Source organism: Patagioenas fasciata, chromosome 22 (genome assembly GCF_037038585.1).
Source record: "Patagioenas fasciata isolate bPatFas1 chromosome 22, bPatFas1.hap1, whole genome shotgun sequence".
Lineage (NCBI taxonomy): Eukaryota > Metazoa > Chordata > Aves > Columbiformes > Columbidae > Patagioenas > Patagioenas fasciata.
Genome location: NC_092541.1, coordinates 7,902,554 through 7,963,501, shown reverse-complemented (window position 1 = coordinate 7,963,501; position 60,948 = coordinate 7,902,554). Strand labels below are relative to the sequence as shown.

The following is a 60,948-nucleotide window of genomic DNA, read 5'->3' as shown; positions in this document are numbered from 1 at the left end:
TGTGATGGGGTTGAAATTAATTCTACATTTTCATGTGGGAAAAGCAGCAATAGCAATTGCACCCTGAGTTATTCTGAGGGTCTACAACACATGTACTACATTGCTTCTGGGATCACTGTTTCTGACACTGAACCTGGAACAATTCAGTGTTTGCATTACTTCAGGAACCTCACCAGTTTTGATTCTATGTTTTTGGCCCAGCCTTGCATCCCTATCCCAGCAGTATTTCTATCCCAAAATGCATGTGCACTGTACTCCTAGACCTTCTCCTTCAAATTTTAATTATAAAGCATAAACTTCATGAGCTTATGTGATAACTCATTAATCTGGGTGCATCAGGAAGTAATAGTAATGACTTCAAAGACAAAGACAGCTCTCGTTATTCCAGGAGGACATCTAGGTTTATACAAAAGTGTAGTCCAAGTTACCTAAAACTGGAGAGACCAGAAAGGGTGCTTGTGAGTACAGCTAATATGCATACACCACGCATAGCAACAAACCCATGTGTAACAACTATCCCTTATTGCTCCAATCAGCACAAGCAAGTCCCAGTGGACAGCATATAATGCTGGGGAAAATAATCTCTCCTGCTTCACTGAAAAGAGTCCTCGGAGCAGATGCTTTTCTGGAGACCTCATCATTTAGTTTCTCTTTCTTCTTCTTCTTCAACCACCCTCTCCACAAGGTAACTTCAGAAAACATGACTGCCGTCAGCTGTGTATCCCACAAGTAAAGCCTTGCAAAGCTTGTCTTTAGTGGCCTTTTAACCCTTCTCATGCTGTGTATCCTACGCATTAATGTAGTCATAAGACACTTTGTACCAATTGACATTGGGAGCAGCAATCGTCCCCTGGAGCAGACCACTTATGTAACAGAGAAATTATCTGTGTGATATTCAAATGCTGCTGCTGATGTACTGATGCTCTTGGAACTTCAAGTGATTACTCCATAAAAGTGTATCTGCTATAAACAAATCTTTTTCTTATTCTACAGGGTAAAAAATTTAGCTGAGAGTTTGAAGACAGTAGTAAATGTGCACATTTCAAAGGTAATGTTATGAAAGAAGAAAAAAAAAAAAAAGAGACAAAATTATGTGGGTAAGATTGCCTGATTTTCTTTAGAAACTTTTATAATCCATTCAGAAGACATTTTCAAAATCTGCATGATTTCTAAATGCTACTCATCTATTTGCCTATTCAGTCAATTGTATTTTGATTACCTATTTGCCTAACTGTTTACAACCTCATCAACCACTGAGCTGTAAAATGAAGAGGGAATAGTTGTACTAGGTACCAGAGGAGGATGATCCCCGTGAACCTCAGTGAAGTGAGTGAATTCAGACTCCTGGGTTTTTCTGAAGTCTCGCACTTGCATCCTTTGCTCTGTGTAGTTTTATTTTCTCTTTACATCTTCACCTTGATGGCTAACACAGCGATTGCTTTGATAATAAATGGGGATAACACCCTTCATACCCCCATGTATTTCTTCCTCCTCCAGCTGTCCTGTTTGGATATCTGCTATTTGACAGTCATTGTCCCAAAGACTCTTGAGAATCTCATGGTGGGAACAATAGGTATTTCCAAGACAGGATGTGCAATGCAAATGTTTTTCTGCCTTTACTTTGGAGTTGCAGAATGTTTTCTCTTGGCTGCCATGTCATTTGACCGTTATGTGGCAATATGCTACCCCTTGCACTACACCATCATTATGAACAGTAGAGTCTGTAAAGGCCTGGTTGCTGGAACTTACCTGTGCGGCACTGCTGTAGGCTTAGTACACACCATCGGAACATTCAGTTTACCATTCTGTGGTCTCACCATCAACCATTTCTTCTGTGAGATCCAACCCCTCTTGGAGCTGCTTTGTGGTAACACTTCCCCAAGTGAAATTCAAGTCATTGCTGTGGCTGGCTTTGCCATTGTGTGTCCCTTTTTAATGATCATTTATTCCTATATTTGTATCATTTCCACAATTCTCAAGATGTCATCAGCTGAAGGTCAGCAGAAAGCATTTTCTACTTGCTCCTCACACATTTTAGTTGTGACTCTTTTCTACGGTACAGCAAGCTCCATGTATTTGCGGCCAAAATCTACTTACTCCGCATCTGTTGATAAGTTGCTCTCACTTTCTTATACTGTGGTGACTCCTTTATTGAATCCTATTATCTATAGTTTGAGGAATGAGGAGGTGAAAGGAGCCCTGAGAAGAAGATGGAGAAAAATTCATTTTGTGTGGAAATGAAATAGAATATTTCCCTTCTTTCAGGTGGATTTAGTGGTATCTTTCACTGTAAATTCTTGTTCAGTAACATGATTTCCAAATAATTTCCAAGAATATTTCAGAGTTGGGGAAGGAAAAGGGAGAAGAGTGGAGATTTTTTGACTGTAAGAGACAGTACTAGCCAAGCTATGTTAGGATTTTGAAAGGAAACATTGTCCAAATACTTCAGGAATTCCTAAATAAATAAATAAAACTTCCACACACACACACACTTCCTATTTGTCAGAAGGGTTAAAATAATGTTTTACATATTTGTGGCTTTTTGAACAAAATAGTAATGTTCGGGAGCCTGATTTCACTGGAAGAACTGAGAAGTGTAAGTTTTCATCAGTTTCCATTAACTTCCTGTAAATGCCTTGTAAATTTCTCTGGGGAAACGAGAGGACATAATTCAAGTTACAAGAAAAAGTCCAGCAAATTACTGATTACCAGTTATGAGTTCTGAGGTTGTTATTGACCAAACAACAACAACAAAACAGGTATGCAAAATTGCATTCCTGCCACAGACATCTTTGTTTAATTTCAAGTCATTGTTTCAAACATTTTAGAGAAAATCTAGACTTATTTTTTATAGGCGAGGAACAGTCTCTGATGTGCAGAATTTGGATCAAAATCTCTTGTTACTTTCATGCATGGATTTGCCTGTAATATTTCTACTCCAGTTTGTTATAATAGTGTTATTAGGACATATTTGACTTTATTAACCTAGATGACCTCCATGACTGAAAAGGTTAGAATCCACATGCCCTAATTTAAGTATATAAAAGTCACTCATCTAAGTCTAGAATAATAAATCTACTGTTTCCTTGGAAAAGGAGGCAAACAGCTTCCTCTACAAAGACATTTTTCCTATATGTCATAGGCATCCATCTTCTGAAACTAGCGATTTGGAGACTACAGAGATGAGATTCACTAGCCTAAGAATGAGGTTTTAGTTTCATTTCATATGCCTTAGGTAATCAAAGGCATTTCTCAGATATGACTCAGAATCGATGGGAGATCCAAGCCTTTCTGCAGTGACAATCAGAGGACAGCAAGGGAATTCCAAAACACTACAATGCACCTAGGTGATGGGTTTTTAAGTAGTGGATTTCTACCATAAATTGAACCTGTATTCCTGTTCAAATACACCCAGTGAAGGCAGATAAATTCCACTCCAAATACAGAAATCCACAAATGAATTACATAAGCCAAATTAACACCATTAGTAAAATCAAGAAAAAAAGAGCTGTCTTCCGTAGATTTAAAGAGAATGCAAGTTAGTTGCCTTAACACCAAACATCTCTCAGCTGCTCCCATAGCCACTCCAGCTAATTTGCAGGCATCAGATACTTTTTCCCACAAATCCCATCATTTCTTTATCAAAAGTCCCGAGATGAGTGGAAAAGCAAAACTTAGAATAGGGCAAATAAACCCATCAGCTTGTGTCACCAGCAGCTTCTTTCTTTTAAAGAACACACTTTTACTACTAATGAATTTGGGGCCTCTTTTCAACACAGGTACCTAGTGTTCTGCAGGTTTTCTTCTGTAAATATCTTATGAAGGGAAAAATTGATATTGTTGTACTAAAGCTTTAAAAAAACAAAGATATCTCAAAAGCGATGAAGTATTTGTGACAGTTAAAGTTCCCCTTGAGAACCAGAACTTGCAGTTCTACATCCATAGCCACGGGTCACTTTAAAAAGACTCTTCTGTAGCCCTCCAGCCCACCCAAGGGCTCTCTATCAGTCCCTTCCAGCCTCGGCTATTCTGTTCTTGATGAACTGGAACTAATGTAATTAATCGTATTCTCTGGAGCAATTTGTAACCTAGCAGCAGTTACCTTTGAGATCTTACAGTGAAATTATCTGAAGTGAAGAGAGAAATGATACCAAAAAGCAAGGCTAAGAGGGTTTTCTTTCATCTAATCCTGTAAATATGTTTATTGAGACCTAAGCTAATTTTCTTTGCTGCTTCTGTATTCAGCAGTTTGAAAAAACACAATAAGAAACAGAAATCAACCAAGAAAAAAACCCAAATAAAATAACCAAAATCAAACAAACAAAAACCACAAAATCTAGTATTCTAGTCACATTATATGTCAGAAATTGTATAAAATTCATCTTGTGAAATGTAGATAACTGCAATACTGATTACTGCATCTTTGCTAATCTGTATGGACCTCCTTTATTGACAAAAAAAATTCTAGGTTGTAATTAACCTTACGCTAAAGAAGTGTACTTGGTCTTTTCTTAAATGTCGACATACATGCTATAGATACCCAATTCTGATCAGACAGGTTATTCCCTGGTTGACTTAAATGTACCCACTGTGGTTTTTGTTTGTTTATTTTTTTTAATTTTTTTTTGTCATTCGATTCAAAATAGCAATGTTCTGTAACTGTTCATCAAATTCTTCATATTAAATCCTCAAAACTTACATGTAATTGGAAAGGGAGGACATGAACGACTCCTTAAATTAATCCTTCATCCTAGAAATAATTGTAAATATTAACAGCATAATTGTACAGTGCTCTTAATTCCCTGTCATCTGTTTTATTTTTATCTTGAGAGCCTGAAGTTCCACGGAAGAATTACAAGGCACACCTCTTTGCAGAAGATTAACATGTTTGTTTTTATTGACATCTTAATTTGTACAAAAGCCATTAATTAAAATATAAAAAATGAAAAAATTTTCAGAGTTAATTAAAAGAGAAAATGAACTGGCAGTAAGAGATTTGATTAATTATCTTCTAAAATCTTATCTCTGATTTAAAATGTAAAAGCATATTTGAGACATATATCACTGCTCGTGTAGCCAGAAAATAAGGTACCATATGAGCTGAAGGTCTTATACTGAGAGGATGTATAATATTTTTATAATGGAGGGCATGGACTGTTGATTTAATCACATCATTAGTTTCACTATGCCAAAAATAAGTAGGAGTAATTTCCTGGTAGGTATGAAAGGTTGGAGAGACAGAGACTCTGGAATAGATATTCTGTTCTTCAGGAAAAATTGGTTTCATCTCAGAGTTATCACATATAAGGTCTCAATATCTACCAAGTGATTATTAGCATGGATTCCTCACACAGACTAGATAAGAGATTTCTGACATAAAACCAGGAGCTACAACAGCTATAAGAACCTCATATAATTTTGGAATGGCATTTGTGGGACAGATGGAATACTCCTGGACATCTAAAATGACACTAAACATCTTTCTTTAGGGATCAGAATATCCAAATGTTGACATTTGAAGTGGGTGTCTGAGCTGTCACTGTTGGCTATAGATGCCAGCCACACTTTTTCAGTAGATTCAGTCTCCATACTACATTAACTTTATGGATTTGTTCTTTTTTGATGATGACGGGAATTCAGACATCCAGTGGGCTTGTACACACCTGCAAATAAGTATCTGGATCTGGAGTCAGATTACATCCCAAATGATTAATATTTGTGGGCCCAAAATGGCATGAGCTGAAGACAAACCACATGCACAAAGCTTGTGACCTCCTTTCAAGCAGCTGTAGCGAGCGATAAGGTCTCTCAGCTTCCTTTTCTCCAGGCTAAACAGCCCCAGTTCTTTCAGCTACTCCTCATGAGATTTGTGTTCCAGACCCTTCACCAGTTCCATTGCCCTTCTCTGAACTCACTCCAGCACCTCGAGGTCTTTTCTGTAGTGAGGAGGCCAAAACTGACCCCAGGATTCGAGGTGCAGCCTCACCAGTGCCCAGTACAGGGCAGTCACAGCCCTGGTCCTACTGACCACACGATTTCTGATACACGTCTGGATGCAGTTGGCCTCCTTGGCCACCTGGGCACGCTGCAGGCTCATATTCGTGAAGGGGTTAATACAGTGAAGCGTCTGCCATGCTGAACCCATATTTTGCTTCCCATTAAAGGACTACTCCAGATTCAATATATTCTTGTGGTGGATGATCAGAAGTTGTCATCAAGAATAAAACTCAGAAATTAAGTTATTTGACAAGAAAGCTGTTCCTACATGACAGAAGACTCAGCCTTGGTACTAGGTGTTCTTCAACATGCATAAAGGAGGAGGACTGATGTTTAGCAAGATATCCATATATATTGATAGGTCAGAGCTGAGGGAAAGCACAGGTAAGAAGTCCTTACCACGAAAGCTGACACAAGCTCTGACTCACGTTGCTCATACTGCTCCAGCAGGGGGATTGGACTAGATGATCTTTTGAGGTCCCTTCCAATCCCAAACATACTGTGATACTGTGATACTAAAACCAAAACAAATCAGAACACAGAAAAGGACTTCAGGTTAAGGAAGAGAATATCAGGGCCATAAGGCAGGTCCTACTTTCTTATATGGTGGTGTACAACCCAGCTTTCACTTCTCAAGGCAGTGGCTTGCAGTAAAGGTCACTGAAGGCACACATCTGACCAAACAAAAGTAGTTTTTTTTCTGTATCGGCTATAACACAAACTGATTTTAATTGTATAAAACCTTTAAGTTATTCCTAATACATGCACACGTGCACACACACACCTTAAATAATTAAAAACGCAGCTGTATTGATTTCAAAGGATTTATTTCTGGATTATAGAAAAAGATTCTAGTGGTCTTGTCTTTGTGTTTATATTATAACAGCAACCACAGATCTAGAAATATAATTAGTTGTTTCAAATGTTGTTTGGGTAAGAACAATACAGAGACTATCTCTAGATCCCTAAGTACGGGATTAATAGACTTCGGTAGGACCCACTTCTATCTAATGATTACAGAGAAAGCCTAGATAATTTCCTTAGAAATACATAACCAACTTTTAGATGTGAGCTAGGTAAATTTATTTGTATTTCCCTCTTCAGAATTCCCATGTTTAATCTCTGGAACCCGAGTCTGTTCATCCAGCTCAAGGCGTTCAGGGTAGAGATGTCTGGATCTTAGTTTGTCACTACATGATAAATTATCCTAAAATGGAAATCAGCACTTCTGCTTAAGAATTAGTCTTATCAGATGAGTCTTGTCCTAGTGGTCTAGAATGACACACATGCTGGATCTTGCAAGGTATTGTGAGAGCAGATAGCTCTCAGCATACAGTCTGAGTGTGTGTGAAAGGTGGTGGTCCTTAACACACGGCATAAGTGTGGAAGGCTGAGATATTGTGAATTATTTGTCTCAAAGCTTGCTTGCTAAAATAATATGCTTGAGGCTGCTTGTTACAGAAAAATGCTTGCTCATACTGCTTGCTTAATTGGGTCCACTGTAAAGGCCTAAATACAGTGAATTAAAGTGAAAAATGCATGATCACTGTGAATTGTTAAAACACAAAGAATGCTTGAAGCTTAGGTAAGCTCAAGTGAAGCTCCAGTGATATCAGCCACCAACATCTGCGACCAGGCCTGCAGTGTGCTCAGGCAACACCTGCCACCAACTGCCGTAAAATGACCAGGTTATGACTGGCAAGTGTGGCCATCCACCACCAGGACCAAAACCTGCCACCTGGGACCGGCGGACCTGAGACCCGAGCGCTGCCAACACCTACTGGGACCTGGACTCTGATGCCAGAACCTGGACCCTGCTACTGGCACGACCTGAGACCTGCAAACTGCCAGCGCTACAGAGGCCTGAAACCTGAGAGCTGCCCCACAGGAGACCTTTGGATCCCTGGCGGTGACTACCTCTTGTTTATCTCTTGCTTATCTTCTCGCATGCTTGCTTAACTTTCCTCCTAATTCCTCCCCCCTTTCTCTTTGTCACTCTAGCTTTAGGTGTGAAAATGAGATAGATTTACTCTGTCATTAGGCATACAAATAAAATAACATTGTTCAGCAGCATCTGACCTCGTTTGTGTCTTAATCTCACCCTTGGAATCAATTTTGGACCTTCCTGAGTCCGAAATTGGACTGGGACCCCACAGGTATGCAGGATGCAATTCAGCCCCTTACATTCAGAGGAGACTATGGGTTATTGGTCACTGGTTGGAGACAAAGGGCGGTGGTACCTCGGACAGAATAAGAAAGCAATGAGTAAACAACAAATCAACTCTTCCTCCACCCCCTTTATGACGGAAACTGCAGAACAAAGCTAACAGACTGCGTATTTGTGGGACCAAACTGGTGATGAGGATGTACAAAGCTCCGTTGTTTCAAGGAACCTTTCTAGCCTGGTGTTACCTATAGATCCATTAATGATGAAGATCTGTGGATGAATTTAATTTGCATTTCATGAGGCCCATGACCACTCGTGCCAAAGGAAATGTGTTTGCTTTATAGCAGAGTTTGTTCTCAGCTGCTGCTACAAACTGTGCAGTCCCCTTTGGGAGTGAGGTGTCCGCACCACCACTTTGGCTCTGCTCTGGACAGTATGTGGGATCTCCTCTGATGTGAGCCAAATTGTACCATCAACAAAAATACAAGCACTTCTAACGGATGCTCTGCTACATAGTATATGGATGAGAACTTGTCCTGGTTCCTCCGCTTGGAACAGTCCTCCCACATTATTCCAGGCAACTCTTCATTCCCAAATATCACCAACTGATATCACACCAGGCTCCAGGGCACCGAGCACATACTGTGATAACATCACTGCAGCAGGCTACTATAGGGTCACACAAACCGAGGGAGACCCAGACTAATCACTATGCAGGATAAATATGGCTAATTCTACTCCACAGAGTACTAGCTCTATGCCAGGATACTTCTGTTGGTCTGGAGTCCAGAGGCGTTATTGTGGTATGTAAACGTGAAGACAGATACTTGGACTCACAGGAATATACAGAGCAAATTAATCAGATTTTTAGAATTTCACAGAAGAGTTGAAAAATGTCCATGCTTGCTTATTTAAATTTTTTTTAATATAAAATATGAGTAGGAATTTAGCTTTGTGTAAATTCTTACATTGTAGCTGCCTAAGTATAGCTAAAAGAAACATCACTCAAGCTGCCCAACAGAAATATATGCTAGTTAAGAATCATTATCAAAGGTTAAACACCCACCAGATTGTTCCAGTTCCTGCTGCCACTAGAATAGCCAGTTCCTGTAATTTTCTGATTCTCATGTTGTTGGTGTTGAAAAAAAGACACTGAACCCTGAATTGACAGTAAAGTGAAAACCAAGCCCAACCTAAACAAAACCCACACCACAGAAAATCCCGTAGTTTTTAGGTATTGAATAAGTCTCCTGCTTCGCACAGCACATCTGCACATAATGCAGAGAAAAATATTCTTTCTAGATGGAAAATTCTACATCCAGGTAGGTAAAGATATATACTGGGTATTTACAATACATATTCCTTAGACAGAGCTCTTATTTTCAAATGGTAGTACAGTGTACCATTATATTAATGTACAAACAAATGATTCTCTGTTCGGATTTCCTCTGGGTCAGGTTCTTTTCTTTTCCTGGCCTGTGCCCACTCTGCTCTTCACTGTCTGTCTTCCAATCTCTCATTCATCCTTTCTTTCTGTCTATCTGTCTCTCCTGTTTTCTACTGTCTCTTACCTGTGCAGTTCTCTGTCTTTCTACGTTGACAGTCTCAATCCCTTTCTCTGTGTCAGCTTCCCTTCCCAATCCATTCTGTGTCTGTTCACAACCGTGGTTCAGTCAAAGGCTCCTTCTCCTTTTGAGAAGACTCTTTGTAGCGTTGTTTCTTTGTCTGTATTTCCCCTCCTCTCGGCTGTTCTTGACCATCCCTTCCACCTGTAACCACCTTTGTTAACCACTGTGCTCTAGCCCCAACCTGTTATCCCTCAGCCACAGAACTCACCTGTGGTGCTTTCAGGCCCTCTAATTCAGCAACTCCTGTTCTCTTCTTCTTCTGCTATGTCTCCTTCCACACCTGCTGAACCAGTGTCAGCATGGCAAATCCTTTCTGTATGTCCACCATGTGTCTGAAGCTGTGCTCAGGGACAAATGGTGGGCCTCCATTCCACCTTATGGGGGAATGCTGCCCTCTGAGTGTCATGGGGGAGCGATTCAGGGCTCTGCTTACTGCAGAACAATGTTTAGATTTCTTAAAGAAAAGCACAACTTAGAGTTCGGTGGCAGGTTCGCTCCATTATTCACTGCATGGAGCAAACACACCAAGCCAAACGCTGCTGACCTTCTCTCCAGGAGCCTGACAGCCATTCACAGAGCAAAATTTCAGGCATCTTCCCTCCCTAATAACCATTCACTCCGGAGTCGGTGTTTTAGAGCTCCGGAGGCAAACTTTCAGGCAAGGCCTGGTAACCTCTCGTGGATCAAACTTTCAGGAAAAAATATTCTCAGAAATGAAAAAAAAATTAATGGATCAGAATAGCAGGAGGGCTGGGTCAAGCTGGCACCTGCACAGAGGTCCCACCCGAGCACAGAAAACCATACACTTTTGTATCTTTTACAGACCATTCTCACCATGATTCAGTCCCGTAGCAATATTTCAGTTCAGGGTCTTGCTTCTCATTGGATCTTTTTCACTGATCTCATATATGCACTTGGCTTTTTTTAGCTGTAGATAATGTTTATATAATCACTTTTTATATATGGCAAAACTAAGGCACTGGTAAGTGAAAAGATTTATTGGTCAAAGCTACCCGTCATGTGATTATGAGCCAACAGCAGAGCAGAAATGCCCCAAGTTCCAGTCCAATGTCTTAACACACAGAGAGCACTGACTTCGGAGAAAGAAAAACAACGAGCAGTAGTTTTTGAAGAGCTGGTTAGCACATTAAATGAGGGTGACAACAGAAGCAGCATTCGTATATGCCATTGCATTTTGACATTAATATTACTTGGTTATATAATAATAATTAATACATATAATATTAATTGGTTTTCTCCTTAACTTTAAGCAGTATTCTATTTTGAGTTATATATAACCTTACCCTCACCCCCTCTCTGTATTATATGCAATAGCAGCTATTCTGAAGATAGTGAAGATATTTATGCAGTGAAAATTGGTACTTGTGTTCCACCTTCAGTGGACTAGAGTGTAAAATGCATTCAGCATAATTTTTCCCTGAGAAACTTCATGTGACATTAACAATTCTCAAACCTATGCATGGACATTATATATCACCTGTGAGTGATCTTGAAATACTCTAATTAATCATCTTTTTTTAAATTAGATTATTTTAAGTCATTATTCTAAGGTATTATAAGGTAGTTTGGGAATTTTTAAAGCCTATATTGGAATGTGTAAACATCACTTTCATTTCCTCTTTTTGACATCCTTTTCATTCATCCTCTTTTCAATTATAGTTTGTATTCTATAGAATGCTAAAATCACACAAGCTAGGTTTTTCTCTTGTACTGCTTAGATCTCCATTTGCTATACTAGAAAACAATTTATCTGTTGTCAGCATTTACCACGGCTTAAATTAAATGCCACAAATCTCATGGAAGTTGCTTACAACAATTTGCTAAAATACAGTTGAGGAGTCTCACACAGAGTGCAAGCTCAGAAATGTGGAAGTCATATATTGAATATGAAAGATCATCACAGAATCATAGAATGGTTAGGGGTCAAGTGACCTCTGGAGATCATCCCGTCCAACCCACCTGCTAAAGCAGGTACACCTAGAGTAGGTTGCACAGGAATGTGACCAGAAAGGTTTTGAATGTCTCCAGAGATGTGTACCTACATCTTCCCTAACCTTCCTTTTGCTGCTGATGTACTTGAAGAAGCCCTTCTTCATGTCCCATAAATAATGAAATTGGTAAAGCACATGTTTATTTTTGTGTGGAAATGTTTGTAACATTCCATAACATTAATGATTTTTTTCTTAATGTTTTATATGAAAAATATTTTCTCCTCCTCCTGGAAGAGAAAGGGAGAGACACTTACAGTTGGAAAATTAAAACAGTTTTAGTGATAATACTACTAATAAAAGAAATAATGCAAAATACGCAAAGCCAATATTGAGTGTCCCGGATGGTCACAGAATCCCATGCAGTTGCTGGCATCATGCCTGTGGTTGCAGGACAGACATCAGGAAGTCCTGGACTGGACTCCACAGTAGACAGGAACTGGATTCAGGAATGCATGGACTGGAATCAGGACTGCTGGCAGAACAGGCAGGGTCCTCTTCAGATGTTGGCCATGAACAAAGAGAGGAAGACCCCCTCATGACGACTCAGCTTTAAACTGAGTGTGATGCGTGGAATGCCTTGTTGGCCAACTTGGGTCACCTGTTCTGTCCACCCCTCCCTACTGGTACAGGCCTTTTATGACCCCTCGCTCTCTCATAAGAGATCTATCAGTGACCTGGGCTGCTATAGTAATAAGTATAAACATGGGTCTTTTCTGCATGCAATTCCTACCATTAGCTCAGTAAAACCATAAACACAAGGTATTATCAGTTCTTTGAAGCAGACTGTCACAGAGGCAACACCCAAAAAAATTTACGTAGGCAACAAACTCTGAAGAGACATTATTCTAACCAGAGCTGCTTAACAGAAACCAACTACAAATGGGGTTTATCCAAAATTATTCAGCACTCTGGTAGCGCTACACAACAAAAGTTCAGATACCAGTTAGGAGTTCAATGACTACACAACTGACTCAAACTCAAAGGGATCAGATCACAAAACTCTAGAGGGATGGTTCAAAATGTGCGTCTTCCCACTCTGTGTCAAAGAGAGGACTCTCAGCAGTACCCAGATGATCACTTAATAGATTAGGAAGGTGTCTGAGACCCTGGGGAATGATTCCTAGATGACCAGTCTAAGGATGAGAGCCTTCAACCGCAACCCCGTGCTCTGAGGAAGACCAGCTTCCAGCAGACTCCATTTATACCTGAGTTGAATCTGAGTTGCGATCATTTACGGTAGTTGTTCAGAAGCTTCTCTCAACCAAGTTGTCTCATTGGTCAAACATCCTGTCTGTTGACCAAGGGGTGTATACATGACCATAGTTGTCCATCAACCTAGGTGTTTCTGTGCTCTTGGGGGACATGGCAGGGAGAGCGCATCTGCCACACAGACACTGTCTGAAAAACACGTAGCCACCTTCGGAAAAGTGCAGATACGTAGAAGAAACTTAACTGAAAGGAAAATTCACTGAAAGAGAATTGGCCCTGTTTCAACCAAAACCAGGCCATCAGTTCTGTCCCAATTCTGAAAGAAAAAAAATACACATATACTCCAGAACCCTGGCAAACTTGACTAAAGCACTATGTCTGAGAGAACAAGCACTTTCTTCTGCCTATAATCAAAAGAAAGGGAGAGACAAAAACAGCTCAAGCTACATTTCCCTTACATGAGTTCAGCCGTTTATCAAGACTGTGCTTTTATCTAGATATCTAGATATCTGCTGTGTGGCCATCTGAGGTGTAGCTCAGAACTTAGATGAAAAGCACATTTAGTAATCTTCGGCTTTCCCTTTGACTGTCTTCTAAGTAAAGAAAGGAGTAAGAAGGCCTGTGAGGAAATCAGTACAGCTTAAATATTTTCTTGGAACCAAGATCTGAATCACCAGCCCTATAATGCTGTAGGACTCAAAAATTTTCAGGAGTGGTTAAATAATAAAGAATGTCACATAAATAACTGCTGTGGAATGTCTACTTAACTTGTGTATTTGCAGTATGGAAAAGACGCTTGGAGGAGATGAAACAATATGTTCCTTATTTTCTTATTTATTCCTCCTTACATGTTCCAGGTCTTCAAGCTCATTGTGATACAGAAAAATGATCCCCGTACCCAAGCATTCATCAGCGTTGGATTCCCTGCCATCCAGACGCAGGCTCTGTTGTTTATGATTTTCCTCATTTTGTATTTGTTAACTGTCCTTGAAAACTTAATCATCATCACTTTAATCAGAAGAAATCATCAACTGCACAAGCCTATGCACTTCTCAACCATCAGTCTTTCCTAGAGGCCTGATACATCTCAGTCACTGTTCCCAAATTGCTGGTCAGCTTTCTGGTGAAGAATACGAGCATCTCCTTCACAGTTTGTATGGCCCAGTTATACTTCTTCATTGCCTTGGTCTGTACCGAATGTGTCCTCCTGGCTGTCATGGCCTACAACTGCCATGTGGCCATCTGCAACCCCCTGTGCTACCCAGTCATCATAAACTAAAGACTCTATATGCAGCTGGCCATGGGCTTTTGGCTGGTTGGCTTTCTGACGTCTGTGCTAAAGGTCTTCTTCATTTCCCAGCTCTCTTTCTGTGTCCCCAAAGTCATCAATCACTTTTACTGTGACATCAGCCCTTTGCTCAACCTCTCTTGCACTGAGTGGTCACTTGCAGAGACAGTGGACTTCATCCTTGCCTTGTTTATTCTGTTAATCCCTCTCTCCATCATCACAATTTCTTACATGTGCATAATCAACACCATTTTGTGCATTCATAAAACCACTTTGGTTGGAATAGACCCTCAAGATCATCAAGTCCAACTGTTAACGTAACACTGAGACTAAACCATGTCCTTAAGAACTTCATCTACATATCTTTTAAACACCTCCAGGGATGGTGGCTCAACCACTTCCTTGGGCAGCCTGTTCCAAGGCCTGACAACCCCTTCCAGGAAGACTTTTTTCCTAATATCTAATAACCTCCCCTGGTACAACTTGAGGCCATTTCCTCTCATCCTATAGCCTGTAACTTGGGAGAAGAGGGCAACCTCCTCTGTGCTACAACCTCCTTTCAGATCAAGAAGGTCTTCCCTCAACCAGGTTAAAGCTAAACAGCCCCAGTTCCCTCAGCCACTACTCATAAGGCTTGTCCTCTACACCCTTCAGCAGCTTTGTTGCCTTTTTCTGAGTTCTCTCCAGTACCTCAATGTCTTTCTTGCAGTGAGCAGCCCAAAACTGAACACAGCTACCAGTGAAGTGTATGACCATCCAAGCCATGAGCAGCCAGTTTCTCCAGGAGAATGCTGTGGGAAACAGTGTCATTCCCATGGCTTAGAACAAGAAGAAAGCTTTCTCCACCTGTGTTTCTCACCTGACTGCGATCACCGTCTTTTCAACCACCCTCTCCATGTATGGACTCCTTGGATCTCAACAAACTGGTTTCCATAATTCATACTGTAGTCGCTCCAGTGCTAAATCCATTCATTTCCTGCTTGACGAACCAGAAAGTAAAAGACACTTTATGGAAGGTCTTGTGTGGCATGGCTGTTGTCTCCAGGGTTTCTGGGACTGATCACTAATATAATACTTGCAGACAATCTTGATTTTGTCCGAATCCTACGAATGTCTAATAAGAATTTTACTTTCACAGAAATGAAGATTATGGTTTTGTTTAGACATCAGTGGTTAAGGATTTCTTTTCCTGAGTCAATCTGCATGTTAACCTAAAATCAATTAATGCTGGCACTGTGTGAATGTAAAAGAATGTGTTTCTACTGAACACAACACATATCATTCCTGACCAGTAGAAAAGGCAATAAACATCATTGCCTTCTCTTAATGGATTTTTTGGTCTGTATCAAAGAAAATAATTTCATTCTGACCTTGGTCCAACTTAATATGAAACTGTGATTCGAAGAACTTGAGACACCAAATAAACAGTTATGTCCACTTTCTTCACAAGGATGGGCATTTAAGTAATTCACAGAATCACAGAATCCCAGAATGTCAGGGATTGGAAGGGACCTCAAAAGATCATCATGTCCAATCCCCCCATGGAGCAGGAACACCCAGCTGAGGTTCCACAGGAAGGTGTCCAGGCGGGTTTGAATGTCTGCAGAGAAGGAGACTCCACAACCTCCCTGGGCAGCCTGGGCCAGGCTCTGCCACCCTCACTGAGGAGAAGTTTCTTCTCAAATTTAAGTGGAATGTCTTGAGTTCCAGTTTGAACCCATTACCCCTTGTCCTGTCATTGGTTGTCAGCGAGAAGAGCCTGGCTCCATCCTCCTGACACTCACCCTTTATATATCTGTAAACATTAATGAGGTCACCCCTCAGTCTCTTCTTCTCCAGCTCCAGAGCCCCAGCTCCCTCAGCCTTTCCTCACACGGGAGATGCTCCACTCCCTTCAGCATCTTCGTTGCCCTGCGCTGGACTCTCTCCAGCAGTTCCCTGTCCTTCTGGAACTGAGGGGCCACAAATGCACACAATATTCCAGGTGTGGTCTCATCAAAGCAGAGTAGAGGGGCAGGAGAACCTCTCTGACCTACTGACCACCCTCCTTCTAATCCACCCCAGGTACCATTGGCCTTCCTGGCCACAAGGGCCCAGTGCTGGCTCATGGTCACCCTGCTGTCCACCAGGACCCCGAGGTCCCTTTCCCCTACACTGCTCTCTAATAGGTCTAATTCCCAAACTTATACTGGAACTTGGGGTTGTTCCTACACTTGCCCTTGTTATATTTCATTAAATTTTTCCCCGCCCAACTCTCCAGCCTGTCCAGGTCTCTGGATGGCAGCACAGCTTCCAGTGTCAGCCACTCCTCCCAGCTTGGTGTCATCAGCAAACTTGCTGACAGTCACTCTATTCCTTCGTTCAAATCATTGATAAATATATTGAATAGCACAGGCCCCAGTACTGACCCCTCAGGCACTGCACTAGATACAGGCCTCCAACTGGACTCCGCACCATTGACCACCACTCGCTGGCTTCCTGCCTTCAGCCAGTTCGCAACCCACCTCACTACCCGGTCATCCAGACCGCACTCCCTCAGTTCAGCTGTGAGGATGCTGTGAGGATGCTGCATCAAATGCCTTACTCAAGTCAAGGTAGATCACGTCCACTGCTCTGCCATCATCCATCCATCTTGTTATGTCCTCATAAAAGTCAATGAGGTTCGTCAAGCACAACTTCCCCTTGGTGAGGAACTGAGTAATTAACTGAGTAATTAATACAAGGTAATGGTCTAGATTAATTCCAGTGATATCTGCAGTCATACACACAAACACAAAACACATCAAAACCCACACTTTTCCATAAACAATATCTCTCAGTAAGCAAAATAGATCTTCACTTCCAATTCAAATAATATACCTAATAAAGTCTATGTGATTTTAAGTGAATCTCAGGAATTTAAATTCTAGTTTTGAGAAACATTCCTGGACTGTCTACTAACTCTAGTATATAGAGAGAGACTTCAGCTCTCTCCATTGGTTATATTGGTTATATTTTATCCAGACTGCTCTAAGTCTATTGTCTCCTGTGATCCTTCTTTGAATTCCATCCTGCATGGCTCTAGCCTGGTTACACTCACATTACACGATGCCCCAGTCTACATGGACTCCTTGTGGTTCTGAGGAATTTATTTTCTGCAGTGTTCAAATTGAATAACCCCAATAATGACAGACGTGTACTTGCCTGTACTATCTATAGCAAACAGTAATTAGGAGAAACTAACTATGGAGTTATCTTTTGATCTGGTCTAAAGGGGAGCTAGTTGGCTACAGTTAAAAGGCAAAGAAGTTATGAACTGAAAAAAAGAGTAGGCTCTTATGCAAAGACGTTCCCTTACATGAACAGAGATGCCTATTTATGTTTCAGACGTGGTATAGTAGCTTTCTCTCCAGAAAGGTTGCGGTCTTGCGGAAGGTCTTGAGTGAGATCTGTCAAACAAATACATGTTTCTGAAATGGCCACCAAAAAAAGTGTAAACAAATTAGTTCCATTTGCAGGGTGATATACTTTGTGAAAACACAGTTGATCATGTAGGCACAGTAACAGATAATTACTCAAGTACATGTTCATTGGGTGGCTTCCTGAGGAACCTCTGTCAGTAGCTTGTTCACAGGAACAATCACTAGCAGGTAACCAAGGAATAGTCACCTCCAGAAAATGTTTCACAGCAGCTAAGTTGGGTTATTGTTTTGTTTCATTAACTGTAAATGCTGAAGAAAGAGTCTCAGAAATATACAATTAATCTTCATGAGCTTTCTTCTTGGGTACCTCAGTTACCCAAAGCCAGAGTAAACACTGAAATCCCATGAGTAATTACTTACAGCTTATGTAGTCGTATACGGAACAGCTTTTTTGTGAACACATAAGAAGCAATTATGTCAGTATGTTTTGCAGAGCTTCCACGACTGCTGAAGTGGTGTGAAGGTAAGAAGAGAAGGAAGTTTTTCACTGTTATTCTTCAGTAATTTTTGTAGGGTAATCACCTTCCTCCAAGGAGGAATTAATCCTTCGACATTTCAACATCTACAGCATACATGCGAACGACACTGAGCAACACACCTAGGCTTCTGAGCTGCTTGTTGACATGCACTTGTTGAGTCAAGGAAGAGAGGAGGAGACATTGCTATGGAATTATCCGTCTGACCTGCTTTAGAGTTTTTCCTCTCAATGAAAGCACTATTACCTGGATATGCCTGTATATCTACATTCCCAAGAAATAAGACAAGCTGAGTATATTGTATATTACAAAACTAAACTGATGGCTGTCTAAATTTCATCAGAATTCCAGCTTCTCAGTATGGTCTTCTGATATTATGGTAGCTCAGGTATTAACTCCAGTTCAAGGGACAGAGAAATATAAGCATTGTATTTGACTTAGGAGAAGCACTATCACTCTCTTGCAATTGCTTATTTAGAGATTCAACTGATGTGAAAGATAATTTGAAATTGGAAACACTCAGATATCCCTGGTTTTATAGGCAGAACTAATACTGGTCAGGTCAGGAACTACTGAATACATATAGTATGTAGACAAATTGGTTAATAATGTATTTTGCACTTAGAAAAAAAAGACAAAATTTTGCAGTTCAAGTTGGTTTTACCAACACTTGTGTTTTTTAGGGAGAAATCCCATAATTACTTTTCTGCTTCTTTTTAGACCTGTGGAATTTCTCATGGTAGTAAAAACTAACACTAACAAAGTTATGAAGCTATATGAGTTTGCATGTTACAAGTCTTCAGTCGTGGTTTATATTACTGCTTCTGAAGCTACAAAAGGTTTTAAATGATGAGTATCTGGACTGCTGCTTCAGTGTCAATGAATTGCTTTATGAAGATGAATGTTTTTCCATTGCTGAAAACCTAGTTTATTATATGCTTTAATAATTCTGGGGAGGTGGGAAGAGGTGGTTTGTTTATTTGCTTTTAACATGAAATAAAGTATTACACTAACAGAACTTAAAAACAAGATGAAAAAGCATTTCCTATCTTAGCTTAGAGTACAGTAAGGTTAAAGAAGAGAGGTGTGCATTTTCCAGTGTGAAAGGTTTTGGTTTTTTTTCAGTATTGACCTGTGGAAATGGAGAAATCTATGGGAAAATTAGGCTCATCAAATTTTTTAGGAAGGTGGATAGATGGAGAAATGGAAAAATGGGGAACGGGAGGGGAAGAGATACAGAGAAATACGTTCCTCCAAAACTTGATCCATCTTCACTGAGAGCTTTATTTAGAATAACACATATTGCCCTCTGGAATACATGTTTCATTTGTTGAATATCGTGAGGATTTCTACGCCGGGAAAATACAGTGGGTACCAAGCTGAACCCCACAGACTGAACGGGAATGATGTCTTTGCAGAACTAGGTACAGTTGCCGAAGTTATGCAGAGGCAGCCTGAATATCCAGTATCCTCTGCAAGTTAAAAAGAACTTGGCATCCAGCTGTTATATGGTCCTTTGACATCAATGGATTTCAGTAATAATCTAGGCCACCAAATATGAACCAGATATCAAAATATCTTATTGAATTTGTTCTTATATTTTCAAAATAGTACACAATCTGCATGTAATAATGCTCTTCCTTTTTTCCCCCTCCTCATGTTTTCCGTTTTTTATCATTATAATTTTTCCTTTTTTCTTTTCAACTTGCCATCTTTTCTTTTCTTTTTTTCTTTTCTTTTCTTTTCTTTTCTTTTCTTTTCTTTTCTTTTCTTTTCTTTTCTTTTCTTTTCTTTTCTTTTCTTTTCTTTTCTTTTCTTTTTTCTTTTCTTTTCTTTTCTTTTCTTCTCTTCTCTTCTCTTCTCTTCTCTTCTCTTTTTTCTTCTCTTTTCTTCTCTTTTCTTCTCTTTTCTTCTCTTTTCTTTCTGTGTGGTTCTTCTCGCTACTTCTTAGATTTTAAAACTATTTCATATTTTTTTTCTCTTTTATTGTCTTTTTCTTTGAAGCTTAATGTTACACCCTTTGCCATGAAGCAAGAAAACAGCACAAAGTTCCAGGAATTTATCCTCCTGGGATTTCCAGCTATCATGGAACTTCAGATGTTGCTTTTTGTGATGTTCCTGGTGGCCTACATGCTGACCATCTTAGAAAATATACTCATAATTATCTTGATAAAGATGAACCTTCAGCTTCACAAGCCCATGTATTTCTTTCTCAGCAATCTCTCCTTTCTGGAGGCTTGCTATATCTCAGTCACTGTCCCCAAACTGCTAGCAAATTTTCTTGTTGAAAGCAAGAGTATATCTTTTGGAGGTTGCATGACCCAGCTTTACTTCTTCAGCTCCCTTATTTGCACTGAGTGTGTTCTCCTTGCAGTCATGGCTTATGATCGTTATGTGGCCATCTGCATTCCCCTGCGATATCCACTCATCATGAACCACTGGCTCTGCGTGCAACTAGCCACATGCTCCTGGCTCATTGGCTTCTTGGCCTCTATGCTGAAAGTACTTTTCATCTCTCAACTGTCTTTTTGTGGATCCAATGTCATCAATCATTTCTTCTGTGACATCAGCCCCTTGCTGAACATATCGTGTGCTGACATGACAATGGCTGAAATAGTGGATTTCATACTGGCCTTGTTTATCTTGCTCGTTCCTCTCTCTGTCACAATTATGTCCTATATATGCATAATTAGCACGATCCTGCATATGCCCACAGCACAGGGCAGGAAGAAAGCTTTCTCCACCTGTGTTTCTCACCTCACTGTAGTCATTATCTTCTTTTCAGCCACTCTGTTCATGTATGCCCGGCCCAAGAGAATCCACCCTTTTGACTTAAACAAGCTGGTGTCAATTGTGTACACTATTGTAACTCCCATGGTCAATCCCTTCATTTACTGCCTGAGGAACCAAGAGGTCATAGGGGCTTTTCAAAAAACCTTCAGTGTGAGACAGACTGCCCCCAAAGTCTCTCAATCTATTGCTGTCCACCATTAAGATAGCGTCTTACAGACAGTGTGAGAGTTAGAAGGAAAGATTTTAAGATTTATATTGTACTTAGACAGAACTGCAACCATCATAATGCTGGTAACAAAAGAAACTGAGGCATACATATGGCCACATGTCCTCAACAAGAAATCATCTATTACATCTATTACCTTCAAATGATCTTTCTTCTCTGATAAAGGCTTATGCACAATGAAGTTACTGATTTGATATACAGGCACATCAGGGAACAACAACAAAACACCGAACATGTCTAGGATATCATACATCAGTGGCTTTGAGAACACAATTTAAATGTCCTGTTAAAAACGTGTGATCCAATTCTGGGCAATATCTGACAGATAAGGTGAGGTGGATGTGCCTAACTATAGGCGCATGCCTAGTGTTTTTAAGACCTCAGGTATTCTGCTCCATTTACAAATGTGATGCTAAAAGGAAGAGTTTCTTCTGCAGTTCCTGTATCATATCTGCCTATCCAAAAGGGGAGGTCTCAGGCACTCCACAGTATTTCATATTCTACAAGAAGCCTGTACTTAGGGACCTGAATCAATCCTCTTCGAAGAGAGTAACAGCCAAAGGAAAGTGTTCACATTGGAACGGGAGAAGCCCAACTCCTTAAGGAAGGTTGGAATAAATACTTCAAATAAATTTAAGACTTTAAATCCTGGTCACTGTAAATAAAATAACTTTTTTTTTTCCCCCATTTAGTAGGACATTTTCATTAATTTGTGTTTTTATAAACTCTCCTGAAGTCACTGTGTATTAGTTTGAATATGAATGACCATACAGTTGTTTGGGAATTTTGTGTATTTTAGGAGTGGCTGCATCTCTGCTTCCTTTGTCAACATCTGCACCACTAAATTAATTTACTCTAGGGAGTGATCTGCGGCCATTTTGCTGAACATGTCACAGCGCCAGATGCAGATACCGTCATGGCCAGGCCCCTCTTGCCCAGGCTGGCCATGCCCATGAGCAGTCCCTTGATTGTGACCTACGCCAAAGGCTTTTGCATCTGTTCACTCAGATCTTCTGCCAGTGTGTTGTACGTGCTGTTCATTGCCACTTCTCTGTTCCACAACAGCAATGTGACCTCCCCAGTTAACCTCATGGATCTTAATATATGCTGATTTAAGGGCTCCTTTTTAATTTACTTGTGTATTTATTTATTTAGAATGGTACTGTGGTTAAAACGCTTCAGATGCAACTACATTGATGTCTCAATCAGTTAGAAGCAAGATTCCTGCATTTCCAAAGCCAAGATCCTGGGATGCTATTGCCTTCCTTTGGCCCTTTACTGGGCTGGAAAAAATGTAATTGCATTAAAAATTAAACATTCAAGATTTTTAGAATAAAGCTAAGCATTACCTTACAGCCTATGATGTTTATTCTTGTATATGGTACCGAGTTTCTATGCTGCACGTACGGGATGAAAAGCAGACAAAATGAGCCAAGTAAAGGTGTCAAGACTGCTGCAATAGTTTTGGAGTATTGGACCATGTGGACAGAGTAACAGGGAGGAGATGTTTCATCCTTGTATTCAAGTCAAATGGTCTCTAAACTGATCAGAACTACAGTACTACTGCTATGTTTTGTTTGAGGAAAGAACCAGTTTTCCATTGCAGAATAGTCCTCACATACATTCACTGTGTAGTCAGTATAGACTTTACACAGAGACAAACAGACAAATAATACTTTATTGTGAAAGAGTGAGATTCATAATAACAACATAGACTCAAGCCAGTATGAGCTCAGTTCAGCAGAACCATTATCTCATTCCTCATATAACAGATAAAACACAAGCCCTATAGGGAGAGGCTGAGGGAGCTGGGCTTGTTCAGTCTGAGAAGAGGAGGCTTAGAGGTGAGCTCAGCACTCTCTAGAACGACCTGAAGGGCAGTTCTAGCCAGGGGGGATTGGGCTCTTCTCCCAGGCACTCAGCAATAGGACAAGGGGGCATGGGGTTCAACTCTGCCAGGGGAAACTGAGGCTGGAGATGAGAAAGCAATTCTGTGCAGAGAGAGTGGTCAGCATTGGAATGGCTGCCCAGGGAGGTGCTGGACTCACCGGCACTGGAGGTTTTTAAACTGAGACTGGACATGGCACTTGGTGCCATGATCTAGTAAATGGACTGGAGTTGGACCAAGGGTTACTGGATGATCTCTGAGGTCTTTTCCAACCCAGTCCATTCTGTGATTCTGTGAAAACTATTTTAATTTTGGCTCCTTCATCTATGGAACAACTGCAGAGTTTTTCAAGAGTTTCTGGGTACGACGTGCTCTCAATCTCATATCACAAAACACCATTCTGGAACATTGCAGCAAAGTCCTCACATTTTTTCAAATACTTTGAACTAATAACATTCAGGTAAAAATGTAAATATATCACTGTCTTCAGAGTTCGGAGGAGAACTGGGGCAGGATTCTCCTGACTGTAGACACACAATCTATGTTTGGCTATTGACTATCAAACAAGCTCCTGAGAGAATTCTCTGCCTGACTTCCCCTTTGGAGTGCCTCTTCCAGCCACAGGATTTGTTTTGGGGGTCTTTTTCTATTAAATCCTGGTTTTCCCTGGTTCTTGAGATTAATGAAGCCTTCCTGTGACTTTAGACTTTGGGGTACACAGAAATTATATGCAAGCATCAGAGTATATGTCATGCCCCAAAGACCACTCTTACTCCTTCAGTAGCTTTACACCCTTTTTCTCCTGTGTCCCCAGCCCTGCACACAATGAATGCTCCAGGTGAGGCCAGAGCAGAGCGGGACAATCCCCTCCCTGCCCGGCTGGCCGTGCTGTGCTGGATGCACCAGGACACGGGGCCCTCTTGGCTCCAGGGACACGACTGGCTCGCGCTCAACTTGCTCGTGACCAGAATCCCCAGATTCCTCTCTGTGGAGCTGCCCTCCTGCCACTTGGGCCATCTGGATACCTGGGCAAGCTGGGTATGTCGGGGAGAACAATTCCAATTATGCAAATGCAGCGAGTCAGAGCACTGAGGCACTCCCTCCACAGTCTTGGGGCTTCTGTCATGTAGGAAAAGATACCCCTTCTGCCTAGGAAAGGTAGCAATGATCAATCAATTCCAACAGCCTAGGGCACCTGTGGCTCCCCTGCTACCTCAACTGTAGCTCAAGCAAAAACTATATGATGTGAAAAGTTCTGAACATAGAGAAATGGTGGAAAACACCAGAATATTACCTGGCCCTATGTGTTGCTAGAGTGGAAAAATACTGACTAAAGCCTACAATCTTATGACCCTATAAATAGCGAATTCAAAGTGAGACCTGTTGAGCTCTCCGGGGTCACCATGGGCTGCAACTTCACACCTCACTCTGAGGGGAGACACCTTCTCAGTGTCACCTCAGGACAAAAGGATGGTGTGAAGCTGTGGGCCAAGATAGATTTCTTGAGGCTCAACAATCACCTGATGAGAATGCTGGTGCATTGAAAGTAAGTAATTTGCTAAACTCAAGAGGGAAATTTTGTCTGATTTTGACTGATGTATGTGTATCCACATATATTTTAGTATACATGAATTAATACTCACGTGTGTCTATGTTTTTGTCTATATATCTGTGTGCATGATTATGTCTACGTGATCCGATTTCTCTCTTTGTAATACAGTGTGACCCTTGTCATTCTCAGCTCTGTAATTAAGTTGCTGTTTTAAATATAACAAATCCCATCAAATTCCTCTAAATCACTTAATTAATCAGCAACCGATTAATTGCTATTAGAAATAATTTCAAATTGCCGGTAAATCAAAACCATGTGAGGAATGTATCCACGACACCATATTCTCTGCTTCAGGGCTTTTTGCTTTTGTTTTTTGGGTGGGTTTTTCTTCCTCTGCCCTATAAAAACCAGTAGATGTCAGCTTGTGGTATTTCATTGTTCAGTGTCTCAGACAAAATCTTAGACATTTTCAGAGTTTTTTAATTCTACCCTGTATGGAATCACAGGGGAAACAATAGCATCTCTCCTCTTTCTCTGATTGCTTCCATTGGGAGGTTATCTAATTTCTAGGTCACATGTCATGAGGCACTGAAGGTAAATAAAGCGGTCGATTTATCTGTGTTGGTATAAATCATGCAACTGACACAACAGTGTACACTACATCTGTTCCCTATTGATCATACTCTTCAGGAGCAACTAAGGTGGTGTAGCCCACTTTGAATTCCCATTACAGAAGGTTGAGAACAGTTTTGTTTCTAACCGCACAGTCTGAGGTATTCTTATTTTTGAAGAAATGATCTGAGTTAGCTGCAAATGAAACACACCCAGAACTACAATTAACTTGCAATTATGCTGTATCTGGGACGTTATGTGTACCTTTGTATCTCAATAAGGTTTATGTAGATATCAGTGTCCTCACAGCTAGCCATAGAAACTTGTAATAGGGTCCTTCTGCTTTTTAAATCAGATATATCCTTGTGGTACTTCACCATTCCCTCACAGTTCACACATGGTATAACTTTAGAAATGTATAGATGTAGGAATTAAAACTTTGACAATGTAATTGTCTATCTATAAGCTCATAACCTAACTTTTTTTTATACTGGGTGGACAACATGATAGCATGATTCATCTGCATTATTTTAGACCTGTGTCTTAGATGAGATAGGACTGGTAGTGCCTGTTTATTTCCACGAAGTATAAAGTAAAAAACATGTTTACATTTTTACACTGAATAATTCTGAATTGAGTAGATGAACTTAACACAACTAATTTCTAGAAATCCAGCAACAAAGTATTGGAACTTTACAGTGTTTTAAATGATGGTGTAACATACTGTTATGAATTTAAGCCTGCGCTTAGGTTTCATTGTATTAATTTATTGCAGGTGGATAAGGTTCATCTTTCCCATACAGAATGGGTGGGAGAAATGAAACCAGTGTCATGTATTTCATTCTCCTGGGTTTTCCCACCACTGCTGAACTACAGGTGCTCCTCTTCTCTGCTGTACTTCTGGCTTATTTATTAACTGTGTTGGAAAACTTCCTTATCATTCTCATAATCCGAACTAACCACAGTCTGCAAAAACCCATGTATTTCTTCCTAGGAAATCTGTCTTTCTTAGAAATCTGGTATGTTTCTGTCATTGACCCAAAGATGCTCATAGATTTCCTCTCTCAAGATAAAAATATCTCATTCCATGGGTGCATGACACAGTTATATTTCTTTGTTACTTTTGTTTGTACTGAGTATATTCTGTTAGGTGTTATGGCCTATGACCGTTTTTCGGTTATATGCAAACCTCTCCAATATTCTCTCATCATGAATCATCAGTTCTGTGCTCAGCTGACAGCTGCCGGTTGGATGTGTGGTTTGATCACTTCTTCCATCAAACTGAACTTCATAGCCCAGCTCTCGTTCTGTGGTGTAGACAAAATCAATCACTATTTCTGTGATATTTCACCCCTGCTGAGTATCTCCTGCAGTGATTCCTCTTTGGCTGAGCTAGTGGACTTCATCTTGGCTCTGATCATCACCATGGTGCCTCTGTGTACTGTGGTTACCTCCTACATTTGCATCATATTCACTATGCTGAAGATCCCTTCTTCTCGGGGGAGGCAAAAGGCTTTTTCCACCTGCAGCTCCCACTTGAATGTAGTGATATTGTTCTACTCCACCACTCTTTTCACTTATGCCCACCCTAAGGTCATGTATACCTACCATGCTAACAAGTTGGTATCTGTCTTGTACACAGTAGTTGTGCCACTTCTGAATCCTCTCATATATTGTCTTAGAAACAAAGAAGTCAGGTTTGCTCTGAGGAAGACTAGTACAAGATATACCTAAGAAATCAATGAAGAACTTCTGGTTTTGCTCATGAAGATCACCTGGCAGTGCTGATGAACTGAAGTCACAAGGTCCAGACCTTAAATCATGCTAAACTGAAACTCTCCTATCCATGCACCCAGTAACCATATTTATTGAACTAGACTTTCATAAATCTAAATTTGATCTATATACACAATATGGTTTGGGGTTGGGAGTTTTTTTGCTTGTTTGTTTACCCCCTATGACTCTATGCTGCCTGCTTTTCTCAGAGGTCTTAGCTGAATGACTGCTCCAGTTTTAAATAGGTTTGGCAATGCTAGAAACCGAACCTCAGATTTTGTTTGCCCTAGATAGCTTACTAGGTCCAGAAAACATTTTGTGAGACTGTAAAAGGCATGTAAAATGCAGATATCTACATCTGATTTTTTTCACCCTGAGATTCTGTTATTGTCCCTCGAAAAAAAAAGAGTCAGTAGAAAAGGATAACTAATCTGAACTTTCTTAAATACCTGGCTTAGGATAAAATGAAACATCCTCGGAAGGAGAAATTTTTTTTAATATAGCAATAGAGGGAATATAATGTGAGTAGCTCATGCTGTGGCATAGCTACAGTGTCACGTGGATTCAGACTCTGATTCACACCAGGTCCCTGTTAACCTGAATAACCTTATTGTACCCAGGGAATACGAGGTAAATCACTTGAAGAAGAAATTCAGACACAACTGACAGGATAGATGTGGTGGATGCACTTGACCACCCCCCCTGCTCCCCCAGCCAAACCAGAGCAGTTTGGTCCACGCTCCAGAGGAGGGAAGGGCCTGAGCCGTAACCAGGCCAAGAACTCCTTGCAGGAGACCCACAGGGAAGCAGAACGGGAACTGAACCCCCGTGGTTTGTGGGCACACGGAGTCTCGTGCAGACTTTTCCTGCTGTGTGCAATTTGACTACGAGTCAACCACTTCATTCTATAAATACAATAGCCTGGATGAGCCACTTTGAGCTCTCCCTGCTAAATAAGTGAGCTGTATGGCAATGGTTTTACTACTCCGAGGTCAGTGGATGAACCAAATTCAAGTTCAATATTAATCATTTAGCTTGAGGAGATGCACACTAAATATAATGAATCATCTAGAAGTATAAGATTGTATAATTTTTAATACGCTCTTTGCTTTATGTTACTTGGTAAGCTGGATTTGCTACAATTTTGAGCTGTAAAGTTCTGCTCATATTAACGAAAAGCAACTACAAACTACACTGAACACTTGCAAGATACGGTCTAGTTTGCACTTTGCTGGGAAAAATGGAACTGACTGGGAAAAATAATGATCTATGGCTAACATGGAGACATTACAGACATCTGCAAAATGGGGCCTATTTTGCACTTGACTGAGAAGGAAGGATTTATTTAGACAAAACAGTAACTGCCAGGCTACGGACCATGAACAATGTTCATAGCTGAACAAAACAAAGGCCCAAGTGGAATCAGCAGAAAAGATCCAATGAGAAGCAAGAAGATCCAAAGTGAAATATTGCTAATGGACTGAATCATGGTATGAATGGTTTATAAAGACATAAAAGTCCATGGTTTCCTATGCTCGGGTTGGACCTCTGCGCAGGTACCAGCTTGGGTCAGCCCTCTTCCTGTTCTACTCTACTGCCTTTAAAGTATTGTAAATAAATTGCCTCCCACAAGTAATGCTGATAAGACTGTGAGTCCAGTCTTAGCTCTTGAGAACCTTACTATCTCTCCTACTCTTATCTGCCTTTGGGAGCCAGTGAGAACATATGCAAAAGTGAAATACTATGGCTGTAGAAGGTGTAGATCTACCATGAGTCATAAAATTGGGGAAGATCTTCTATAAAGAAGAGAAACAACTATTTCATGTAGATTTATTTTAAAACACTCTTCAAAACGAAGATAATATAGCCTACTGTAACTTAATGCAATGCTCCTGTCGAGGGTTTTGATTGCAGGGTGACAATCAAACCCTGGCAGATGTATTGTTAACCTCCTCTCCCCCCCACTTCCCCCTTTTGTCCCTCCCTCTCCCCCTTCCCACTCAGCACAGGCAATTGGGAGGGAAAGAAGCACAGAGGGGAGAGAGTTGGAAAAAATAAAAATGTTTTACTAATGCTACTGATAAGAATAGAGAAAATAACACAAAATATACAAAACCAATCTTGAAAGTCCCAGCAACTGCAGAGCTGGCACCTGAAGTCCTGGACCGGACCCTGCAGCCAACTGGAGCTGGATTCAGTCTGTCACTGGCCTCAGTTCACAGGGATGACTCGCAAGGTCCTCTCCTGATGTCGCCATAAGCAAAAGGGAAAAAGAGAGACAAGATCGTCGTGGTCTCCCACTTTTATATGAAGTATTCACGTGAATGGGATGTTATACACAGTTGGTCAGTTTCTTGGTCACATCGCGAGATGTCCATCCATGCTTATCAATAACTTCACATTCTATTGCTCTGTTTACCAAAACATGCATCTGGTTCTCCAGGAAAATGCAGCTGATATGAAGCTTTAACTGACAGGCAAATTCACTAAAAGAGAAACTTGTTTTTAATAAAACCAGGACAGCATCTATGCTGAAAAGAAGGCAAGTTGGCTTGTTGAAAAATAACAGCATGTCCTAGGGTGTCTGAGATACCCACAGAGGAGTTGTGAGATGCTTTTTTCTTCCTGGAGAGGTTGCTGGAATCCAGGTCAGTTTCCCGTTGAGGCTTAGCCTCAGTTTCAGCCATCTGAATCGTGTCTAAGTTTTAGGAGGTGAGCACTCTCTCCCTGCCAGTCAGAGAAGACTTGTTTTTGTTTAGGGAATGGAAGAACACCAGCAGGGTTTGATTAGGTCCACAGTGTTTTTCTTATTGGAAATAAATCTAAAAGGAGCATAAGAAACAGTGAAAAAAGTAGAGATAAAAGACACACAGAGGCAGCATTACACTTTATTGTTTGGGTTTTCTTCTTGGTTTCTCTTCTTTTCCAGGCAAAGAGAAATGGCACAAGGGAAAAACATCTCACTGGAGATTTAGATGTCTGCTGTGAAGATCTAAGGCTCTAGAAGCTGAATCCCTAGTGTTTTTATGCATACCTATTCAAGTATACATGAGCAACACGCTAAGGGGAATGTGCTCACAACCAACAAGATGAAAGGCCAGTGAACTACTGATTGCCATTAGACTATTGAACAATCAACTGAGTAGGAAAAATACTCAGTGTTTTTAGCAATCTGTTCAAGAAATCTGAATTCCAAAAAACATCCCTGGCTTTAATCTCGATATTACAAGGTATGTGTGTTGTGGCTTGTGAAGTCTGAGCTTTGCTTTGCTAAGTTTAGTGATAGAACTGCATTAAAAATAGCTGTGTTTTTATTCTGATTCCATAGCACTTAGAGTAAACAGGGCTTATGAATGCAGTTATTTCTTCTGGAAAGTAAGTCCATCAGCAAGAAGCCAGTATTTGATGGGTCTACATTAGTCATACTGGACTTTCTGTTTGATCAACAATGAGACAGACAATTCCAGAGTTTTCTTGAGGTCTCAGTGGAATCAAAAATCTTCCTGCAGTGCCCCTCTCACTGGCTATAAAAGCATCTCCAGCAGTTTCATTCTTAGCTTAGATTTCTCTTAGTCTGTTTAAAAAGACACATTTACTTAAAGCAGTAACAACTGTTATTTAGAAAAAAAAAAATAGAATACAGGATACCTTTCAATTGAAAAGATGTTTTACTATTATCAAATTTTTTCCTAAGTTTGTATCTGTTACATTTAAATAATTGATGGTTACACATAAAACCAGAATAAATACAAATATTTAAAAATAAGGACAATTAGGACAGACAACACTACATAGCCATGAAATGGTTGACCATACTAACAGACAATTTTGACATTTTCCTTTATATTGTTAGAGATAAAGGAACCTCTTCTCATTTTCTTGCTAGCTTGATTCCTTTTCTAATGAAGAAATATGCGTCTAAGGCACTGTTTTTCCACTTTATTTTAAAGAGGTATGTTAGGACTACAAGAATCACACTGCAGATATAGCTATTTCTCTTTTTCAACAATAGAAGAAACTTTGGCAATAGAAGAAGCTGTAGTGTTACAGAAGTTCCTTCTCCCCAGGTTTCCTGTAGCTGAGACTCAGGCATGGATTCCAGAAATTCTTCTAAAATGAATAATTTATTTGCAAGGTACAGCATAGAGAAGCTCAAGACGGTGCCTCCTGAAGAGGAACTCCCAGCATAAAAAAAAATGGGCAATTATACCCCTGCAATCCAAGCCCCCACCCCCTGTGCATCATTCCAGGCAAACTGCAAAATTAGGGTCTGGGTTCTCCCTGTTCTTTATTGGATCTCTCCATTTTCTTCAGGTGGGCTGCCAATTAAAGTCCTGACTTCATTTGCTATTTTGCACCCACAGCTGGAGAAAATAAGTCTTGACAATAGCCAAAACATTCTTCTGTTTTGTCTTCTGTTAGGTGCTGTTCTGTCCCTTTACTTATCCCCAAGGACACATTATCTTCTATAGCTTGTAGGCTCTGGGGTCTTTTGTACTTTACAAAGTGGAAAGTTTCAAGGCTTCACAGCTTGCAGAAGTTGTACTAAGCAACTTAATTACACTAAGCGAATTTTATATTAGCAGTTTCTAATCAGGTTCTACAAGAAGCAGTCTACCAAATAATTCAATAAGCTAAAGCAGTCTATTCTCTAATATAGGCTGGATGCTTAATTTTGACTGTCTAAACTTAGGTTCTCAGAGGAAACTAGACAAAATATCTGATGAGCAAGGTTATACAAAGAGAAGTTATTTATCCAAAGTTATTTCCTTTTCTAAGAAACATGAACAAAAGAAGGTCAAAGAAGTAAATAGGGCTTCTGAGGGTACCCAGAACTGAGGGTATATTTCAAGGATTATAAAGAGATGGTGGATGTAATGTACCAAAAATTAATTCAGTGTTTTAAAAAGATCAGGTACATGAGGGTTATGATAATGCATCTGATGCAAATGACAACAGAGCAAAGAAAGTACCAGTAACTGGATGGAGATTAATATAATTCAAGTTTATACATCTATGTACATCTTTATACATACAGAATAGATAGGTATGACTGAGCAGGACTTCCCTTCAAGTCAATGGAGAGAAACATGAAATCCTAGTACATAATTCATACCTTCTGCGGTAAATACTTTAAAGTGGGAGTATTTCTATCCACTGAATTTAAAGGTAACTTATGTATTAGTTCTAATGCAGGCATTAACCCACTGTATATATCCCAGACTAACTGAAATGATACCTAATTTATGAAAACAAAACGACTACACATAATTAGGAGTCACATGAAATATTCTGTTATTCAATATTATTTTGAATATTCTGTGTGAAGTAAACATTTTAATAGAAAAAATATTTAAGAAATCTCAACTTTTGAAGGTTTTGTTGCAAGTATTTTAAGAAAAGAAAAAGAAGTCACTTTCTTACATAAGGCAGTGTTTCCTTTTTTCTTACTAATACTTGTTTTCTTTTTTTCTTAAAATTATCCACACTTTTTTCCATGGATTTCTTGGCTCACATTTTTTAAAATTGTTTTGCATCGACTGAAGAAGCGTATTCATTTATTCTGTTGCTGAGGGGAGGGAAACCTTTTTTGCACTAGACGCAATCTTAGGGTGAGATTTTTCTGCCCAGTTACATCAGAAGTACTTGTTTAGACTAACTTCAGAATGAGATGCTTTTCCTTGATTGATTGTAAAGTAGACCTTAAAACTAGGTTGGATGTGCTGCTTGCAGAGTATTTCTTTACACTGAAAAGAGTGTAATAGGGTAACCGGCTCGTCTGTAAATTAATAAATTAAAAAAACTTTAGATATGATAGATAAATCCATTTTCCATTGTTTTCCATCTGTCTCTCTATTTTTCATATTTCTTACATTTCATATATCTTATTGTTTGTCTTATTCATCTAATTGTTTCTCCAGGCGAAGTGTCTGAAGTCCACTGCGTCCTAATTTCTTAATTGAACATCATCTTAAAGGAAACATGGAAAACCAGACCAAGGTAACTGAGTTCATTTTGGTTGGGTTCCCATCTCATCCAGGATCACAACTCCTTCTCTCTGCTCTCTTCTCAACAATGTATGCTGTCACTGTGGTAGGAAATGCCTGCATGATCTTTATCATTAGAACAGACTCCAAGCTACACACTCCCATGTACTTTTTCCTGGAGAACTTGTCCATCTTGGACATCTGCTATTCCTCTGTCATCACTCCCAAAGCAGCACTGACATTCTCACTGGGCAGAAGAATAATTTCTTACAATGATTGTGCATCTCAAATGTTCTTCTTCTCTCTCTTTGGCACAACAGAAGCCTTCTTCCTTGCTGTGATGGCTTATGATCGCTTCACTGCTGTCTGCAATCCACTCCTGTACAAAATCATCATGAATAAAAGACTTTGTGTTTTCATGGTGGTGGGCTCTTATCTGTCAGGCTGCATCAACTGCACCATCCAGACAGGCTTTACATTCAGTTTGTCCTTTTGTGGGTCCAAAGAAATAAACCACTTCTTCTGTGATGTTCCTGCAGTGATGCATACATCCTGCTCAGACACGCTTGTCAACGAAATAGTAATGCTGGCTCTATGTGGATCAATTATTGTGGGCACTGCCTTGGTGGTTTTTATCTCCTATGGTTATATAACCATTACGATTGTCCGAATGCCTTCAGCTGAGAGCAGGCTCAAAGCATTCTCTACTTGCTCTTCTCACATGCTGTCCGTCTGCTTGTTCTTTGGGACTGTTTTCTTCATGTATGCTCAGCCTGGGGCTACATCTTCACCTAACAAAAGCAAAACCATCTCTATCCTCTATACTATAGTTATTCCTATGCTAAACCCTTTCATCTACACCCTTCGAAACAAGGAGGTAAAAGAATCTCTGAAAAAAAAGTTTAAAAGGAAAGGGGTTTTTTTTGTACCTTTACTAAGGATGAGAATGACCACAGTGTCCAGTTAGCTACAGATGGATGTTTAGAATGTAAAACAAGGGACATCAAGGGACATTAGGGCTTGCTTTTGAGAGTCTTTTGTGATTGTTGATGGTCAGTGTCCTGGATGAAAGCAGGAGATATAAAAGAAATCTAAGAGAATTAGACCAGAGGAAGGTATGGATTCATATTAGACATTTACAATCTGCCCAAGATGTAATACACAGTCCTTTTACAGCCATTCAAAAGGTACAAGAATTTTAAAGCCATAATTAATCCAAAGTGTTTATTAGACATCTTAAATAGGACATAAAACTTAGACTCTGGCAGTGCCTTATTTCTGTGCATTGGAACACAGCCAGTTCAGGTGGAGACATTCTCACTGTAAACAACCAAAAATAAATTAGGTCGATCAAGAGTGAACTGAATGATTTATTTGTCTGCGGCTCCTCATTTTTTAAGCTACTTTTTCTCTACTTTGTGTTTAACCACTTCTATCAGAAACCAATGGAACCACTGAAATTCAGGTTCCAACCATCAAATGATGGGCAATTGCAATCTTGTATCAGAAGTGTTCCCTAGGACGAAACAAACCAACCAACCAACCAACCGACCCAAAAAACAAAAACACACACAAAAAAACTAATATAAGGTATATATTACATGTGCATGATTGCATGAGTGTTTGTAGTTTGTGACAGTACAGGAGTTATTTCTCTGTAATAGATAAACTTGTAACAACGCAACCTGACATAGCATGAAGAATCACCATGTAAGCACTATCCTAACAGAAGACTGCCCAGTTCTCATTATGTTGCAACATAAGATAAATGATAGGGCTGATTAGAAATCAAAAATTAGCTTTCAGATAAAGTAGTTCTTCAAATTTAGTATTTGTTAACGTCCTACTCAAAAGAAGTAAGATCTCTTTAAAATAAATGAAAGAATAAAATGAACCAAAGTTACGTCTTTCTCTGTTCTGATATAAAAGGAATCCATACTATGAACTCAAATGAAGATAACAATATTCCCATGCATACAGAACCATCCTAAACTGATGGAGAAAATACCAGAGGAATATCGCTCTGTGATGAGCACGTACCATAGGTATTTCTATGAACATTTTATACTGGCCACTATCATAACTTCAGTGCCCACTACTCTTCCAAAGGATCTCAACTAGTAGAAAACATATGTAAATTTTCTATTTAAAGACATTGGGATGGAATGCAGCTCCACTTTCAGATATCTATGTTCAGGTACAATGGTGGTCTGTGCATCTGAAGATTAGTATTTTCTAGCAAGCTATTTGCCTCAAGCCTCATCCAGAGGTCCTTTCTAGTTAGCACTTCATTAGGCAGTTAAAAAACATTAAATGGTATGCACATTTCATGCTATTTGATCCAGGCACCAGAAACAGTCCTGGTGCTAATTTAATAATACAGATAGAGCCTGTAGACACGAATCTTAAACGCTACTTTAGTCAAAAGTATGAGTTTGGTATTTTCAGAAATCAAATTTTTGGCTGATCCTCAGCCAAATACTAAGGTGTTTGGTCTAAGCTGAATGTCCTGTTCCACTCAGCGGGATGAGGGCAAGGTTAACTTTTAAATAGTCTGTGCAGTAACTGGGAGTAAAAACAATTACTCAAGAAGTTCAGTTAAATCACGAATTTACTGAAAGCTCAGCGGAACTACAATGAATAGTGATTTGGCAAAAGCTGTATCATAAAATTTAACAAGATTTCAACAACAAAACTCACAGCAACTAACCCTTTTGAGTGCAGAATAAAGTCAGAAACAGAGAGAGAGAAGAAAACGAGAGATTGATATCAGAAGAGAAGTAAGGTTTTACTGCTCTGAAGGTTGGTTGATGCAGTGAGGCTCTGTGTAGTTCCCAGAGTGGCAGGCAAGAGGCAACACAACACAAGCAACTAGGTCCTGAGTGGGAAGCTGATTTTGGTTTGGTTTTGGTTTGGTTTGGTTTGTGGTTTTTTAGTTCATTTGCAATTCCCTCTTGCTAGTCGTGATCAATGAATGACCCTGCTTTTGTGCAAAAATGGTTAATGCCTTTATCTCAAAGGTTGGTGCCTTTGTTTTGCAAACAATAGGTAGACCTCAAGGAAGAGATACTGTCCTGCCTCCGCAGCACGTACTTCTTCCTCCCTGCCAGAAGCCGCAGAACCAATTGTTTAAGGCATAACAAGGTGCATACTATGTCCATCACACTGAACAGTGTTTAACAGTATCTAATCCATTTCAAATCATAGTGCTGTGAAGGAGAAGGATGTTGATGAGGATGTAGGTTATTAACTAGGAAATATATATATATATATAAATGTCAGAAGAAAAGGGCAGTTAAAACTCACAAGGGGGCTTTGTGCACCTAAATGATGGATATTACATGATGATATTACAATTATATGCACCAGGGAGATTTCTCTAAAAGGGAGTCAAATATCAAAGAAACTTCATGGATTATGCCACTAAGACTCAGAAGGCCTTCACCTCTTGATCTATCAGTAGTCTGCTTGCCAAAGGCAGGTTCCTCCTATGTAGTCATGAAACAGCTCTTGTATCTGTAGTTATCTAAACGACATAGGAATTTTCTTTCTCATAGCAGGTATAGTGCTGTGTTTTGGATTTAGTATGAGAAGAATGTTGATAACACACCGATGTTTTGGTTGTTACTGGACAGTCAAGGCTTGAAACATAACCCATGCCCCACACGACCACCTGGAATACTATCCTGGGCCTTGAAAATCAAGTCCTATGCTGACATGGCACCTCATTTCTGAAAAAATCTGATGGTCACTTATTTCAAAGAACATGAAACTGAGTGAGTATATAACACCCTTTATCATGCACCAGCTTCCAGGACAACTGAACAATGGAGTGTTGAAAACTACACTGAGAGCAATGGGTGGTGCGACATTCAAACATTGAGATACACGTTCTACAAAAGCTACCTGGCTAGTCAACACTAAGGGATCTTCCAATTGAGCTGGCCCTGCCTAATTAAAGCTTCCACATATTGTAGAATGAGATATAGTCCCTGTAGTGCACATGAAGAATATGTTAGGGAAGGAATTCTGGTTTACTCCAGCCTTGGGCAAAGGCAAACCCATCCGTGGGATTGGTTTTGCTCAAGGACCTGGGTGCACTTGGTGAGTAATGCAGAAGGATGGGGAAGTCTAATGTGTAACTCAAGGGGATTTGATTTGGGGTAGAGAATAGCCAATGATTTGAATTATATTATGTTTATTGCTATATAATACTGTATGTCATCACTACTATGGTCGCTACCCTGTTTCCCCAAAAATAAGGCCTACCCTGAAAATAAGCCCTAGCATGATTTTCAGTTTTTTTGAGGATGCTTGAAATATAAGCCCTACTCCAGAAATAACCCCTTGTTACAGTTCATTTTAAAAGTCAATTTAAATAGTGTCCAGGCAGCTACACATGTAAAAAAAAAAAAAAAAACGTATTTTGGAGCAAAAATTAATATAAGAACCTATCTTGCTTTTGGGGAAACAGCGTATATGCCATATCAACAGTATTATAGTAAGAACCATCCAGATTAATGAAGAATGATCTTTGACAAAACCAAGCAAAGTGCAGTAATGATGGAACTAGAACTGGCTTCAGCAACTAGCGTCCAGCAACCTCCTTGAGATCAACATCTTCAATCCACAGACCGTGGGCATGGACCGCACTGGACACACCAGCTACCAACTCTGGACGCAGCAGTGACCTGGCCTGAGCTGGCTTTGATGCCCAGTAAGATGCCATCTCTCCTGTCCTGAGTAAACGCCATAATAGATGGAGCCAAAGTCATGGACTAAATGAACTCAATGGACATTTTGTGGACATTTTATAGTCATTTCATGGGTGTAGTTCACAGACTAAGGGAAAGATAGCTCTGTATTATATCAAAGGATGGGAAGGGTAGTGGTGGGTAATGAGAATGTATTGGGTAGTGTAAGACCTGAAGATGATATAAATGGTATGGAATAAAGATGGAATGTCCTGGTTTTGACTGGGATAGAGTTAATTTTCTTTCTAGTAGATGTGTCTTGGATTTAGTATGAGAAGAATGTTGAAAACAAAGTGATGTTTTGGTTGTTGCCAGATAGTCAAGGACTTTTCAGCTTCTCATGCCTAGCCAGGTACACAAAAAGCTAGGAGGAAGCAAAGTCAGGACACCTGACCCAAGCTGGGCAAAGGGATATTCTTTATACCATATGACATCATGCTCACTGTATAAACTGGAGTTGGCTGAGGGGCAAACGCCACTGCTCAGGAGTGAGTGGGCTACCTGGCTGTGGGTGGTGAGCAACTGCATTGTGTATCACTTGTTTTTTTTATTATCTTTATTATCCTAATCGTCATCATCTCTTCCATCTCTTCCTCTTTCTTCTAGTAAAAAATAAGAATCTTGTCTTCCCTTAGTCTCCCAGGGTCAAGATATACCCTTTTCCTTCCTCTCACATAGGTGGCCCAGTGTAGGGATGGATGACAAGCCTCTGCAGTCAACTGCATAAGGCATTTTCCATGTATCCTGCTCAGTTTCTCTGGTGTATGTTGGAGTAAAGGAGCACTGCCTCTGCTTACCATTTATTATATTTATTTGTTGTTATTACTATCCTGTCTTAGTAGGGTCTTTAACAACTGGGCACTTGAAGGAGTCCTTTTCAGTTAAAAGCAGAGACAGAATTCACCAAGACCTTCCTGAAAGTTCTATCCATGGGAAATACAGAAACAGCATTTCAATAAATACTTATATGTTTTAGTTTATTCCTTTCTAAGTGGAAGTGTTCCCTTCACCCAGCAAGCAAAACAACACACAAAAAGAAACAATCCAGTAAGTGTTCAGATTATTGAGAAATCGGACTCTAAGGGACAGAAGACAAAGGAAGAGTGGAAGGGAAAGAAAAACTCTGTAGGTGGGAGCATGTGGACTGAATAATCATTTGGTTCACTTGTCATGCATTTGAGATACGTATTGACATGCAGTTAGCGGGAGGACTCACCAGTCTGAGTGGTTTGCAATGTGAACATCCTCAGCTGAGACTGAGATCTTGTTTTGATATCTAGAATAAGAAATTGGCAGCACTTGAGGGTCATTCATTGGATTCTACAATGGCTTCTACAAAAGATCAGATAATTCATGCTCAGTAACATACCTGTTTCTCTCCTGTGACAAGGGGTGCAGGAGAAGACAGAGAAAAAAGGAGGAGGGCAGAAGAGAAAATAGCTGAACTTCAGTGGTTCTCATGGAAAGACAAATCAACAACAGTTACAAGCAACAGGTGGGTATTTTTAAGGGTGGCTGTATCTACCATTTCTCTACATGACAAACAGCACACAAATGTTCCACTGCTTTGTTTTTCCAAGAACGGAACAATAACTTTGGGGGTTTATTGGTAACTGCAGAACTAGTGCAAGGATCTTTCTGTACTTGTATATCTGCTACTCTTTAGCTACTCCCTGGGTGTACATCAGTGTCTGAGACTGTGCCTCGACTGAAGGTCTTTGATTCATTCAGCTGTTTGAAACATTTGGTATGTTTGGTATGTTTAAGTGGGCAGTCAAATTATCACCTATTTTTTTAAGTTAACAAAAGTAATCTCACATCAGTTTTACCTCTCATTTGAGATAGAAAGCAGAACTCCAACATGAACTCAACTTTATTCTCTTAACTTTTGTTCTTCATCAGGCACCTGCCATGGAAAATTGGTGCATGGTGACTGGGTCCACACTGATGGGATTCAAAATCGCTGGAACTGCAGATCTTTCTTTCATGGTCTTCCTACTGCTGTGTGTCACCAGGCTCTTGGGAAGGAATGCCATGTCTGTTATCACTCACATAAACCTTATCTATTACCAAACAACAATGTATTATTAATATTTCCTCAAGAACCTCTCTATCTGGGACCTCTGTCACCACTCCGCCACTGTCATTTCTTGGACTGTTTCTTTGCTGACAGGCAGGTCATTTCCTCGGGTGGTTGTTTAGCCCAGCTGTTGTTGTTTCCTCTTTTTGTCACCAGAGAGTACTTCCTCACAGCGACCACAGCTTATGACTACTTCACAGAATCACAGAATTGACTGGGTTGGAAAAGACCTCAGAGATCATCAAGTCCAACTCTTGGTCCAACTCCAGTCCATTGACCAGATCATGGTACTAAGTGCTGTGTCCAATCTCAGTTTAAAAACCTCCAGGGCCGGTGAGTCCAGCACCTCCCTGGGCAGCCATTCCAATGCTGACCACTCTCTCTGCACAGAATTGCTTTCTAATCTCCAGCCTCAATTTCCCCTGGCAGAGTTGAAGCCCCTGCCCCCTTGTCCTATTGCTGACTGCCTGGGAGAAGAGCCCAATCCCCCCTGGCTAGAACTGCCCTTCAGGTAGTTCCAGAGAGTGCTGAGCTCACCTCTAAGCCTCCTCTTCTCCAGACTGAACAAGCCCAGCTCCCTCAGCCTCTCCCCATAGGTCTTGTGTTCAAGTCCCTTCCCCAGTCTTGTTGCTCTTCTCTGGACCCACTCCAGCACTTCAATCTCTTTCCTGAACTGAGGGGCCCAGAACTGAACACAACACTCCAGGTGTGGCCTCCCCAATGCAGAGTACAGGTGAAGGATCACTGCCCTTGTCCTGCTGACCACGCTATTTTTGATACAGGACAGGATACCATTGCCTTCTTGGCCACCTGGGCACACTGTTGGCTCCTGTTGAGCTTCCTGTCCATTAGTCCCCCCAGGTCCCTTTCTGCCTGACTGCTCTCCAGCCACCCCGTGCCAGCCTGGAGCGCTGCAGGGGTTGTTGTGGCCAAAGTGCAGGACCCAGCACTTGGCCTTGTTGAACTTCATCCCATTGGAATCGGCCCATTTTCCCAGTCTATCCAGATCCCTCTGCAGAGCCCTCCTGCCTTCCAGCAGGTCCACACTCCCTCCCAGCTAGATGTCATCAGCAAATTTGCTGATGATAGTCTCAATCTCCTCATCTAAATCATCAATGAAGACGTTAAACAGGACTGGACCCAACACTGACCCTGGGGACACCACTAGTGGCTGGCTGTCAGCTGGATGCAGCCCCATTCACCAGCACTCTCTGGGCCTGGCCCTCCAGCCAGTTCTTAACCCAGCAGAGTGCACTTGTCCAAGCCATGGGCTACCAGCTTTTGCCATTGGTAACACACTGCTCCACCTAACCAAGATGTCAAAAAGATGCCATCAGGTTCCACTGGCATCCTACACCTGTGGCTATGCCAACAGCATTCTGCAGACTACAGCTCTGTATGGGCAGCTAAATGAACTGTTTCTTCCGTTGTGCTGCAGTTGTTACGATTGCTACCCTTTGAAGGTAATTTAATCGTGACATTTACCTCATACACCTTATCTCCACTACTCTAAAGTGTGAGAAAGGTCTGAGTAAAATGGGCAGCAAGTCAGGAAAGATGCATCAGCTAGGGCTCGACTATCTCAGTGTGGGTAATTATAATACAGACATCCCTATCTGTAACTGTTTAAAATTACCTTTATATACAGAGACTTACTGCAGGATACACTTTCAGGTTCTTTATCTCTTTTATGCTGATAAATATCGCATGGGCGGGTGTCAAGAGGATGGACCAGACTCTTCAGTGGTGCCCAATGACAGCATGAGACGCAAACTGAAGCACAGGAGGTTCCATCTAAACACGAGGAGAAACTTCTTCACTTTGCGGTGCCAGAGCCTGGCCCAGGCTGCCCAGAGGGGTGTGGAGTCTCCTTCTCTGAGACATTCAAACCCCCTGGACCCACCTGCGTGACCTGCTCTGGTGAACATGTTTTAGCAGGTGGGTTGGATGGTCTCCAGAGGTCCCTTCAACCCTGACAGCTCTGTGATCCTGTGAAGGGAGGCTCAGGGTCAGCAAGAACAATTCCAGCCTAATTCCCAACTGCAAAATTTTTCATTTTCAGTTAGAAATATTAAAAAGTGCTTCACTGGCATTTATTTCAGCTCTTTTAATTAACCGATTGACTGACCAACTTAATGAACTTCTCCAAGTTGCCCTTTCAGCATTGCATGACGCAGCCAACCGACGGCTCACGCAGCGTTTACACTACAAGTTTCCCACCCCGGCCTCTTCCTGCGCTCACCCAGTGGGTTCTGGCTCCACTGAGCAGCTCCTCAGGCTTTGTTTGCTCCCCTGCTGCGTTGGCTTCCAGCTGGTTTTCCAGCGTTTTCCAGCCGCCGGACGCGCCCGCCCCGCCCCCCCGCGCCCGCCCCGCCCCGCCCCCCCGCGCCCGCCCCGCCCCGCCCCCCCGCGCCCGCCCCGCCCCGCCCCCCCGCGCCCGCCCCGCCCCCCCCGCGCCCCCTCCTCCCGCCCCGCCCGCTCCGCCCCCTGCACGCTGGGTGGGGGGGGGGCGCTGTGGGGCCAGGAACGCGCGTGCGCAGTGGATGCTGCCTGGCGCGTGCGCAGCGGGTCCGGCGATGCGGGTGCTGGTGGGTGAGTGCGGGCCCGGCGGGGCCGGCGTGCGCGGTCTCCGGTCAGGCCGCTGCCGGGACCCGGGTGGGCGCGGGAGGGGCGGAGGGAGCTGGTCCTAAGGGGCGGCCGCAGGGCGGCTCCGTGCTGCGGCTGTGAGGGGGACGCAGTGCTGGAACGGGGGGTGCAGGAGTGAGGGTGCTGCGGTTGGAGCCGCCCCCATCCAGACTCCCCCGGGTAGGGGAGTAGCACATAACCCCGAATGCCAGTCGTACCCTGGCTGCATCCCCAGCCCGCGGGCAGCAGGTTTGGGGGGATTCCGCCCTCTGCCCTGCTCTGTGAGCCCCCCCTGCAGTGCTGGTCCAGCTCTGGGCCCTCAGCACAGGACACACACGGAGCTGCTGGAGAGGGGCCAGGGGAGCCCCAGGAATGACCCGAGGCTGGAACAGCTCTGCTGGGGACAGGTGAGAGAGCTGGGGTGTTCAGCTGCAGAAGAGAAGCTCCGGGGGACCTTATTGCAGCCTTTCAGTGCTTGAAAGGGGCCCATGAGAAAGATGGGGACAGACTTTTGTGCAGGGCCTGTTGTGATAGGACAAGGACTGATGGTTTTAAACTCAAAGAGGGGAGATTCAGGCTGGACACGAGGAACAAATTTTTTATAGTGAGAGCCTGGCCCGAGTTGCCCAGAGAGGTGGTGAATACCCCATCCCTGGAGACATCCCAGGCCAGGCTGGACGGGGCTCTGAGCAACCTGAGCTGGTTGGTGAAGATGTTCCTGCCCATGGCAGAAGTGGGATTGGGTGAGATTTGAAGGTCCATTCCAACCCAAACTGTTCTATGATCTATGGTGCATGGCGCCCAGACCTGGGGAATGGAGACCCTCAGAGCTGGGTGCTGTGTGGGGCAGCCGGGCACTGGGGACCGGTCGTGTCAGGGCCCAGAGTAATGTGTCCCAGAAAGCTGGCTGTGGTAATGGGGACACCTGTGTGGGCCTTGGGATGCCAAATATGTAATGTCCTGTCTTTCTCCTAGGTGGTGGGACTGGCTTTGTGGGCAGAGCCCTGACACAGTTGCTGCGGAGCCGTGGGCATGAAGTCACCCACGTCTCTCGACAAGGGGGCAAGGATCGGATCAGCTGGGTATGAGATGAAAGCAGTCACAGGAGGGTGAAGCTGTCAGGGCTGAGGAACAAACCTGCTTGCTCTGGCCAGCAGTGGCGTACATAGAATCTGCAGTGGTGAATCTGGCTCCTGTGGATGTACTCTTGGGCTCCTGGGTGTTCCATGGGTCATAGTCGTTGGGATGGGTACTGCTGGTTCCAAGGAGCCAGACCTTCTCCATTCATGCTTGTGCTCCAAGTGTTGTGAAGAAGGACCTGGCTGGAGTTGCTAGGACCCTGCCCTGCTTGGTTGTTGGGAAGGCTCGAGCAGAGGGGAGGCTGAGTGTGTGATGTCTCTGTTACCCCTGCCCAGGAAGAGCTGTCCCACTCTGGACTGCCCCTGTGCGATGCCGTGGTGAACTTGGCTGGTGAAAATGTCCTCAACCCTTTCCGCAGGTAACTTGATCTGTCGTAGTGCTATTGGGACAAAGTGAGGGCAAGACAATTCAGTGTTATCAGAGAATGTGAAGGGGATCTGGGGAGGAAGCACTTGGGTTACCTGACTGTTGACATCTTGATCCTTGAGTATCCAAAATATTTCTGTGGGCCTGATAAGTTCTGGGAGACCTTTGGAATACAGGTTCCCTTCTGGATCGACAGTTGAAAGCCAGGCAAAGTAGTTCCATGTTTCCAAAATGACACTGGATGCCTACATTTAGATAATGTAAAATCAGAACCAAAGTTTGACTTATATGAGGGTGTTTTTGGAAATGCATCCACAAGAGTTCACTGTACCCAGCTTTGGATTCCAGCTCCTCTGCTACCTTTGTCCTCAGGCAATCCAAAACCCACAGCCTTTTGTGGGAAGTGGAGAGCCACCATCTCCCAAAGTCCCCATGCATTTAGGTACTAAGATCACATGTCCTCCCCCTGCTCTGGGGTTGGGAGGAATTCACATGACCTCTCCTGTGCTTGTGAGTGGGTGTCCGCTGGGCCTCCGCTTGGTGCTGTTCTTTCCTTGGGTGTCCTTGTGGGCAGCATAATCACTGGCTCTCCCTTTCCCAGGTGGGATGATGCCTTCTGCAGGGAAGTCATCAGCAGCCGCGTTGAGACCACCAAGACCTTGGCCAAAGCCATTGCTGATGCTGAACAGCCACCCCATGCTTGGGTCCTCGTCACCGGCGTAGGTATTGGTTGGGCCCAGTCAAGGCATGGCTCACGCTGACCTGGAGAGGTAACCTCCAGACAGAAACACGCTTCTGGGGGGACACGTGTCTTGCCTTGAAATGGCAGGCAAACCTTGATCAGCTTTTTATTACTGCAGCAGACGAATTTGGGTCCCTATGCTTTCTCTTGGTTTCACTAGGACAGGACTTTTTCACCATTCTTCTGTGAAAGCCTTTAAGCATCCTGTAGAACTAGTTTGTCTAAACAGGGCCTCAGCTGAATCCCCCTACATTTCTCCAACTTTGTATTTCTGCTTTCTCCAGTCTTTAATGCTGCCACAGTTTAGCATCTGTGATGCCCAGTTTTAGAGCAAGCACCTTTCTATGCAGCCAGCTCAGTGTGTTGCCTGCCGGTTCTCGGGGCTGCCAGCTCAACCTGAGTATTAGTGCATCCTGCTGAACTTGCAGAGCACATTGGTAGTTGAGCATTGCCATCAAAGGGACCCTGTGCTGTTCATATGAGGATGTCTTTGATGGAGTGATCAAGTTCTGGGCTCCTGGAGACAGGGAAGAGGGTCTGTTTTGGGGCGGGTGTGTGGCTGGTGTCATGATTCAACCCTGACTCCCTTTCTGCTGTTATACCCACAGGCTATTACCGCCCTAGCCCCACAGCTGAGTATACTGAGGACAGTCCTGGGGGGGATTTCGACTTCTTCTCACGCCTGGTGAGCTCCTGGGAGGCGGCAGCTCTCGTCCCTGGGAGCCCAGCTCGTGGTGTTGTGGTGAGATCTGGTGAGAAGGAGCATCTTACCTGTTCAGGGTGGCTCTGCTTTCGTGCTGAGGGAAGAGGAGGGAGAAGGACGTTGGGTCTTGTGCCTCTTCATAATGGGTGTGCTGTTCCAGTCCACCCCTCTAAGGATTGTCTCCTGGTTGTGGGTCTGGGTGTGAAGGGGACTTTTGTCCTTTGGAGAGGGGGTAGTCCTTATCTCACTCTGTTTTCCTCACAGGGGTAGTGCTGGGTCGAGATGGTGGTGCGATCTCTCAAATGCTCTGGCCTTTCCGTCTGGGACTGGGTGGCCCCTTAGGCTCTGGGCTCCAGCCCTTCCCATGGATCCACATTCGGGACCTGGCTGGGATCGTGTGTCATGCCCTGGAGAGTGAGTGCCTGCAAGGCGTCCTCAACGGTGTCTCCCCATCCTCCGCCACCACCTCCAACAGCACCTTTGCTCAGGAGCTCGCTGCAGCCCTGGGGCGCCCAGCCCTGCTGCCAGTGCCTGCTTGGGCCGTGCGGGCTGTCTTTGGGGCAGAGCGGGCCATCATGTTGTTGGAGGGCCAGAAAGTGGTGCCAAAACGCACCTTGGAGAGTGGCTACCATTTCATCTTCCCTGAGCTGTCTGGAGCTCTGAAGGACATTGTGGCTTGAAGACTCCTCAGTTGGGCTGGGTTAGGCCCTGTTTTTGTGAGTTTGCTGGCTTACATCCCTTCCCCTGTGAGAAAGAGGGTAGCCCTGCCCCTTCTTGACAGTTCCTCGTCCACATACAGAACATACAGAGAGGGTGAGCAATCTTTTCACCATCTGTCTCCCTTTGTGCATCCTCAGTGTCACCCTTTACTGCAGGGCGACAATAAACTGTGGTAGATGGTCTCTGTTAGCCCCCCACCCTCCCCACTAGGAAAGCTTATAGGAGGAAAAGGGAGAGAGATTTGCAAGCTGGAAAAGTTAAAAATGCTTTACTAATGCTGCTAATAAATAGAGAAAATATACAAAATATACAAAACCAATCTTGAATTTCCTGGGGTAGCGCAGCATTGCAGGCAGGACTGGCGCCGCTCCAGTGGCTGCAGGGGAGGTACCCAGAAATCCTGGGCTGGACTCCGCAGCAAACCGGAACTGGATTCAGGGATCCGGGATCTGGAACGAGGCCTCGGATCGCAGGCATGGCAGGCAGGATCCTCTTCAGATGCCAGACGTGGTCAAAGAGACCAAGATCCTTGTGATCTCCCACTTTTATAGTGTGTATGACATGTGTGGGATGGAATACTTAGTTGATCAATTTTAGTCACCTATTCTGTCCGCCCCTATTTGTAAATATGTCCCTCTTACTTATGGGATGTGCAAAATTTATCAGTAACCTTGGCTGCCACAGCAATAAGTATAAACCTGGGGCTCTTCTGCATACCATTGCTGCCGTTATCAGCTCCAGAGCGAACAGTGTCTGAAAAACATGCAACCAAATTCAGACAAGTGCAGTTACTTAAAAGAACTTAGCTGAAAGGAAAATTCACTAAAAGAGAACTGGTCTTGTTTTAAACAGAGCCAGGACACTCAGTTTGGCAGTCATCCCTCCTATTGCCATCTGCAGTCTCCACATTACTGGCTTTTGGGGAAGGGCACAAGCTCCTCTAAGGGTTAATTGTGACTGCTGAATCTGCTATCTTCCCTTTTCTACAGCATGCATATGAGCTGCTTGCAGAGCAGCTGGGGGTGTAGTGTCTCTTCCCCTGAGAGACAGGGATGGCAGCAGCAGGAAAGAGGCGTTCAGGTGTTGTCATTCTCTTCCATGTTACTCGAAGTCCCTCTTCCTGTTTTTACCCATGTCTTTCCCTCGTGGTCACATACACACCTAGTTATACTCTTGTGCTTTGCCTTTCCTGGTCTCATAGGAAATGGAGTTGTGGTTGTGGGAGAAGATTCATCTTGAGGGGGTGCAAAAGGTGCTGGATACAGATGACCTGGAGACTTTGCCATCTCCTTTCTTTGTGGCTCTGTGCTGGCACCAAGTTGCTGTGTCAGAAGCTCCAGCTGAGTCTAGGCCCAGGCATCACACCCCTCCAGGATTGCATAAACCTGACGCTGTGGCAGGGAAGAAAGAGAACACTGCTTTGCACACCTATAGGGACAGAGGTGGTGGGACTGCTGGCCGCTGGACTGCTTTTGAGGCCTTTGATGTTGACCACATCTGAGATTGTGGTGGGGACAAACCGGGTGGTGCATCTTGGTGTGAGGCAGTGCAAGGCACTGCTTTACTCTAAAGGGAGGAGTTACCTTCATTGTAGTTGTCTGATCCCAGAGTCATTTTCCCTTGTTCATCCCATGAGGTGGTACTTGTGTTCAGGCGGTTCCCACTGATTAAGCAGTGAGAATATCCAGGCTGCCTGGACTGCCCTGGGCAGCATTACCTCTTCTCTTGTGGAGAACATTGCAATTTTGTTATCTCATACTGTAAGGAAATGTATCCACATGCTTCCCATGACTCATTTTCACATGTCGAAGTGGGTTGCAGAGTGTGAAATGTACAGAGAAGTGAAGTTCTTTATAGCAGAACATTTGGAGAAATATTCCTAGTGCAATGTAATTTTGGGCTAGAAAAATATATTAAAGACCACTTCAGACAATTAAAAAGACCTGCTCCATTCCTGAAATAAGAAACCATCTAGAACACATATTTCTGGCTTATGGCAGGCTGATGTAGTCACAGGAGCAGAAGGGTCAATCTTGGTGGGGTCTAGACTCCCCACTCAACTGCCTGTTCAGTCCAGACTGGAGACACAATGGCAACCTGCTGACTTTCCGGGCAGGAAAATTAGAGTGAGAATGTCCAGCTGAAGTTGTAGATAATCCTTGCAGTCAGTGTGAGCATAGCTAGGTGAGCTGGGACTTTGGGAATAGCTATGAAAGAACATCCCCTGTGCTAAGTGTGGCTTGCCTGGATTGTGTCTGTGCTGTCTGTAAGTTATGTGCATGTTTCTTCCTCTTCCCATGTGCCTCAGTTTCCTGGCCTTGAGAGCAAGCCGACCTACTCTGAGAGAGCATGAAAGAGAGAGACCTATTAAAAGATTTAATAAGACAGGACAGACTGGTGGTCAAGTGTAGAACTCAGCCAGACCAGCACTGACTGATCCAGGTTTACTCCCAAGTAGCCTTTTTTATACACCTTTTCTTCCTACCTCCCTCTTTGTTGCTCCCAGCTCCCTGTCCCCTGCACATTCCCTCAAGAGCTTGCATGGTCCCACCAGCTCCATCGAACAACCTGGACACTCAGGTTTGCAATCCTTACCAATTGCAAAGTCCTGGTTGCCTGTAGGTCCTTGAGAGCTTAGTGGTTAGTGTGACTGATAATGTTTGTTTCTGGTTGTTCTCTTTGTTTGTGCTAATTGGTCAGTTTTTATGACTCTCTGTGTTTATCTCCCTCTCTTATCTTGCCAACTGTAAAAATAAATGTTCTCAGATTTGCTTCACCATTGTTACCAATTAACGTGATTTATCAGGTTTGTTCTCATCGCAACCACCTTGATCATATGTCAAGTTTCTCACTGTATGTTCTTGTTTATGGCTCCTTTGGCCAGATATCCCTAAAAGAGAAGGCGTGTTCCCTCTGTGTACCCTGACACTCCCTCACTGACCAGCAATATCAGAAGAAGCTGCCCCACTCCTCACCCCCATGGAGCCTGAATGGGCCCCCTGGGGGCAAGAGCCTGACTCCTCTGGGCATTAACTGTGGAGGGGGATGTGCGCAAGGGCCACCCCCTTACTGACCGTCTCATCAGAGGCAACAGGCATGAACATATTGAGGCACTTAACATCAGTAACACCTATGTAACAGTTCCTATAGGCAACTCCAATTGTTTGGCTTTGATAGCTGCATCTCTGCAGGTCATGGGGTGTGTGCGGCCAGGTGGGTCCTGCAGTTTCGGTCTTATTGCAGCAGATCTGAGTGGTCAGCACTGATTACCTCCTGTGGGATTAGCTCAGTGTTGCAAGACAATATCAAAGACAGCTAGGCTTAATTCTCAGGTCGGAAACCATGGTAGTTCTGCACCCTTTGTAACGCTACTCCTCATCACACATTGTTCCACAAACTGTAAGAAATTGCAGCCCAGACAGCACTAGCGACCTGAGTGCTGTGAGCTCACTCAACCAGGGAGCAATGGTATTCACCCGGCAGAAAGCCATGGCTACTGCAAGGTTGACACCCACCATTAGTTGTCCAGACCAAGATCGTATGGGAAGACTTTGCCACCCAGGTGCCAGGCTGCAGGATGACCATGAACCAGCACTGATTGGGCCCTTGTGGCCAGGAAGCCAATGGTACCTGGGGTGGGTTAGAAGGGGGTGGTCAGTAGGTCAGAGAGGTTCTCCTGCCCCTCTGCTCTGCCCTGGGGAGACCACACCTGGAATATTGTGTCCAGTTGTGGCCCCTCAGTTCCAGAAGGACAGGGAACTGCTGCAGAGAGTCCAGCGCAGCCACCAAGATGCTGAAGGGAGTGGAGCATCTCCCGTGTGAGGAAAGGCTGAGGGAGCTGGGGCTCTGGAGCTGGAGAAGAGGAGACTGAGGGGGGACTCATTCCTGGGGATCAATATGGAAAGGGTGAGTGTCAGGAGGATGGAGCCAGGCTCTTCTGGGTGACAACCAGTGACAGGACAAGGGGCAATGGGTGCAAACTGGAACACAGGAGGTTCCACTGAAAGAGGAGAAGCAACTTGTTCCCGGTGAGGGTGGCAGAGCCTGGCCCAGGCTGCCCAGGGAGGTTGTGGAGTCTCCTTCTCTGCAGACATTCAAACCCGCCTGGACACCTTCCTGTGGAACCTCAGCTGGGTGTTCCTGCTCCATGGGGGGATTGCACTGGATGAGCTTTCCAGGGCCCTTCCAGTCTCTGACATTTTGTGATTCTGTGTGACTTCCACAACTGGAGCACTGCATTGGATGGCTATAAACTCTTCAGAAAAGGTAGGCAAGGAAGGAGAGGAGGTGGGTTAGCCATGTATGTCAGGGAGTGTTTTGATTGTCTGGAGCTTGATGAGGGTGATGATAGGATTGTTTATGGAGAAGAATCAGGGGGAAAGTCAACAAGGTGGATATCCTGGTGGGGGTCTGTAACAGACCACCCAAACAGGATGAGGAAGCAGATGAAATATTCTGCAAGCAGCTGGAAGAAGTCGCTCGATTGCCAGCCCTTGTTCTTGTGGGGGACTTCAACTTACCAGATGTCTGCTGGAAATACAACACAGCAGAGAGGAAGCAGTCTGGGAGGCTCCTGGCGTGTATGGAAGACAATTCCTGACACAGGTGGTCAGTGAGCCAGCAAGGGGAGGTGCCCACTGGATCTGTTGTTTGTGGGTAATGTGACAATCAGAGGTTGCCTTGGGCACAGTGATAATGAAATGATTCAGTTTACTGTCTTTGGAGAAGTCAGAAGGGTGGTCAGCAGAACTGCTACCTTGGATTTCCAAAGGGCAGACTTTGTCCTGTTTAGGAGGGTGGTTGGCAGAGTCCCTTGGGAGGCAGTCCTGGAGGACAAAGAGTCCAGGAGGGCTGGTCCCTCTTCAAGAAGGTGATCTTAGAGGTGCAGGAGCTGCTGTCCCCTTGTGCGAAAGATGAACCAGCAGGGAAGAAGGCCGACCTGGCTGAACAGAGAACTTCAGCTGGAACTTGGGAGTAAAAGGAGAATTTATAACCTTTGGAAGAAGGGGCAGGCTACTCAAGAGGACTGCAAGGATGTTGTAGGTTATGCAAGGAGAAAATTAGAAGGGCTGAAGGCCAACTAGAGCTGAATCTGGGTACTGCTGTAAAAGGCAACATAAGATCTTTCTATGGACAGATGAGTAACAGAAGGAGGGATAAAAAGAATCTTCCCCTTATGGTGGATGCAGGGTCAAACATAGTGACAGTGGATGAGGGAAAGGCTGAGGTACTAAATGCCTTCTTTGCCTCAGTCTTCAATAGTAAGACAAGTTGTACTCCAAGTACCCAGCTCACTGAGCCAGAAGACAGGGATGGGGAGCAGAATGAAGCCCCAATAATCCAAGGGGAGATGGTTAGCAGGCTGCTACACCACTTAGACACGCACAAGTCTGTGGGGCCAGATGGGATCCATCCAAGGGTGCTGAGGGAGTTGGCATGGGTGCTCACCAGGCCACTTTCCATCATTTATCAGCAGTGCCGGCTAACCAGGGAGGTCCCAGTTGACTGGAAGTTGGCAAACGTGACATCATTCTACAAAAAGGGCTGAAAGGAGGATCTGGGGAACTGCAGGCATGTCAGTCTGACCTCAGTGCCAGGGAAGGTCATGGAACAGATCATCCTGAGTGCCACCATGTGACAGAGGACAACCAAGCAATCAGACAGGTCCTACTTGACCAACCTCATCTCATTCTATGACAAGGTGACCTGCTTAGTGGATGAGGGAAAGGCTGTGGATGTTGTCTGTCTGGACATTAGTAAAGCCCTTGACACTGTTTCCCATGGCATTCTCCTGGAGAAACTGGCTGCTCGTGGCTTGGATGGGTGTACTCTATACTGGGTAAAAAAACTGGTTGGATGGCCGGGCCCAAAGAGTTGTTGTGCATGGAGTAAAGTGCAGTTGGAGGACAGTCACAGGTTTTGTTCCCCAGGGCTCAGTGTTGGGGCCAGTTCTGCTTAATCTCTTTATCAACGATCTGGACGAGGGGATCGATGGCACCCTCAGTAAGCTTGGAGATGACATCAAGTTGGGTGGGAGTGTTGATCTGCTGGAGGGTAGGAAGACTCTACAGAGGGATCTGGACCAGCTGGATCGATGGGCTGAGGCCAGTTGTCTGAGGTTCAACAAGGCCAAGTGCTGGGTCCTGCACTTGGGTCATAACAACCCCATGAATGCTACAGGCCCAGGAAAGAGCATCTGGAAACTGTTCAGTGGAAAAGGACCCAGGGGTGTTGGCTGACAGCGGCTGAACATGAGCCAGCTGGTGGCCACCAACATCCTGGCTTGTAGCCGCACTAGTGTGTCCAGTTGGACCAGGGCAGTGACCATCCCGCTGTACTCGGTGCTGGTAGGGCCACACCTGAAACCCTGGGGTCAGTTTTGAGCCCCTCACTACGAGAAAGGGCTTGAGGTGCTGAAGCGAGTTCAGAGAAGGGCAACAGAGCTGTTGAAGGGCTGGAGCTCAAGTGTGATGGGAACGGCTGAGAGACCTGGGGGGTTCAGCTGGAGAACAGGAGCTGAGGGGAGACTTTCTTGCTCTTTACAACTCTGTGAAAGGAGGTTGTAGCATGGAGGGTGTTGGTCTCTTCTCCCAAGTAGCAAGTGATAGGACAAGAGGAAATGGCCTCAGGCTGCACCAGGGGAGGTTTAGGTTGGATATTAGGAAACATTTCTTCACAGAAAGCGTTGCTAGGATTTCAAGAGGCTGCCCGGGGAAGTGTTTGAATCACCATCCTTGGAGGTGTTTAAAAGGTATGTACATGTGGTGCTTAGGGACATTTTTTAGTGTCAGCGTTAGGTTGGCATTTGGCCTCAATGATCTTGAGGGTCTTTTCCAACAAAAATGATTCTATGATCATCTAGCGCACACTTGTGGGAAATACTCATTATGAGCCTGAGTGGGTGTTCAGGGAAGGTCCGTGTTTGAGGTGTTCCTCTGTCCACACTGCTTCCTAGGGTTTTCCCTACATTGTGGATAAGCACAATTATGTCCCTGCTGATTTCATTCCCATGACTTTTTACAGGGAGATCGAGATGGTGAAGGAAAGCACCCAGGTAGGGGGTCCATAGAAATCCAGGAGTGGACAAGTGGCTCAAAAAGGTGATGCAACCAAACTCTAACACACCTTTGCCCAGGTTGGGGTGGATTGTGTCTGGAAATGCTGATGACAAATGTAATTAGGGGAGGTTCCTGCACTGAACACTGTGAATCAAGAGTGTGAGGACCTTCCCTGTGATGGTGCCTGGGAACGAAGACTCGGGTCTGGGTGTCACCTGTTCTGCCCTGCTTGTTCTCCCTGAAACCCCATCTCACAGGAAGGCCAACAGAAAGTGCAGCTTTTTCACTCTTCCTTCCATAGATGGAGCTCTGGGCCTGGAGAAGCTGAATGCCATTTCCAGGTGTTATGGAAATTGTGTCCTGGGGGGTGTCTGCCTTGGGATTTCAGGAAGACAGCACCGTGTGTCCCTGTGGAGGATGAAAGCTCTGAGCTGGTGCACTGTTTCAACACCCCAGGTGATGGCTGTGATTCTGCTCCTGCCTAAATGGAAATGATGAGAGATCTACTTCCATTACTAAATTACACTACTAAATGGACATGATGAGAGTTTTACTTGCAAAACAAGTGTTTTGCATGACATTGCAGAATGGGAGTTCCCGACACAGCCTGGACTTTTGGGGTAAAGCAAAGAGGTCAGCAAGTGGGGTGCAGCAGGAGTCCCTCATTGTGAGCCACTGCTATTGTGCCTGCTGTTGACACCTCTGAACACTCATCTTTTCCAGTGTGCACAGCACTGCTGTCAAGGGAGAAACCATAGAATCATAGAATCATTTAGGTTGGGAAAGACCCTTAAGATCACTGGGTCCACTCTACCCAGTAAACCATGTCCCTAGGTGCCATCTTTCTGGAGGCCAGTGGCCCATTTTGCCAAAATGCAATTCGGGAAGGGCAACCACTGGAGAATGTGTTGGCTCCTTCCCACTCCACCTCCACCCAAACCAAACATGCTGGAGGCTCTGAACTTGAGGTTTCCTCTTGAGTATGAAACAGGTTCAGCCCAACTAGAAGAAGACTTAAGCAGTGAGAATTCATCTGTAGTGTAAGACCCCAGCTGGCAGCAACACTGATATCCCTGCATGGTAGGTGAATTTAGGCTGTACTTTCTGGCCATGTTTAGCTCTGCTGGTCTGTAGCACAAGGCACGTGTTGAGCTCAGAGCCTGAAGGCACTTGGCTTCACACTGCTCCCAAGGAGGGTGTTGGCTGCTTGTCCAGCTTGTAGCTTGGTCTTGGATGAATGATTTCCTTGTTACGGCCATAAACTGATTCCTGATTTCACAACATTCCTTCTGTGGTCCCAGGTTTATTGATAATTTCTTTTGTGATTTTACTCCAGTGATAAAACTCTCCTGCTGTGACACCAGCCTGACTCAAATGTTGGTGCTCACCCTCTCATCAGTGTGTGCACTGCCCTCTTTCCTATCAGCTCTGGTGTCCTACATGTGTATCGTCACCACTGTCCTGAGGATGTCTTCTGCCACTGGGATGCAAAAGGCTTTTTTTACCTCATTGTAATGACATTTTTTAATAGAAGCTTAATAATTGTTTCTGTCCTGACAAAAACTAAGACTCTAAGAGCACTAAATAAAATCTTCTCCGTTTTGTACACTGTTGTGACTGCACTGCTTAACCCCCTCATCTACAGTCTGAGAAACAGGTGAAGGATGCTCTGAGACAAGTGGTCAAGAAATGTGAGTACTGCCTAAAGGTTAGAAAGTTTTAGTCATTTTCTTCACCTGGGAGACAATGACAAAGCTTATGATATTTGAAGGAAGATTCTCCTAATATAATTTTTAGCCCTCAGATCCTCTTACTCACCCTAGACTTTTCACTATCAATAATCTGACCTGCTGCCTGAGTGAAGATAAGACATTTTTCTCCGGAAAAGTGTCATCTGTCTTTGCCGGTTGTGTCAGTTGCCGGAGTGACTGGTTCAGCTTTCAGTGTCTAACTAGTGATTCCTCAAACCAGTTGATTGCAATCCCACTCCTCTGAAGAGTGGTCTGTCTCTCTTCAAGAGAGTTTTTAAAGGCAGTTGATTCTTAGATTAATAATTTACATTTGAAGAGTGATTTTATTAGGGAGCTAAAGGTAGGTCAGAGGAATGGATCTAATTCAGGGGGAGCACTTTAATCTCTGTTTTAGAGAAACTATACCAGTATGACTATAGTTGTCACAGTGAATGTGAATGCTACACGATTGCATAGCTGTAAGTTTCCATATTTAAAAAAATAAATGACACACTAGTAACTCCTAATTGATTATGTATTTTCAGACATTTTGTATTAATATTTATTTATTTTTATTTGACTGAAAGACCACACTCCCAGCACCTGGGGATTGCTGTTTGACTTCTGTAAGGGGAGAAGTAAGGAAAGAAGTAAGGGAAGAAGCTGTCTGTGGCTTTCTGTGCTGCCTGTAATCAAAGTCTGTGAGTTTCTGCTCTAATGAGCCCTGGTGGGAACACATTGTCCAACTAAGTTTCTGGTCTCGCATCTCACACTGGGATTCATTACAACTTCAAGTAAGTTTTCTTTCTGCTTCTACCTGTGTTTTCTTCAAGGCAGCTTGGCAGATTTTGCCACAGCTACAAAGTACCAGGGAGGAAGCACCACGTTCCTCAAGAGGCTCATTAAAATGCCATAACGAGCTCTGCATTGGGTTTTCTGCCGCACCTCGTAGAGTTGTAGGCATTGTGTAGCTAATTGGGGAGCTCCCAGATGTGTTGCAATGAATACGTACAGCATAATTTGCATTTATCATTTGTTGTAATTATTGATGACAGGGAGGATGTAAGTAAGAAAAAAATTAGCCCAGCTCATTTCCTGGTGGGAATCAGGCAGAGAGACAAAAAGTATCTGTGTGATTAAGAGACGAGTAGCTAAACTTCGATTCATGTGCTGGGAGTAAGACGGTTCTTATTACAGCCTGTTGTCTTGTTACTGCACTAAAAAGCAGTGTCAAAGGCTTTATTTGCAAAGCCTTTGTCTGCTCGAGTTAGCACTGTCTTTACCTGTTACGATAACTTCACACAGAAACAGGAGAAACGTTCATTACTATTGCAGAAGAATTTCAAGGCCTTCTTTAATGAAAGAAATTAAAAAATCTTAACAGAAAAAAAAGTCGTATCTTTTACTTCAGTCCCACTGAACTCCAGTTTTCTCAGAACATGGACCCTGAAAAGAGCTGACTCAATGGTGATGATGGAAGTTTTCAGAAACAATTAGACTACAGAATGTTTAAACAGTGGAATGAACAGAAATGAATCAAGAAAAACTGAATGTACATGCACAAGAGAATGTCATTGTCTTGCCAGATAATTTAGCAGATGGACAACTGGATATTGACTTAATTGAAGGCTAGCAATTGGAGGCCAGCAAAATATTCTGTAGCCCTAGCAGTATGCATTGACTTTCTAGTCTTGTCTACACAGTAGTGGTTATTTAAATAATCAAGTTGCCAAGCAAAGCGAGGCTTCGATTTGACCTTCTGTAGATCTTGTTGGGTTAGACTCCTCCTAGCTGACCTGAGGAGAGACTAAAAGAGCTAAATCTGGGCACCCAAATTCTGGTATTTATTTGTGAGTCAGGCATCAACAGTCGAAACTATCAATGGAGCCAAAGAAATGATTCAGCTGATCAAATACAGGTGTTCTTGCTACAGGGACCTGAATGTCTCTCGGAAGTCCATTAATTTTCTTGCTCTCCAGTGAGTATATTTGAAGCCTAGAGGCATAAATCACATGGACACACCAATATGATGAAACCCATCTGCAAGTGATGGTTCTTAAAGTAAAAAGAGTATTTCCACACATGAAATGAGTGAACAAAATCACAATGCGCCCTTGAGCAGAGGTGGCTAATGGTGTCCTGAGCTGCATTAGGAGGAGTTCCATAGAACACAAGAGTTCTCGGTCCCCAGGTGTAAGAAATTGGGAAAGGAAGGCAAGAGACCAGCATGACTGAGTCAAGATCCACTGGTCAAACTAAAGCACAAGAAGGAAGTGCCCAGGCAGTGGAAGCAGGTACAGCGATCCTGGGAGGAGTATAGGGACACTGTCTGGTTGTGCAGAGATGGGGTCAGGAAGGCCAAGGGGCAGCTGGAGCTGAACTTGCAAGGGATGCAAAGAATAACAAGAAGGGTTTCTACAGGTATGTCAGCCAGAAAATGGAGGTCAAAGAAAGCATACCACCCCTCCCATAAGCAAACTGGCGAACTGATAACAATGGACAAGGAGAAGACATGTACTCATCACCTTCTTTGCCTCAGTCCTCAATGGCAAGCTCTCTTCCCACATCTCTTGAGTTGATGGATCTCAAGGTAGGGACTGGGGGAGCAAAGTCCCTCCCACTGTAAGAGAAGGTCAGGTTCTTGGTGACCTGAGGAACATGAACAGACATAAGTCTATGGGGCCTGACGAGATGCATCACAGAGTCCTGAGGGAATTGGCTGATGTAGTTGCCAAGTCACTCTCCATGCTACTGGAAAAGTCATGGCTGTCAGGTAAAGTCCCTGGTGACTGGAAAAAGGGAAACATCGCACCCATTTTTAAAAAGGGCAGAAAGGAGGACCTCGGGAACTACTGTCCCATCAGCCTCATCTCTGTGCCTGGGAAGATCATGGAACAGATCATCCTAGAAGCTGTGATAAGGCACGTGGAGAACAGAGAAGTGGTTCAAGACAGCCAGCATGGCTTCACCAAGGGCAAGTCTTGCCTTTCCAACATAGTGGCCTTCTGTGATGGAGTGACTACATCAGTGGGCATGGGCAGAGCTATAGATTTCATCTGTTGGCCTTCTGTAAGCCTTTGGCAGGGTCCCCCCCAACATCCTTCTCTCTAAATTGGAGAGAATTGGATTTGATGGGTGGACTGTTCAGTGGACGAGGAATTGGTTGGATAGTCACATCCAGAGGGTAGTGGTCAATGGCTCAGTGTTAGCATGGACACTGGCAACAAGTGGTGTCCCTTAGGGGTCTGTACTATTTAATATCTTCATCAATGACATAGACAGTGGGATTGGGTGCACCAGCAGCATGTTTGCAGATGACAACCAGCTGAGTGAGGTTGTTGACATGCCTGAGGGACAGGATGCCATCCAGAGGGACCTGGACAAGCTCAAGAAGTGGGCCCATGTGAACCTTACGAGGTTCAGCTGTGCCAAGTGCAAAGTCCTGCACCTGGTTTGGGGCAAACTGTGATATCAATACAGGCTGGGGGATGAAGGGATTGAGAGCAGCCCTGTGAAGAAGGACTTGGTGTATTGGTCAACGAAAAACTGGACATGAGCCGGTAATGTACACTTGTAGCCCATATAGGCCAGTTGTATCTTGGGCTACATCAAAAGGAGCATGGGCAGCAGGCTGAGGGAAGTGATTCTGCCCCTCTGCTCTGCTCTGGTGAGACCCCCTGCAGTGCTGCATCCAGCTCTGGAGCCCTCAGAACAGGAAAGACATGGACCTGTTGGAGAGGGTCCAGAAGAGGGCCACCAAGATGATCAGAGGGATGGAATACCTCTCCTATGAAAAGAGACTGAGATGGTTGTTCCTCCTGGAGAAGAGAAAGCTCCAGTGAGAAATTATTGTGGACTTTCAGTGCTTACAAGGGTCTTATAGGAAAGATGGGGAAAAAATTTTAGCAGGGCTAAATGCCAGGAGTACAGGTCTCAGACAATCATCCTCAACCACTTTTATTGCAACAGGAAGGAACAGGTCTCTCCTAAAGAAAGGAATTACATCCAAAACCAGGTGTGAAGGACAGTCCAACTCTGTCATTTCACCACTGACAATGGAGATAACCTAAAGGTTACTGGGTCAGATTTTGGGATTGGAATTCACTCCGGAGTCTGTATTTTAAAGTTCCAAAGGCAAACTTTCAGCTGATAACCGTACGCAGAGCAGATCTTCAGGAAACAAAATTCTCAGGAAAAAAAAAATAATAGAGTAGAGCAGCAGGAGGGCTGACCCAAGCTGGTACCTGCGCAGAGGTCCCACCTGAGCATAGGAGACCATAGACTTTTATATCTTTATAAACCATTCATACCATGATTCAGTCCAATAGCAATATTTCACTTTGGATCTTCTTGCTTCTCATTGGATCTTTTCTGCTGGTTCCATGTGGACCTTTGTTTTGTTCAGCTATAAACATTGTTTATGGTCCGTAGCCTGGCAGTTACTGTTTTGTCTAAATAAATCCTTCCTTCTCAGTCAAGTGCAAAATAGGCCCCATTTTGCAGATGTCTGTAATGTCTCCATGTTAGCCGTGGATCGTTACTTTTCCCAGTCAGTTCCATTTTTCCCAGCAAAGTGCAAACTAGACCGTATCTTGCAAGTGTTCAGTGTAGTTTGTAGTTGCTTTTGGTAAATATGAGCAGAACTTTACAGCTCAAAATTGTAGCAAATCCAACTTACCAAGTAACATAAAGCAAAGAGCGTATTAAAAATTATACAATCTTATACTTCTAGATGATTCATTATATTTAGTGTGCATCTCCTCAAGCTAAATTATTAATATTGAACTTGAATTTGGCTCATCCACTGACCTCGGAGTAGTAAAACCATTGCCATACAGCTCACTTATTTAGCAGGGAGAGCTCAAAGTGGCACACCCAGGCTGTCATATTTATAGAATGAAGTGGTTGACTTGTAGTCAAATTGCACACAGCAGGAAAAGTCTGCACGAGACTCCCTTTGCCCACAAACCACCGGGGTTCAGTTCCCGTTCTGCTTCCCTGTGGGTCTCCTGCAAGGAGTTCTTGGCCTGGTTACGGCTCAGGCCCTTCCCTCCTCTGGAGCCTGGACCAAACTGCTCTGGTTTGGCTGGGGGCAGGGGGCTAAGTGCATCCGCCACACAGACCCCAATGGATTCTCTTGCACACCCCACTTTGGAGACCACTGGTCTTCATTCATTGCTCAGCACTGTGCTAGATATGCACTGCAACAGTCCCTGTCATATATCTGGAGTATCAAGAACTTTCTAAAAACATTAATTTCCTCTGTCTACATTAACTTCAGGGATACTGTCAGCATGACCTAAATTACCTCTTGGTCCTCTGTGGCCTTTTCTAGCTTTGAGAGCACTGAAAAACTTGCTAAATGCATGTAGAAAGTCAACCCTGGAGTGTTCTCATCCATTTGGCCTTTCTGAGCAGCCTTTGGCCCCATGAAGCCACTAAAACTCACTGAGACTTCATCTCGAGCATGACCTGGACATTTTCCTGCAGAAGGGATCCTGGAAACCATCTATTTTTCCTGCAAAGTGGTATGTAACAGGGAGACAACCCTGGACTGAAAAGCTGCTACCCAAGCTGGCAGCATACACGCATTCCAAGGGTGAAGTTAATTTTCCCTAACACAGGAGTCTAATGGTATTTGAGACTGCCTGTGGTATTCAGGACTTTGAAATGACTCTGACAAAGGGCTTGCAGGAGAGTCTCAACTTCTCACCAGGGCAGGTGGGATCCCTGAGTGTGCAAAAATGCCACTAGATGTCAATATTGAGACATTGCTATTCAGGCAATAGACTCCTCCCGCCTCTGATGCCTTCACATCAGTGTCCCTGTGCCCAAGTTCTGATCTTCTGATCCCCCAGCTCTTTGGGGGAGAGCTGGTCAACACAGCCACTGATGTCAAGGGAGTTTTTCAGGTCATTTTAGTGGACACCTGCATTTGACCATGTCAATTAGTCTGCT

The 60,948-nt window shown here is 43.3% G+C and overlaps 5 protein-coding genes and 1 pseudogene across 6 annotated transcripts; all 6 read left to right on the top strand.

Moving 5' to 3' along the window:
* Window positions 1-1,302: 1,302 nt before the first annotated feature.
* LOC136115643 (olfactory receptor 10C1-like) lies at window positions 1,303-7,795 on the top strand. The gene is made up of 2 exons (XM_071818119.1): window positions 1,303-2,220; window positions 7,736-7,795. The coding sequence occupies exons 1-2, from the start codon at window positions 1,303-1,305 to the stop codon at window positions 7,793-7,795; spliced, it is 978 nt and encodes a 325-aa protein (XP_071674220.1).
* A 6,066-nt stretch (window positions 7,796-13,861) lies between these two features.
* Window positions 13,862-14,622, top strand: LOC136115642 (olfactory receptor 6B1-like; annotated as a pseudogene).
* A 5,641-nt stretch (window positions 14,623-20,263) lies between these two features.
* On the top strand, window positions 20,264-21,232 carry LOC136115641 (olfactory receptor 6B1-like). Its single transcript, XM_065861851.1, has one exon. It carries the CDS (start codon window positions 20,264-20,266, stop codon window positions 21,230-21,232), a length of 969 nt encoding a protein of 322 aa, XP_065717923.1.
* A 4,881-nt stretch (window positions 21,233-26,113) lies between these two features.
* On the top strand, window positions 26,114-27,043 carry LOC136115640 (olfactory receptor 6Y1-like). The gene has a single exon (XM_065861850.1). It carries the CDS (start codon window positions 26,114-26,116, stop codon window positions 27,041-27,043), a length of 930 nt encoding a protein of 309 aa, XP_065717922.1.
* Window positions 27,044-33,061: 6,018 nt separating this feature from the next.
* On the top strand, window positions 33,062-34,039 carry LOC136115639 (olfactory receptor 9S13-like). The gene has a single exon (XM_065861849.1). The coding sequence runs from the start codon at window positions 33,068-33,070 to the stop codon at window positions 34,037-34,039; it is 972 nt and encodes a 323-aa protein (XP_065717921.1). The 5' UTR covers window positions 33,062-33,067.
* An 8,403-nt stretch (window positions 34,040-42,442) lies between these two features.
* LOC136111859 (epimerase family protein SDR39U1-like) lies at window positions 42,443-48,978 on the top strand. Of its 2 annotated transcripts, XM_065856270.2 has the most exons (6): window positions 42,443-42,498; window positions 43,507-43,613; window positions 43,947-44,029; window positions 44,639-44,760; window positions 45,388-45,531; window positions 45,747-48,978. In XM_065856270.2, exons 1-6 carry the CDS (start codon window positions 42,450-42,452, stop codon window positions 46,160-46,162), a joined length of 921 nt encoding a protein of 306 aa, XP_065712342.2. In that variant the 5' UTR covers window positions 42,443-42,449; the 3' UTR covers window positions 46,163-48,978. The 2 variants fall into 2 exon arrangements, with proteins under 2 accessions (XP_065712342.2, XP_071674138.1); XM_071818037.1 differs by lacking the exon at window positions 43,507-43,613 and having other exon boundaries at window positions 42,444-42,494.
* The last annotated feature ends 11,970 nt before the right edge of the window (window positions 48,979-60,948 follow it).

Bases quoted from the DNA above. Each gene is read 5' to 3' on its own strand.
- LOC136115643 (XM_071818119.1), top strand. From the start codon at position 1,303: ATGATCCCCGTGAACCTCAGTGAAGTGAGTGAATTCAGACTCCTGGGT. The intron at 2,221-7,735 runs ATTCATTTTGTG...AAAACCTGCCAC, and splicing joins TGAGAAGAAGATGGAGAAAA to CTGGGACCGGCGGACCTGAG.
- LOC136115641 (XM_065861851.1), top strand. From the start codon at position 20,264: ATGAAGCAAGAAAACAGCACAAAGTTCCAGGAATTTATCCTCCTGGGA.
- LOC136115640 (XM_065861850.1), top strand. From the start codon at position 26,114: ATGGGTGGGAGAAATGAAACCAGTGTCATGTATTTCATTCTCCTGGGT.
- LOC136115639 (XM_065861849.1), top strand. From the start codon at position 33,068: ATGGAAAACCAGACCAAGGTAACTGAGTTCATTTTGGTTGGGTTCCCA.
- LOC136111859 (XM_065856270.2), top strand. From the start codon at position 42,450: ATGCTGCCTGGCGCGTGCGCAGCGGGTCCGGCGATGCGGGTGCTGGTG. The intron at 43,614-43,946 runs GTATGAGATGAA...ACCCCTGCCCAG, and splicing joins GCAAGGATCGGATCAGCTGG to GAAGAGCTGTCCCACTCTGG. The intron at 44,761-45,387 runs GTATTGGTTGGG...TTATACCCACAG, and splicing joins GGTCCTCGTCACCGGCGTAG to GCTATTACCGCCCTAGCCCC.